The sequence below is a fragment of the Lolium rigidum genome, unplaced genomic scaffold, assembly GCF_022539505.1.
Source record: "Lolium rigidum isolate FL_2022 unplaced genomic scaffold, APGP_CSIRO_Lrig_0.1 contig_42516_1, whole genome shotgun sequence".
Taxonomy (NCBI): Eukaryota; Viridiplantae; Streptophyta; class Magnoliopsida; order Poales; family Poaceae; genus Lolium; species Lolium rigidum.
The window spans coordinates 1-64775 of record NW_025900537.1 but is presented as its reverse complement, the minus strand read 5'-3'; the positions used below and the strand labels follow the sequence as shown (position 1 = coordinate 64775).

Here is a 64775-nt window from a genome sequence, read left to right as displayed (position 1 = left end):
GGGTTCATGCCTCCATTAAATGCTGGGACGGTGACGGAAAGTTCTAAGGTTGTGGATGTGCTTGTTGCCACTAGGGATAAAACATCGATGCTTTGTCTAAGGATATTTGTGTTGATTACATTACGCACCATACTTAATGCAATTGTCTGTTGTTTACAACTTAATGCGGAGGGGTTCGGATGATAACCTGAAAGTGGACTTTTTAGGCATAGATGCATGTCTGGATAGCGGTCTATGTACTTTGTCGTAATGCCACGATTAAATCTCATAGTACTCATCATGATATATGTATGTGCATTGTTATGCCTTCTTTATTTGTCAATTGCCCAACCGTAATTTGTTCACCCAACATACTGCTATCTTATGGGAGAGACACCGCTAGTGAACTGTGGACCCCGGTCCTATTCTTTACATCTCGAAATACAAGCTGCCGCAATTGTTCTTTACCTGTTCTTCGCAAACAAACATCATCATCCACACTATACATCTAATCCTTTGTTTACGTGCAAGCCGGTGAGATTGACAACCTCGCTGTTACGTTGGGACAAAGTTCTGTGATTGTGTTGTGCAGGTTCCACGTTGGCGCCGGAATCCCTGGTGTTGCGCCGCACTACACTCCGCCACCAACAACCTTCAACGTGCTTCTTGGCTCCTACTGGTTCGATAACCTTGGTTTCTTACTGAGGGAAAACTTGCTGCTGTGCGCATCACACCTTCCTCTTGGGGTTCCCAACGGACGTGTCATCTACGCGCATCAAGTGGTACTCCGAAGAACTCAGGGTACGGGCGTCCTAAATACTCAACTAGTTGCTTCAAATCCTTCTCGAACATCAGGTTTCCTCCATGACCAAGTTGATAGGACTCACATTGGTACTCCATCTGTGAGCAATTAAGATGAGTAAGTTAGAGAAGTGGTCAAGTGTGCAAAATTTTACGTAATAGTACCCAGAAAAGTAGAGCATGAATTTCTCATTTGAAAAAGATCTCAAGAATAAGGGTGAGAATAAGTTTTCACAAATATTCACTTCATTGGTTTTGAAACTAAGTTTTTCAGACGTCCATTCTAACTAGGGTCTCCTAAGGTCAACAATGGCTCTGATACCAACTTGTCAACACCCGGATTTTTAAGTCCAGATGCCTATTACGCCATTCATCGCAATCCCAGGAATATTGTTTTTGTGAGACATAATAGATTGATATCACAGAACATCATTCATTACAACATCATAAATGTCTTACAACAAAAGATCACATGATCCAGTCTCACTACAATAATAGATGATCTATTGATCAATTACAAAACACATAGCGGAAGCGAAGTAGCGTAGTAGTAGTCCATCTATTTCACAGACAACTGCTGACGTCAGGAGTGGTCCTAGTTGTCGTAGACGTCCTGTTGTCCTTCTTTCGGGTTCTGGTACTCCTCTTCATAGTCTGGCCATTTGAATAGCCAGGGACACAGCCATGAGTACTTTAAAGTACTCGCATACTAATACTAAGGTAAATACTATCAACTATAGTAAGGGGTTCTAAGCTCTAGTTTCATTTGCATAAAGCCAGTTTTATTTCATAAGCACTTTAGTAATCAAAGCCTCTTCATTTGCCTAACTTAACTCAAGTGGGAACATTAGTGTCATCCCCACAACTCAGTTGTGATTCAAAGTCAAAGTCACCTTTCAATTCAATTCACAAGTCACCATTCATATTTTTTAGAAAAGTTCTGATGACGGAACTGTATGGCCTTCCCAACTGTCCATGACCGCGGACGCGGCTATTCGAATAGGTTTACACACTGCAGAGGTTGTACTCTTGTGCCACAACTTTTGATTACATCCGTCGAGGATAACCCCGAATCATCGTAACTCAGTACGCGGATCATCAATCTTAACCTTTCACTTATATACCCTAGTATAGGCACCTCTCCCCATGAGCTTGGCCTCCCGGTGAAAACCAACTATCAACCCAGAAACTGCAGAGGGCTTGGGTAGTACATTCACCTCATATTCACATCATTTCACTTTTAACGGAGGCAGCCTCGGCATAACCCCTATGATGCTTGTTAGAGGGAACCCATACTAAGACACACAAACTTCCAGTTAAGCCCTACCCATAATCAGGTATTGTGGGGGTACTTAAGAATTGGAATGGTATCGCATCCGAACCCAACCATCAGTTTTTGGTAAATTTCACCAAGTCATTCACAAGTCATATTCACCTTCAAAATCTTTCAATAGAATGACTCATCATTCCAAGGTTTTCAAAATCATTGGTTTTCACAAGTTCCCATCTATGGTAGTCAATTTTAGTTTAGCACTAACAACTAGTCCTGAGGGGTGCTAATCAACTTGTATTGCTCTAGGCTAAGTTTGATGCTCTTGTACTACTCCATAATTAAACTGAGTGAATCATGAATCAAAAAGTAACTTTGATAAATCAAATGCAATCAAGCTTGTAAAGTAAAAAACTTGGGATAGTACCACTAAGCATAAAGTAAAATGAGGTGATGCCTTGCTCTTGTAGAGCTTTGCACTTTGCAAGAATATTAGCTTGCAACAATAAAACTTGCATTAGTCTAGCTTGCATTGGTAATAGCTTGCCTTGATTGGGGTAGTGCTCAAAGTTCTCTTCTCCTTCCTCTTGGTAGAATACCTCCTCCTCTGGATAGTCTCCGGTACTAGCGTCTAAAAACGAATACGAGGATACAATCACCAAACAACACTTAAGTAGACTTAATTAGCCTTAATGGCTCACACAAATGATCTAGCATCACTACTTAACATTGCTACCCAAAATTATGCTAGGGTTTTCTTATTTAGTGTTAGGAAAATAATTTCCTCTCATTGAAATGTTGATTAGGGTTTCTCTTTAGTTTGGGAGAAATAATTTCCTCTCATTGAATCTTGTTAAGATTTAATCTCCTCAAATAACCATGTATGATCACATGTTGACCAAGGTCAACACTTCACACTTATCATTTGAGAAAAGGATTTAAATGAGATTCATCATCTCATGCCATTTAATTAACTATGTGATTTAAGATCCTCAAGTGAGCATATATGAGACCATGCAAGAGAGGTCATCACATTACTTCATACCACTTGAGAATATGATTTAAATGAGGTGCTACACCTCATATATTTGAAATCTAAATTTTTGAAATAATTTAAATGGGCTAGTATTGACTACATACCAATTTTGGATTGTAGCCCATGATTATGTACAGTAACCATATCATAATTTTGCATAAACAATTAGAGTGTTTGAAATGTGAATCATAGCAATTGGATTCACCTCAAAACTCAATATGGTTGATTTTTAATAATTATTTGAAATCTGAAAAGTCTCTGATTTGTTATTTTTACTATGCAAAAACCATAATAGTTCTGGGGTTCAAACCAGTGGGATTAGTTAGATCATTTCATAAGGATCCTAGAACACTTTGAATAACCAAATTTGGACTTGTAGATTTGAAACTATTTAAATTATAGCAAAGACCAGTATTAAAATTTACTGAATCCAAATAATTCGAAATTGAGCTAAATGGGCTAGGCGGGAAAGCAAATGGGCCGAATTGGTTTGAAAATGGAGAAAACCATCCCAACAGCGTTTCTCACGCCACGGGCCGCCTGACATGGTGGGACCCAGTGGTCGGTGTGATTTAATCGCCGAAGCGGTACCATTGATCGTGTGCCGCTGGATTAGAACGGCGATCGACGGTCGAGCTTCGTCATCATCATCGACGAGAAGGGCGTACTGGCACGGCGGAGGTAGGGGGTCGGCGGCGAGCTGGGGCTCCGGCGATCAACGGCAACGAGGCAGGGTGATGTTGCGGACGATGGGGTAGCCAATGGTGGTCGCGGCAGCGTCGGGGGTAGACGAATTCGACGACTCCTTCTTCTCCTGCTCCGGCGAACTCCGGCGATCAATTGACGAGCTACGGTGTAAATTGGAGAGGGGAAATGGTTGATACGTCCCAAACGTATCTATAATTTCTTATGTTCCATGCTACTTTTATGATGATACTCACATGTTTTATACACACTTTATGTCATTATTATGCATTTTCCGGCACTAACCTATTGACGAGATGCCGAAGAGCCGATTCTTTGTTTTCTGCTGTTTTTGGTTTCGAAATCCTACAAAGGAAATATTCTCGGAATTGGACGAAATCAACGCCAGGGTCTTATTTTTCCACGAAGCTTCCAGAAGACCGAAAGGGAAACGAAGTGGGGCGACGAGGCGCCGTACCCATAGGGTCGCGCGGCCTGGGTGGGGCCCGCGCCGCCCTATGGTCTGGCCCCCTCGCCAGTCCTCCGACTCCGCCCTTCCGCCTACTTAAAGCCTTCGTCGCGAAAACCCCAGTACCGAGAGCCACGATACGGAAAACCTTCCAGAGACGCCGCCGCCGCCAATCCCATCTCGGGGGATTCGGGAGATCGCCTCCGGCACCCCGCCGGAGAGGGGAATCATCTCCCGGAGGACTCTTCATCACCATGATCGCCTCCGGATTGATGTGTGAGTAGTTCACCCCTGGACTATGGGTCCATAGCAGTAGCTAGATGGTTGTCTTCTCCTCATTGTGCTATCATGTTAGATCTTGTGAGCTACCTATCGTGATCAAGATCATCTATTTGTAATGCTACATGTTGTGTTTGTTGGGATCCGATGAATATGTAATACTATGTCAAGTTGATTATCAATCTATCATATATATTGTTTATGTTCTTGCATGCTCTCCGTTGCAAGTAGAGGCTCTGGCCAAGTTGATACTTGTAACTCCAAGAGGGAGTATTTATGCTCGATAGTGGGTTCATGCCTCCATTGAATCTAGGACGATGATGAGAAAGTTCTAAGGTTGTGGATGTCTTGTTGCCACTAGGGATAAAACATCAATGCTTTGTCTAAGGATATTTGTGTTGACTACATTACGCACCATACTTAATGCAATTGTCCGTTGATTGCAACTTAATGCTCGGAAGGGGTTCGGATGATAACCTGAAGGTGGACTTTTTAGGCATAGATGCATGGTGGATAGCGGTCTATGTACTTTGTCATAATGCCCTGATTAAATCTCATAGTAGTCATCGTGATATGTATGTGCATTGTTATGCCCTCTCTATTTGTCAATTGCCCAACTGTAATTTGTTCACCCAACATGCTATTTATCTTATGGGAGAGACACCACTAGTGAACTGTGGACCCCGGTCCATTCTTTTACATCTGAAATACAATCTACTTCAAACTCTGTTCTTTACTGTTCTTCGCAAACAAACATCATCTTCCACACTATACATTTAATCCTTTGTTTACAACAAGCCGGTGAGATTGATAACCTCACTGTTACGTTGGGGCAAAGTACTTTGATTGTGTTGTGCAGGTTCCACGTTAGCGCCGGAATCCACGGTGTTGCGCCGCAGTACACTCCGCCACCAACAACCTTCACGTGTTCCTTGACTCCTACTGGTTCAATAACCATGGTTTCTTACTGAGAGAAAACTTGCTGCTGTACGCATCACACCTTCCTCTTGGGGTTCCCAACGGACGTGTGTCTTGCACGCCATCAAGCAACTTTTTCTGGCGCCGTTGCCGGGGAGATCAAGACATGCTGCAAGGGGAGTCTCCCACATCCAATCTCTTTACTTTGTTTTTGTCTTGCTTTACTTTATTTTATTTACTGCTTTGTTTTCTTTCTATATCAAAAATACAAAAAAAAATTAGTTGCTAGTTTTACTTTATTTACTGTCTTGTTCTCTATACTAAAAACACAAAAAAATTAGTTACTTGCATTTACTTTATTTACCTTTTTTTATTTCATCATGTTTCCTCCTAAATACACTCTGAAAGACATACCGGTAGGACGAGGATCTATCATTGGAAGAGATAATATAGAAGCATTTTTCACCCATGTTAGTATGGATGAAGATTTTGAAGATACACCCTTGGTAAAAGTTGCTCCTACTTATGAGAGTGCTACTGCCTGTTTAATACACATGTTGGAAACTAGATTTGTTAATCTCAATCCTATAATTCAACATATGTTTCTTACACTCTCGATATGGAAAGGGGAGAAAGGAGAAATTTTGTTTTAAAAGTCCTTCTTAGAGAATTTGAAGATATAGCTAAAGAAGCTAGAAAAGTTTTTATTAAGCATAAGAGGCTTGGTTTGTTCACCGATTTTGCAAAAACACTTGAAAAGATGGACATGGATAGAATAAAGTACACTAATAATGTCAATGATGGGGGGAGATTAAAGTACCGATACCTAGTAAGCTCCTAGGAATGCATGAAGATCTAGAAAATAACTATGGTGGCTTGTTCCTGAAAATTTGTTTGATGAGAATAGCAAGCCTAAGAGTAATGAAAAAGGGTCCTCTGAAACCTACATAGATAAGATACAATGCATAGTTGAGAAAACTCCAAACCCCTCTGTTAATGCTTCATCTCTTGATAATACTTCATTCACACTTTCTGTGCCTAGCTGAAAGGCGTTAAAGAAAAGCGCTTATGGGAGACAACCCATTATTTTACTTCTGCACTTTTATTTTATATTTGAGTCTTGAAAGTTGTTACTACTGTAGCAACCTCTTCTTATCTTTATTTTATTGCATTGTTGTGCCAATTAAAGTCTTTGATAGTAAAGTCAATACTAGATTTGGATTACTGCGCAGAAACAGATTTCTTACTGTCACGAAATTGAGCAGCCCCTTCTGTAGGTAATTTAGAAAAATCTGCCAATTTACGTGCGTGATCCTCAGATATGTACGCAACTTTCATTCAATTTGGGAATTTTCATCTGAGCAAGTTAAGTGCCCCATAAAAATTCGTCTTTACGGACTGTTCTGTTTTGACAGATTCTGCCTTTTATTTCACATTGCCTATTTTGCTATGTTTGATGGATTTCTTTGTTCCATTAACTTTCAGTAGCTTTGTGCAATGTCCAGAAGTGTTAAGAATGATTATGTCACCTCTGAATATATGAATTTTCAATTATGCACTAACCCTCTAATGAGTTTGTTTTGAGTTTGGTGTGGAGGAAGTTTTCAAGGGTCAAGAGAGGAGGATGATACAATATGATCAAGAAGAGTGAAAATTCTAAGCTTGGGGATGCCCCCGTGGTTCATCCCTGCATATTTTAAGAAGACTCAAGCATCTAAGCTTAGGGATGCCCAAGGCATCCCTTCTTCATCGACAACTTATCAGGTCACCTCTAGTGAAACTATATTTTTATTCCGTCACATCTTATGTGCTTTACTTGGAGCGTCTGTTTGTTTTTATTTTTTGTTTTTGTTTGAATAAAATCGGATCCTAGCATTCTTTGTTTGGGAGAGAGACACGCTCCGCTGTTTCGTATGAACACATATGTTCTTAGCTTTACTTTTAATGTTCATGGCGAAGGTTGAAACTGCTTCGTTCATTGTTATATGGTTGGAAACAGAAAATGCTTCATGTGGTAATTGATATAATGTCTTGAATAATTTGATACTTGGCAATTGTTGTGCTCATATAGATCATGTTTAAGCTCTTGCATCATGTACTTTGCACCTATTAATGAAGAACTACATAGAGCTTGTTAAAATTTGGTTTGCATGATCGGTTTCTCTAGATATTTTCTTCAAACAATCTTGCTAGCCTAGCCTTGTATTGAGAGGAATTCTTCTCGTGCATCCAAATCCTTGAGCCAAAAACCTATGCCATTTGTGTCCACCATACCTACCTACTACATGGTATTTCTCTGCCATTCCAAAGTAAATTACTTGAGTGCTACCTTTAAAAATTCTATCCTTTGTCTTTGCAATATATAGCTCATGGGAAAATAGCCTTAAAAACTATTGTGGTGAAGAATATGTAGCTATGTATCTTATTTCTTATAAGTTGTTTGTTGAGCGGTAACCATGCTTCTGGGGACGCCACCAACTATTATACCTTTGTTGAATATCATGTGAGTTGCTATGCATGTTCGTCTTGTCTGAAGTAAGGGTGATTTATCATGATCAAATGGTTTGAGTATGCATATTGTTAGAGAAGAACATTGGGCCGCTAACTAAAACCATGAATCATGGTGGAAGTTTCAGTTTGGACATTAATCATCAATCTCTTATGAGAATATTATCTGTTGTTGAATGCTTATGCATTAAAAGAGGAGTCCATTACCTGTTGTCTATGTTGTCCCGGTATGGATGTCTAAGTTGAGAATAATCAAAAACGAGAAATCAAATGTGATCTTTCTCCTTAGACCTTTGTACGAGGCGGCATAGAGGTACCCCTTTGTGACACTTGGTTGAAACATATGTTATGCAATGATAATCCATGTAAATCCAAGCTAATTAGGACAAGGTGCGAGCACTATTGGTAATCTATGCATGAGGCTTGCAACTTATAGGATATCTTATACATAACACATATGATTTATTACTACCGTTGACAAAATTGTTTCTATGTTTTCAAAATGAAAAGCTCTAGCACAAAAATAGTAATCCATGCTTCCCTCTGCGAAGGGCCTATCTTCTACTTTATGTTGAGTCAGTTTACCTATTTTTTCTATCTTAGAAGCAAACACTTGTATCAACTGTGTGCATTGATTCTTACATGTTTACCTATTGCACTTGTTATATTACTCTGTGTTGACAATTATCCATGAGATATACATGTTGAAGTTGAAAGCAACTGCTGAAACTTATATCTTCCTTTGTGTTGCTTCAAAGCTTTCTACTAAGAATTTATTGCTTTATGAGTTAACTCTTATGCAAGTCTTATTGATGCTTGTCTTGAAAGTATTATTCATGAAAAGTCTTTGCTATATGATTCAATTGTTTATTCATTGTCTTTACCATTGCTTCGAATCGCTGCATTCATCCCATATGCTTTACAATAGTATTGATCAAGATTATGATAGCATGTCACTTCAGAAATTATCCTTGTTATCGTTTACCTACTCGAGGGCGAGTAGGAACTAAGCTTGGGGATGCTTGATACGTCCCAAACGTATCTATAATTTCTTATATTCCATGCTACTTTTATGATGATACTCACATGTTTTATACACACTTTATGTCATTATTATGCATTTTCCGGCACTAACCTATTGACGAGATGCCGAAGAGTCGATTCTTGTTTTTCTGCTGTTTTTGGTTTCAGAAATCCTACAAACGAAATATTCTCGGAATTGGACGAAATCAACGCCCAGGGTCTTATTTTTCCTAGAAGCTTCCAGAAGACCGAAAGGGAAATGAAGTGGGGCGACGAGGCGCCGTACCCATAGGGCCGCGCGGCCTGGGTGGGGCCCGCACCGCCCTATGGTCTGCCCCCCTCGCCAGCCCTCCGACTCCGCCCTTCCGCCTACTTAAAGCCTTCGTCGCGAAAACCCCAGTACAGAGAGCCACGATACGGAAAACCTTCCAGAGACGCCGCCGCCGCCAATCCCATCTCGGGGGATTCAGGAGATCGCCTCCGACACCCTGCCGGAGAGGGGAATCATCTCCCAGAGGACTCTTCATCACCATGATCGCCTCCGGATTGATGTGTGAGTAGTTCACCCCTGGACTATGGGTCCATAGAAGTAGCTAGATGGTTGTCTTCTCCTTATTGTGCTATCATGTTAGATCTTGTGAGCTGTCTATCATGATCAAGATCATCTATTTGTAATGCTACATGTTGTGTTTGTTGGGATCCGATGAATATGGAATACTATGTAAAGTTGATTATCAATCTATCATATATATTGTTTATGTTCTTGCATGCTCTCCGTTGCTAGTAGAGGCTCTGGCCAAGTTGAACTTGTAACTCCAAGAGGGAGTATTTATGCTCGATAGTGGGTTCATGCCTCCCTTGAATGCAGGACGATGATGAGAAAGTTCTAAGGTTGTGGATGTGCTGTTTCCACTAGGGATAAAACATCAATGCTTTGTCTAAGGATATTTGTGTTGATTACATTACGCATCATACTTAATGCAATTGTCTGTTGATTGCAACTTAATACTGGAAGGGGTTCGGATGATAACCTGAAGGTGGACTTTTTAGGCATAGATGCATGCTGGATAGCGGTCTATGTACTTTGTCGTAATCCCTGATTAAATCTCATAGTAGTCATCGTGATATGTATGTGCATTGTTATGCCCTCTCTATTTGTCAATTGCCCAAGCTGTAATTTGTTCACCCAACATGCTATTTATCTTATGGGAGAGACACCACTAGTGAACTGTGGACCCCGGTCCATTCTTTTACATCTGAAATACAATCTACGCAAACTACGGTTCTTTACTTGTTCTTCGCAAACAAACATCATCTTCCACACTATACATTTAATCCTTTGTTTACGGCAAGCCGGTGAGATTGACAACCTCACTGTTACGTTGGGGCAAAGTACTTTGATTGTGTTGTGCAGGTTCCACGTTGGCGCCGGAATCCCTGGTGTTGCGCCGCACTACACTCCGCCACCAACAACCTTCACGTGTTCCTTGACTCCTATTGGTTCGATAACCTTGGTTTCTTACTGAGGGAAAACTTGCTGCTGTACGCATCACACCTTCCTCTTGGGGTTCCCAATGGACGTGTGTCTTGCACGCCATCAATGGTTCGAGGAGATCAAGAAGAAAGAGGAGAGTTGAATGGTGTGGAGAATGAGGCGCGGGGTTGGCTCTATTTATAGTGGCGCGAGGTGCTGCGAGGGTGCCGTGGAGGTCCTCCATGGCGCCGGCGATTCAAGTGGCGAAGGGGCAAGGTAGGGTGCGCAGGGGGTAGGCGACATCTAGGCGAAGCTAATGAGCGTGATGGCACAGAGAGAGGTGGTCTGAGGCGTGCTGGCGATGTTGGAGTGCTCGCAGTACCGTGGAGGCAAGGGTTTGATCATGGCGACGGCGACGGTGCATGCGCGGCCAATGGCGCGTGTTTGGCGATGTCCTGGTGTGGTGATGAGTGAGCGTGCGCGAGGAGAGAGGGAGAGGAGGACGAGAGCGACCAGGCGAGGCAGTGTCCAGTAGCGTGCCGTGGCATGCCAGTGCACGCTCTGGCGTGCACTGGACGTGGTGATCACGTCGGGCCAGGGCTTTGTCGTGCATGGTTTGGATGGGCATCATGTCTAGCATGCTCAGTACTTCCTGGTGAGTCTAGATGACAAGGTTGGATGGACCAGAGAGAGGTGGTGAGGTAGGGTGGCATGGTGATGTCTCTCATGGCCGGCATGGGTGTGTTCTTCATCATGCCTCCACTTTAATCAGTGCAAAAGGGTTTGGTCTGATGCAGAGGAGCTACATGAGGTTGATGATCACAAATAGAAAGGGGTTTAGCCCAAAATCCATTGGATTATAGCATGTGTCCACTTTCCAGATTTTTGCACACAATGTGTTTGATGAAATGGCCGCATGAAGAAAACAATTGAAATTTTCAAATCTTTTTGGTGGAGTTGATTTGAATATTGAATGGAGTAGAATGGTGGTGGTGGTCAAAATGGTGCTGGTTTGTGAGATTTCAAAAAGGGGTTGACCTTCTCCTTGATTCAAAGTCTCCACTTGTCATCTCTATTCTGGTCAACCTAGGCAGAGTCAACCCTGATGGTCAACACCAAAGATGTTCACCTTGACATGGTCTTGGATGAGGTGGAAAGAGTTGGTCAAGTTTGGTTTAAGAATCTTCCAAACCAGGGGTGCAAAGTGGGTAATATTTTATAAAAGGGCAAAGTGACCATTATCACATGTAATTGAATTCTGATTTTTCCTTTGATTTGATTTGTGTTTCTTGGATGCAAAAGTGTTTGTTATTGATGTATAAGTGTTTCACAAGCAAAGGCACAAGCAAAGGTGGCCTTGGTTAAAGATTTGCATATTTGGCTAAATGTGTATGAGAGTAAAAATGGCATTTTCTCACTATTTTATTTCTCTCTATTTGATTTGATTTTTCTTGGCTCAAAAGTGATTCTCATTAGTTTAGGAACATTTCCAAACCATTGAAACCATTCAAAAAGGTTTAGCTCAAAGATTTGCAAAAATGGCCATAAACACATAAGAGGTGATATTCCAATTTTCCTTATTTTCCTCTTTTGTTCCCCTTGCTTTACTTGGGCATGGTTGAGGGTCCATTTAGTGTGAGATTAGGTTTAGAGATGGTTTCACACCATTTGGGCAAAGTAGGAGTGCATAGGTCAAGGTTTGGGTAAAATGGCTATGTGTCACATATGCCTCTATGCATATGTTCATTTGATTTTTAATTTGATCTTTCTTGACCCAATTGATGTTGTTGAGTGTTGAAATGGTATAGAGGAGTGATCCAACCATTCACAACAAGTCTTAGGGTCAAGATCCTCAAATTCACAAATTTGCTATTTACTCTTATATGCCTCTATGGCATTTTTATTTTCTTTTTACTTTCTTTGGGTTCACCTTGGATTTGGTTTGATAAGTACTAGGTAAGGTTTATTAAGGTTTTCCAATCCTCTAAACAAGGTAGAAAGGCCTAGGGTAAAGTTTTGCAAAAATAGCCATAGGCACATAGGCCATTTTCTTATTTAATTTCTTTTTATTTTCTTTTAACTTGGATGATGAAAAGAGGGGTGAGGTTTAGGGTTTAAGATCATTTCAAATACTAATTAAACAATCATGGCAAAAGCACAAGAATTAAGCATGAGTACTATGTATCAAACTTAATTTAAGAAAAGTTTTTGTTGGTTCCAAAATTTGGAAATAGGGAAATTCATTTTCTTTGATTTGAAAATTTTGGGATGTTACATCTATGATGGTTCATGTTCTGGCCTTTGATTTTGAGAGTTTGAGATTGAGACTTAATATTCGCTATCTCTATGAGTTGTGACTTTGAGAGTGAGATTGTAAGAACTAATGTTCCTTATTTGCTTTGAATTATGAACTATTACCTGCCTATTGCTGCTATTTTGTGATGCCAACACATATGATGTGCTGCTGCCATTTCTTGGCTTCTATTTGTTCTACAAATTGTCAAGTTAGATGATGCTACTTTGTGATGCCAACATGGCAACATGTATGATGTGGTGCTGCCATTTGTTGGCTGCCATTTGTGAAGTTAAATGCTGCTATATTTTGATCATCGTGTTATGCTGCCATTTTCTATATACTTAACCTGCAATTTCTTTTGTTTCTTCTATATGATCATGACCAAAAATAGGACAGAAAAGACCGAAGACCAAATACAAAAAAACCGAAAAGACCAAAGGTAATATGGTTAGTATTTTGAGATGACCGAAATTTTCATTACGAGAAAACCGGACCAAGCAAACCGAACAAATCAAACGCCCGGCCAAATATGCGGGCAAACAAACAATGTGAGGAAAAACTGCACCAAAACATATCATGGACAATCAAACGAAACGTGGAAAGAAGTCCAAACCTATTCCCACTCAAGCAGGAGTTAACGGTTCGAAATCGGAAAAAGGTAAAAAGTCATCCTAGATGTATTGGTGTCCTGATTTCTCCGCCATGAGATCGAGTCTGACCATGTCTTTGTTGATGTTTTCTTTCCGACAGGAACAAACATACTCAAATGATTGGTTGGGCAAAAAGTTAGGAGCAGTACGTAGGAAACTGAAACACAATTGAGAAATCGTTGTCAAATGAAAAAGAAAACCCATATCCATCAGTCACCCCCATCTCTTCTTTTGACCTTTAGCGCTCCTCGCCACGAGAAAAACAGGAGGGGTACTCATTTTCCGTATCAAAAATCTGAAGTAATTACGCCGCGCCTCGTCTTCGCTGTGCCGTCGTGTCCGCGCCCGCTACCGCAACAACAATGCTACACCTACGGCCATGACATCAATCCGACGGCGCACGTACCCTAGGAGTGCTAGTACAACACTGCTAGCTAGACGGCCACCTCACGCCAAACCAAGCCTCACTATACATATTCTGCACTCCAGTGATTCTTCCACCAGTAGGCACCACCGCACCAGCTTGATAGGTTGAAGACGCGCGCGAAGGACAGTTGAACTGTGTTGATTGATTCCAGAGAGTTTCGGTTACAGGAAATACATCACATCCGAGAGTACGTGGGCAGACTCTGCCGGTTAAGGTGGCTCACGATCCTAGAGATCAGGAGGCCAGCAGTAGACTAGGTGATGCAGTTACAACAACTAATGTTACAGCAGTAGTATCGTGTCAACACCCCCCCGCAGTCGGAACAACGCTAGGCACGATGTTCAGACTGGTACGGAACTCCTGGAAGAGCTTGGTCGGCAGTCCTTTTGTAAAAATGTCAGCAAATTGACAACTGGTCGGCACGTGGAGGACCTTGACCTCACCAAGCGCCACACGATCTCGAACGAAGTGGAGATCAATCTCGATGTGTTTCGTTCGTTGATGCTGAACAGGATTTGAGGACATGTACATGGCGCTGACGTTGTCGCAGAAGACCACCGTGGCCCGAGTCGGTGGATGATGAAGTTCCTGCAGTAGTTGGCGAAGCCAACAGGACTCGGCGACACAGTTTGCAACCGCACGGTATTCAGCTTCCGCGCTCGAGCGAGAGACCGTGGGTTGGCGACGAGAAGACCAAGACACCAAGTTGTCGCCAAGAAAAACACAAAACCCCGAAGTGGACTTCCGGGTGTCGGGACAGCCGGCCCAGTCGGCATCCGAGTAAGATATGAGGTCCAACGAGGACCGTTTATGAATTTGCAAGCCAAGGTGAGAGGTGCCATGAATGTAGCGCAAGATGCGTTTTATGAGCTGAAAATGAGAGTCACGGGGTGCATGCATATGGAGGCAAACTTGCTGAACGGCATAGGAGAGATCCGGGCGAGTGAGTGTGAGGTACTGGAGGGCACCAGCAAGACTCCTGTAGAGAGATGGGTCGGAACAGGGAACACCGTGTGAGGCCGAGAGTTTGGATTGTGTGTCAACTGGTGTGGGTATAGGATTGCAGTTCAGCATGTTGGCCCGCTCTAGGATCTCTAAGGCATATTGTTGTTGGGAGAGGAACAAGCCCTCATGAGTGCGATGGACGTTGATGCCAAGAAAGTGATGGATGTCCCCTAAATCACTCATGGAAAATTCCCCCTTGAGGTGATCAATGATGGAGTGAAGTAGGCTAGTGGTGTTGGCGGTGAGAATGATGTCATCAACGTACAACAGCAAATATGCAAGTGAAGAACCACGACGAAGAATAAACAGCGAGGAGTCACTTTTGGAGGCCAAAAAACCAAGTGAAAGAATGAAGGTGGTAAAACGGTGAAACCAGGCACGAGGGGCTTGCTTGAGCCCATAAAGAGACTTGCGCAAGTGACAAACATGCGAGGGGCGGGAGGAATCAAGGAATCCCGAGGGCTGCTCACAATATACCGTCTCATCGAGATGACCATGGAGAAAGGCGTTTTTGACGTCCAGTTGATGAATGGGCCACGAGTGCATCGTAGCGAGGCTCAGCACAAGGCGGATGGTGGCCGGTTTGACGACCGGACTGAAGGTCTCACCATAGTCCACGCCATGCTGCTGAGTGAAGCCGCGCACCACCCAGCGTGCCTTGTACCGCGCGAGAGATCCGTCGGGGTGGAACTTGTGGCGAAAAATCCACTTCCCGGTCACCACGTTGACACCTGCAGGACGAGAAACCAAAGACCACGTGTCATTCTGCATGAGAGCATTAAACTCCTCAAGCATAGCGTTGTGCCAATTTGGATCTTTTAGAGCGGAGCGATACGTGGCAGGGATAGGGGAGATAGCGGTGGTGGCGAGAGAAAAATGTTGTTTAGGCATGAAATAACCGGACTTGCCTCGTGTGATCATGTGGTGTGGATTTGTGGGTGGAGCTATAGAGATGGATTTAGGCGGGATGTGTGTACGAGGTTGTGGACGGGAACAGGAGGCAGGGCCAGCAGGTTCTGGCGGGGCAGACGGTGCAGGGGTGGGCGAATGGCTGGGCTGATGGGTGTCGGATCGTGGGGAGCAGCTGCTAGCTGAGGAGAAGGTGGGGGATGGGGCGGGTCCAGGTGGTGTTGGAGCGTGGGGAGCAGCGGGCGTAGGGGGCGTGTGGTGTTGGGTGGGCCGGCCAGGTGGAGGAGTGTGGTTGGGTGCGGGAGCTGGAAGCGAGCGGGGTGGGCCGGCCGAGGCGCTGGGGGCTGCTGGGGCGAGGATCCCGAGGCGGCGTGCGATCCGAGAAGGATTCTGTGCGCAGGAGGGTGTCTGGAGCGGATCCTCTGTGGCTACGGTGCTGTTTGCATTGACAGAAAAATAAGGAAAAGTAAGTTCATCAAATATGACATGTCTAGAAATAATAACGCGCCGGGATGAGAGATCGAGGCAGCGATAGCCTTTCTGTTCGCGCGGATAACCGATGAATACACAACGGGTGGACCGAGGGGATAGTTTGTGAGGGGAAGTGGCATAGAGGTTGGGGTAGCATAGGCAGCCAAAAACGCGCAAGTGATCATATGTTGGCTGGATACCGTACAACCGGTAGTGCGGTGTGTGAAAATCGATGGAGCGGGAGGGGCGAATGTTGAGGAGATGGGTGGCAGTGTGGAGGGCTTCAACCCAAAAGGGAGGTGGGAGGGCGGCTTGGAGGAGAAGGGTGCGAATGATGTCATTGGTGGTGCGAATGAGGCGTTCAGCTTTGCCATTTTGAGGGGATGTGTGGGGGCACGAGAGGCGGAAACATACACCGTGGGTAGCAAAGAAGTCGCGGAGGGTGGAGGAGAGAAATTCACCGCCATTATCACATTGCAAGCATTTGATGGTCTCATTAAATTGTGTGCGAACGTAAGAGAAAAAACGCTGAAGAGTGGCACACGTGTCAGATTTGTTGCGTAGGGGAAAGGTCCAAGAATAATGAGAAAAATCATCCAAGATAACCAAGTAATATTTATAGCCTGAAAAACTAACAATGGGAGATGTCCACAAGTCGCAATGAACGAGTTGAAATGCAGCGGAAGTATGGGAAAGGGAGGTGGGGAATGGTAGACGAGCTTGTTTGCCAAGTTGACAAGCTTCACATAGTGGGGAGCGACTAGGAGCATCATTATTACATGGATTAAGAAAATCTAGGGGATAATGGGAAATGGTAGATGAACTGGGGTGCCCGAGGCGCCTGTGCCATGTGTTGCCGCCGGTGACGGAGTATGCGGCGCGTGTCGAAGGAGTGGAGCCGTTGAATGGGTAGAGGTCCCCGTCGCTATTGCAGCGAAGAAGAAGGGTCTTGGTTGCTAGGTCCTTCACAGAAAAACCGAAAGGGTCAAATTCGATGGAGACAAAGTTATCACGAGTGAATTGGCGCACCGATATGAGGTTTTTAACAATGGCGGGAGAGACGAGTACATTTTGCAAGTAGAGTGGAAGTGTGGAAATTTGAACATTGCCTACGGCTAAAATGGGAAGCCTAGATCCATTGCCTACAACGATATGCTGAGAATTTAAATGGTCTAATGAAGAGTGAGTGGTGAGGTTACCCGTCTTACCGGTGACGTGCGAGGAGGCCCCGGAGTCCATGAACCACTCGGGAGGTTGCTGCGGGTACGTGGCGGTGGAGCTCAGGGCATGATGGAGCAGGCCGGCGTGGTCGTAGGAGTAGGGCGCCGGAGCAGCAGCGTAGGGCGCCGGTGCAGCAGCGTAGGGCGGCGGTGCAGTAGCGTAGGGCGCAGATGGCGTCGACGTGCTGCCTAGTTGAAGAGCGGCATAGGCCTGATGAGGTTGGCCAGGGCGGGGGCCGAGAACGCTGGCGGAGTTCGGTGGTGCCCACGGCAGACGGGCGGGTGGGAACTGCGCCCCCATGGGCGCGAAGTATCCGAGCCAGGGAGTCTGGGGAAGGCCACCTGCCCCCCCGTTGGACGAACCGTGGGCGCCGCCACGTGATCCGCCGGTGTAAGGACCGGGCGCACCGCCAGCAGATGGTGTACCCCGTCCGCGCCCACCCTGGTTGGGATGTACGAAGCCAGGGATCGGGTGCTTCCCCCGGTAGTTCGGACTGACCCCAGGCAGCGGGCCGCCGCCAGATGGAGCCCCGCGACCGTGGCCTGGGCCACGCCCGGCGCTGCCGGTTGAGCCACTGGGAGCGAAGGGCCCGCCACCGCGACCGCCCTGGACAGCGAAGGCCTGGGCGCCCTCCTCGCGCTGGTGGTTGTCGATGTTGTGCTCGGCGAGGAGGAGGCGGGACAGGATGTCGGCGAAGGGCGGGAGGGGCGGGTTGTTCTCGATGAGTTCGGATTGGAGCAGAAACTTTTGCCCGAGACCGGCGAGGAATTGCATCGCCAAGTCGTGGTCAGCGACGGGGTAGCCAATGTCCGCGAGATCGTCCGTGATGGACTGCAGACGGCTGGCGTAGGCAGCGATCCCCATATCGCCACGGGGGGTGGTGCGGAAGATCTTGCTGAGGTAGACATACCGGGACGATTGGTGGGCGAAGAAGAACCCGTGGAGGCGCTGCCAGATGGTGGAGGCGCGGCCATCCGTGCCCTGCACGAGGCGGAAGAGGTCGTCGGCGATGGTGGCCATGAACATAAGGCAGAGATGGACGTCGTCGGCGAGCCAGGCAGCGGACGGCACGGCTGGAGCAGCGCCCGCCGTGACGTGATCCAGGGCCTGGCACATCGTGAGGACATAGGTGAAGGTTTGACGCCACTTGGAGAGGTTGGCACCCGACGTTTGGACCTTGTAGTTGATGTATTGGCCGATGTTGATGTCGCGGATGCTGAGAGTAGGGGCAGCGGGGGGTGCGGCAGATGTCGCCGGAGCGGGGAGAATGACGGCGTTAGAGGTAGTTGCCATGGGGAAGAGGTCGCGGCCGTCACCAAGGATGGGAGTGGGCGGCGCGCGTGGTCGGAAGGGGAGTTGTTGGTTTAGGGGAGTGTGTGGGTCGGTGTCTAGGGCGTTGGCCGCCGCCGTTGCCGCCGGAGCGGAGAGAGGAGGGTTGGCGTCGGCCATGGGAGAGGATCGAGCCTAAGCTCTGATACCAAGTTGAACTGTGTTGATTGATTCCAGAGAGTTTCGGTTACAGGAAATACATCACATCCGAGAGTACGTGGGCAGACTCTGCCGGTTAAGGTGGCTCACGATCCTAGAGATCAGGAGGCCAGCAGTAGACTAGGTGATGCAGTTACAACAACTAATGTTACAGCAGTAGTATCGTGTCAACAAGGACTTCCAGCCAACGTGCATCCATGGCGCCGCAGCACTTCCTCGTCGTCGTGTTTCCGGGGCAGGGCCACATCAACCCGGCGCGCGCCCTCGCAGAGCGCCTCGTGCGGGCCATGCCGGGCGCTCATGTCACGCTGTCTGCCGCTGTGTCCGCGCACCGGCTCATGTTCCCCTCGCTGGAGTATCCCGACGAGGAGGTGCACGATGGCCCGATCTCCTACATCCCCTACTCCGACGGCTACGACCGTGGCTTCCGCCTCTTTGCCGGCGACGGAGACGACGCGCGGAGGTACAGTGAGGCGTTCGCCCGGGTCGGCCGCGAGACCTTCTCGGCGGTGCTGGACCGCCTCGCGGCGCGGGGCCGGCCTGTGACGTTCGTCGTGTACGCCATGCTCATGTGGTGGGCCGCCGAAGTCGCCCGGGAGCGCGGCCTGCCACGCGCGCTCTACTGGAACCAGCCGGCCACCATGCTGGCCGTGTACTACCACTACTTGCACGGGTACAAGAGGATCGTGACGAAGCACGCCGCCGAGCCGGGGTTCATGGTGGCCATGCCAGGCCTCCCGCCGATGGCCATCCGCGATCTTCCGAGCTTCTTCACCAACCTCACGGACGGGAGGCTCGTTTCCTCGTTCGACAACATCCGCAGGACGTTCCAGCAGCTGGACCTGGACGCCGCCATCAGCTCCGGAGGAAGGAAACCCACGGTGCTCGTGAACACCGTCGAGGCGCTGGAGCTCGGCGCCCTCGCATCCGTCCCTGAACTGGACATGTTCCCCATCGGTCCAGCCGTCCTATCGCTCTTCGCTGGCGGCACGAGGAGTGGCATAGGTGCCGTTGTAGGAGATCTCTTCGAGCACGACGAAAAGGGTTACATGGAGTGGCTGGACACAAAGCCGGCGCGGTCAGTGGTGTATGTGTCGTTCGGCAGCATGTCGGCGGCGAGCAAACGGCAGAAGGAGGAGATGAAGCGTGGCTTCGCCGCGAGCGGCAAGTTCTACTTGTGGGTGGTGCGCAAGGACAGCAGAGACGACAATGACGACGACATAGATGACGAGCGGAGTATGGTGGTGGAGTGGTGTGACCAGGTGCAGGTACTGTCCCACCCGGCGGTTGGGTGCTTCATAACACACTGCGGGTGGAACTCGACGCTCGAGAGCGTGGCGTGCGGCGCACCGGTGGTGGGAGTGCCGCAATGGTCCGACCAAGACACCAACGCGCGCCTCGTCATTGAGTGGGGCATTGGTGTGTGCGCCACAATCGATGCTGATAGGTTTCTGGAGGCAAAGGAGCTCACGAGGTGCGTGGAAATGGTCATGGGTGATACAGATGAGGGTGTCGCCATACGGAGCAGCTCGATAGCATGGAAGGCGAAAGTGCAGGAGGCTATCAATGACGGCAGCTCGTCCGAGCATAATCTGAGGACTTTCCAGTACAAGTTTGCAAATGATGCTTAGAAGACGCAGCAACACCTGTTCGAATTGGACCTTATGTTTTTCTTTTTTTTACCTGTCCTGTTCCCATCAACTTTTTCTTAAAGTTTCTATTGTGATAAATTGAAAAATAATAATAAATAGGGTATGACTAGTTCTCAGTTGTCTCTGAACTAAGTTAGTTCTCAGTCGTGACGCTATTGAATTTTAGTTGCAACTCATGGTTAACACGAATTATGAAGCAAATCTATCGATACGAAGACATTTTTCTAGTCGCAAGCCAACTTACACTTAAAAATCTCAATTATGATCCAACTTGCATTGCAACTCAAATTGATGAATCCAGATACAAATTTGATACTATAGGACTCAACTGAGAGGTAGCTGAAAACTAGCAAAACCGTAATAAATGTGCACATTAGCAAAACAAACAACTTTTGTTGAAAGCAAACATAACTCAATGAGCATATTAGTCCGCACTCTTTCATCACTTACAAGGTAGTCCAAGAGTCTTTTGAAAGTAGGCAGATTTATTTTATAGTTTATCTTGTGAGATATGGATAAGAAATGCAACTAGGTAGGGGTGAGGTGCGTGTCTGCTCTACATGTAAATCTTCAAGTGTAATTAGTGCTCCGAATTTTTTCGTAATTCTCAGACATCCTTCATGGGATGGAGGGAGTACAAAAAAATTAAAATTGTGATATATGATAAATAACAAGAGGTTATTTTAGATACATAAAATAATTCCAGCTCGTTTATTCTAGTGATCTAACGGTGCGTTTTTGAAGCATGTTTACATTATGTTTTTTTTGCATGAGTAGTGATAGTATTTTAGTATTTTACAGCATTAGCGTGTACCTTTTATACGCGTGTCTCCACATGATCTCAAATTATGAAGGTATTGATGAATATATCATTTGAGCTGTTATATTGAACGTAAATATAATATTTCGAAGTGATAAAAGTCATTTGAATGATTTTTCACGCACATGGGTGAAAGGGTAATGCGAGAGGCAACTCCAGAAGGTTTAACGGCCAACGGTACGGGCAGGACCCACCTGTACCACGCGCATGTACCATCAGATGTGCCAAAGATTTAGTAGACGAACCTGCTTTGTATTGTCCACACCACGTGAGTGCGGATTTTATCTGCACCACATATTTGTTGGAGATTCGTACAAAGTCCAAGCAGTCAAAGGTTCTGGCACATTTGCATTTGAGTCCTCTAGAAAATTCGAAATCATCCCCAAACCTAACCTAAATCCCCCCGCCCAGACCATTCCCTCCCCCAGCGCCACCGTCCCCGACATACTCAGCCCCGACCCGTCCCCTCTCATAGTTCCTATCCACCTCCCCGACCACCACAAGCAACGCGGCGGGCAGGCGGCTTCCCCGGCGGTGGCGAGCATGGAGCTCCGGCGAGGAAGCCTCGCTGACGCACGGCGCTGCCCTCTGCCGACCTCGTCGCCACCTCAAGCCGGCCCTCTCCATCCCGCCGCCGCCTCCTGCGCGTGGCAGCTCCGGCAGTCACCGCTGCATCGGTCGTGCCGCCGCTCGAGTGCTGCCGCCGGCGGACGGGCCACCTCCTCGTGTCGCGCCACTGGCGTTGGATGGGCCGCGTCCTCGTCGCGCGCCATCGCGTGCCATGGTCGGACACTGCCGGGCGTCATCCAGGCCTCCTGGATCCTGGAGATGACTTTTTTATTTCAGATTCTTCTATGTAACTTTTATGAAATTTGTATGGATTTTAGTCCTGTTTCTCGTTTTGGATTTAGTTTCTTGACATGTCCATGTTTCGTGTTGTATTTGCTTCCATAGCTACTAAAAATGTCTAATGTGTATGGAACTGTATGAATACCCTCTGAATTTTGTATGAATCTATATGAATTGTGTTTGAATCCTTTGTTAATTAGGCAGATTTTCCTGCGTATGAATTCTGTAGAAAATCTTCCAGATTTGCATCATGTACGATTCTGTGAATCCTAAGTGAATTGATCTAAAAAAAATAGTTGGCAGCCAAACATCTCACATTATTTGATACTTCGTTTTTAGAAAACTATAGTATTCTCGGAATATTTTCCCAAACAGTGAAAAAATGGATCTCAAAATAACCACGGCTAATTTCCCCAAACTCTAATATATTTTCTATTATTTTCAAAATCTATTATGAACTTCTGCGGACTTGTGTATGTTTCTCATAAAAACTCGTATGAAAAATGTTCATTATATGAAAGATTTTTTTGGGGGGAAAATTTCTTTGATAGAAATATTTTTAGGTGTTTAGAGAATATTATGTGAAAGAATATTATTGAATTATTCTGTGATGAAACATAAATGAAACTATGCATCAGCTGCATAATATGCATAATTGTATATAACTGCTATGGATTAAATGCATCTGAATATTATGAAAAAACTTTGGTTTATTTTCTGTCGAAAAAAATTCCCCATAGGTGGTTGTGAGATGTGTGAGAGGGAGAGGGGGGAGTACTAGCTGTGAGATGTTTGAAATATGAAAAAAATAGGTGGCTTTCTGCAACATAGAAATGGACTAAAGATTGGAGGTGGGAGGGTCTTTTTGCAACATTGCTAGCACGAATCTCCAAGAAATTAAGGGTAGAGATAGTGCCGGGGGCACTTCTTACATGAGGAGTTGCATTTCTTCACACCACGTTGATCACCAGCATCATTTTTAGAGAGAGATTTACTCTCCCTCGAATTGCCTATAGGATCATCCTCATCCATATTGTGACCATCCTCATTTCCTTCCTTATCATCCTCATGGTCATCATCCTTAGTATGACTGTTCTCGTCCATATATGTATCCAACGTTTGTAATTGTTCACCATTCTCCACCACAAAACCAAGTTTGTAAAACCCCTTCTTGATATAGATGTGCATAGAAGGTGGAATCAAAGTATAATCAACGCAACCAATAAAAATTCTGAGAATACCATTTTTCCTTCTAAATGGCATGTCAACAGATTGAGTTTTGCCAAATAGAGACCCCATTCTCCATAAACCGAGAAAACCACCTCTTTCATCCTTACGGATGCCCGAGACTTGAACCAAACCTCCGGTAGCATGTATAATTGGCCCTCTCATCAAAAGAAGAACCACATTACTATTAGGAATGTGATAAGTCCTAAAGTGTTTCAAACGTCACACTTCGGTTTTGCTCGGAAACTTAACCTTGTAAATGTTATCACGATAATGAACAACCACTGAAAATTCTCAGAAGGTACTAACCACTTCATCTGATTAATTATCTCTTGTACTATCAGAATGCTCCCAAATACACTCACCTTTCCCAGTTTAGTGTTTTCCACCTTTGATTTATATGTCCCAGTTGATGGCATCTCAAAAAATATCGATTTCTCATAAGCTAAACCATACATAGTAATTGTTGGCTTTGGCGCAGAAAGTAAGTGGCAGGTTGCCGACTCATGTTGTAATGACTCACAGTGATGCCAACGCAAGCAGTGCATTCTTGGCGGCCTTTGTTTGCCAGCCGACTATGATGGCTATCTGGTGGCCATTGTCGTCGGAAATCGATTTGTGATGTTTTTTCTACCTACGTTTGGAAGCCTTATGTAGAGCTTCCAATGGTGTTCCTCGTTGTCTCGGTGGCCGGAGCTCTCTCTCCCTCACATGCGGCGGAGGACCTGATTGCGTTTCATTGTTCATCATCCTGCATGAAAAAGTTTTTTTCGAAATGGGGATTTGCCCCGGCTTCTGCATCATGATGATACACACGGCCCTTTATTAAAAAGTGGTTCCACAAAGTATGGTTTACAACTCACGCATCACCGAGGATTGATACAAAAATCAACCATCGAAACCAACACATACTATGACTATATCTCAACATAGCCTACTAGTATGTCGCCAACCAGCCTGGCACAAGATATCCTGAGCGATCATCAGGAGCCGTGTGCATCCAGAAGCCATGACATCCCGCTGCCCCTCCGGAGAGAGTAGGGCCCAAAGCTGGACCCAATGGGAGACCATATGAATAACCTGCAAGAAATGAAAAGAGGCTTTTTTGTTAAAAATGATATCATTTCTGACCCTCCAAATAGACCAACATAAAGCAGAAACCCCAATCCGGATAAAAGCCTTAGATTGTCTATCTACTCCATTTAACCAATTACCAAACATATTAGTAATATTGGTGGGAGGTGGAAGATCATAAGTGAAATTAACCGTACGCCATAAGAGCTTAGCTAGTGGGCAGTCAATGAAAAGGTGTTGAATGGTCTCCTGTTCCCCACAGAAAACACATTTTGTACATCCATTCCAATGCCGTTTAGCTAGGTTATCTTTAGTTAACAGAACTTTATTACTCAAAAACCACATGAAAATCTTAATTTTAAGTGGAACTTTAACCTTCCATAGATATTTTCTTGAAATGGGGTATGATCACACATAATATCTTCATACATCGACTTCACTGTAAAAGAACCATTAGTTGTTAACCTCCACACAAAACGAGCATCCTCTTCATTCAAATTAACCATCATTAGTTTCCTTCATAACTGTAACCATAAAGTCCATTTGTTGCCACTCAACACCCTCCGGAATGTAATATTCAAAGGTGTTTGTGCTAACACCTGAGCGACAGTGACATTTTTATGGTGTACAATATTATATAAGGACGGATACTGCTGAGCCAAAGAATTATTTCCTAACCAGATATCTTCCCAAAAGCGGATGTTCCTACCATTACCCACTTTGAAAAGTCCCCTAGAAAAAAACTCCTGTTTGACCTCCATCAATCCTTTCCAAAAAGGGGAATCAGTAGGTCTGGCTTGCACCTCCGATAATATCTTCAGTCTTAGGTATTTATTACGTAGCAATTCTTGCCACACCCCGTCTTCATTCAGAATTTTAAAGAGCCACTTACTCAATAAGCATCTGTTTTTGATTTCGAGAACCTCAATACCTAAGCCCCCTTGATCTTTGGGTCGACAAACAATGTTCCATTTTGTAAGGCGGTACTTTCTTTTATTTTCGTCGGACTGCCAAAAGAATCTAGATCTATAGAAATCCAGTCGTTTCCTTACCCCAACAGGTATAACCTGCATGAAAAAGTTAGGGTTGCGGCACCGTTGGTGTAACTAGCTTCTCTTTTTATGGTTTTTTCAGAATTATTGTATTTACTCTTTTGGAGACCTTGTACCATGTTGGAACGGCTGAGTGCATCTTAACTATGCAGAGGCCGGGTGTTTCATAATAAAGCACCCTTTATCGAAAAATGAAAAAGTTAGGGATTGTTTTGCTGTTTTTCATGTTCTTGATGTCCCTCTTGTAATCTGTGACTGCCGCTTTGGAATATAATGGTATCAAGGCCTTCGGGCCTCTCCTTGTTCATTTTTTTTGGCGAAGTATAGCACGTTAATTGGGGCTTGAGTGGGACGCAGATGACCGGCTGGCTAGGAGGCGCTGGGGAGCCTCAGCCTCTAGTGATCTCAATGCGACGACGCACTTATCCTATTACATCACTAGACGGCCACTTCGAGACAAACCAAGCCTGACTCTACATATTGAAATGCGGTGGTGTTTCCAGCGGTGGCAGGCTGGCAGCGGGCAGATGACTTGGTAGGTTGAAGACGCGAAGGACTCCAGTCCAGACATCCAGCCAGCGTGTGCATCCATGGCGCCGCAGCACTTCCTCGTCGTCGCGTTCCCGGGACAGGGCCACATCAACCCAGCACGCGCGCTCGCAGAGCGCCTCGTGCGGGCCATGCCCGGCGCTCGTGTGACGCTGTCTGCCGCCGTGTCCGCGCACCGGCTCATGTTCCCTTCGCTCGCGTCCCCGGACGAGGAGGTCCACGACGGCGGCATGTCCTACGTCCCCTACTCCGACGGCTACGACCGCGGCTTCCACCTCTTCGCCGGCAACGGGGACGACGCCCGGAGGTACTGTGAGGCGTTTGGCCGCGTCGGCCCCGACACCTTATCGGCGGTGCTAGACCGTCTCGCGGCGCGGGGCCAGCCCGTGACGTGCGTCCTGTACACCATGCTCATGTGGTGGACCGCCGAGGTCGCCCGCAAGCGTGGTCTACCACGCGCGCTGTACTGGAACCAGCCGGCCACCATGCTGGCCGTGTACTGGCACTACTTCCACGGCTACGAGAGGATCGTGACGGAGCACGCCGCCGAGCCAGGGTTCACGGTGGCCATGCCAGGTCTCCCGCCGATGGCCATCCGCGACCTCCCGAGCTTCTTCACCGACCTCACGGACGGGAGGATCGTTGCGGCGTTCGGCAACATCCGTAGGACGTTCCAACAGCTGGAGCTGGACGTCGACATCAGCACAGGAGGAAGGAAACCCATGGTGCTCGTGAACACCGTCGAGGCGCTGGAGGTTGGCGCCCTCGCGTCCGTCCCTGAACTGGACATGTTCCCCATCGGTCCAGCCGTCCTATCACTCTTCACCGACGACACTAGGAGTGGCACAAACACCGTCGTGGGAGATCTCTTTGAGCACGACGAAAAGGGCTACATGGAGTGGCTGGACACGAAGCCAGCGCGGTCAGTGGTGTACATGTCGTTTGGGAGCCTCGCCGCGACCACCAAGCAACAGAAGGAAGAGATGAAGCGTGGCCTCGCCGCGAGCGGCCGGTCGTACTTGCAGGTGGTGCGAAAGGACAACAGAGACACTGACGACGATGATGATGACGACGATGACGACCAGAGCATGGTGGTGGAGTGGTGCGATCAGGTGCGGGTACTGTCGCACCCGGCAGTTGGGTGCTTTGTAACGCACTGCAGGTGGAACTCGACGCTGGAGAGCGTGGCGTGTGGCGTGCCGGTGGTGGCAGTGCCGCAATGGTCCGACCAGGACACCAACGCGCGCCTCGTTGTTGAGTGGGGCATTGGTGTGCGCGGCGCAATCCACGCGGACAGGTTTCTGGACGCCGAGGAGCTCACGAGGTGCGTGGATATGGTCATGGGTGATACAGAGGAGGGTGCCGCCATACGGAGCAGCTCGATAACATGGAAGGCGAAAGTGCACGAGGCTATCAGGGACGGCGGTTCGTCGGAGCTTAATCTGATGACTTTCCAGAAGCAGTTTGCAAATGATGCTTAGAAGGAGGGCCTTGCTGCTGTGTTGTTTCTTTTTCACCAGCCCTGTTCTCATGTTTTTTTTCTTTAAAATAATCAGTTGTCATAAATTGAAGAATACATGTAACTAAAACAAAGAACTTCTGTTGGAAGCAAACATAACTCAACGATCATATTAGTCCGCACGTCTTTCGTCACCAACAAGGTAATCCTTGAATGTGAGTGCTTTTAACACAGACAGACTTATGTTACAGTCTATGTTGTGAGATAAGAACAAGAATTGTAACTGGGGTTCGATTGTGGTTTATGCAGAAATGTCTTTCTCCCATGCACGGGACACTCATGCATGTGGTTGTCGATTTGCTTTGTTTCCTGTTTCAAGATTGTGTTACAAATAACATTAAATTTTATTATGTTTTGAAAATCTAAACACACTGATTCTCGACGAAATCTAATGTTTTCCTGGATGGGAGAATCGCCACTTTCGTGGTTTATGGTGGGGGGGGGGGGGGGAATAAAACATGTAGCCCCTGCTTTAGAAAAGCATAATGTCTTCTAAGTAGGAAGACATGATTTATTTAGTATCTGTGAGGAAATGTGTAATAGATACTTCTCATCACAATTCACTCATTCTGTTTACTAGCTAACAAATTAGGGTAATTAAGATTTGATATATCCTGGCTTAAAGAAAGTGGAGATCCTCCCCTCCAGTAAACATGTCCACCAAACGTGACTGAAAGAGGAGCTGGCTAATTTGGACTTGTTAGAGCATCTCCACCGGCGTCCCCCATAGCGGCCCCGATAGCGATTTGGGGGCCGATAGCGAAAATGGGCACACACCGGCACACTCCAAATAGCGCCAGCAGTTTTCCGAGCTAGAAGCACCGGCAACCCTGTGTCGGCCCCTTGGCCAAGGGTGCGAATCGGGCGCGCCGGCGCCTCGCTAGGCTGAAAATTTTGGGCGTGGAAGCCGCCTGTCAGCCACACATCCCCACATTATATATCTTCTCCACCAAAACCCCGTTCCCTTCGCCGCTCATTTCCCCCGCCCGCCGCTCCATCTCCCATCCAGCCTCCACCCCCAAAAACCCTCGCCGCCGCCATGCCACCGAAGAGAAAGGCTCCAGCGAAGGTGACGCCGAAGCCGCGCACCGTCGCGCCGAAGGAGAAGCCGCCGAACATGTCGCAGGAGGAGTGGGACAAGGAGATGGAACACCGCTCCTTCATAACGGCCGACCGCAGAAGGCGCCGCATCGCCGCTATCGACGCAACGAAAGCGGCGTCCACTGCGGAAGCGTGCCTCAGCCTGGAGAGCGTGGCGTGCGGCGTGCCGGTGGTGGCAGTGCCGCAGTGGTCCGACCAGGACACCAATGCGCGCCTCGTTGTCGAGTGGGGCATTGGTGTGCGCACCGCAATAGACACAGACAGGTTTCTGGACGCCAAGGAGCTCACGAGGTGCATGGAAATGGTCATGGGTGATACAGAGGAGGGTGCCGCCATACGGAGCAGCTCGATAGCATGGAAGGCGAAAGTGCAGGAGGCTATCACGAACGGCGGCTCGTCCGAGCTTAATCTGATGACTTTCCAGGAGCAGTTTGCAGATGATGCTTAGAAGGAGAGCCTTGCTGCTGTGTTGTTTCTTTTTTCACCAGCCCTGTTCTCATGGTTTTTTTTCTTTAAAAAAAACAGTTATGATAAATTGAAGAATAGTAAATATACAGGTAAGTAAAACAAAGAACTATTGGTGGAAGCAAACATAACTCAACGATCATATTAGTCCGCAGGTCTTTCGTCACCAACAAGGTAATCCTTGAATGTGAGTGCTTTTAACACAGACAGACTTATGTTAGTCTATGTTGTGAGGTAAGGACAAGAACTGTAACTGGGGTTTGATTGTGGTTTATGCAGAAATGTCTTTCTCCAATGCATGGGACACCCATGCATGTGGTTGCCGTTCGATTTTCTTTATTTCCTGTTTTAAGATTCGTGCTATAAATAACATTAAATTTTATTATGTTTCAAAAATCTAAAACATAATGATTCTCGACAAAACCTAATGTTTTCGTGCACGGGGATATAGATAGACGAAGTGGGGCCACGAGGTGGCGACACACCGGGGCGGCGCGGCCCAAGCCCGGGCCGCGCCGGCCTGTTGTGTGGGCCCCTCGTGACGCCCTTGACCTGCCCTTCCGCCTACTTAAAGCCTCCATCGCGAAACCCCCGCACCGAGAACCACGATACGGAAAACCTTACCGAGACTCCGCCGCCGCCAATCCCATCTCGGGGATTCCGGAGATCGCCTCCGCACCCCGCCGGAGAGGGGAATCATCTCCCGGAGGACTCTTCACTGCCATGGTCGCCTCCGGAGTGATGAGTGAGTAGTTCACCCCTGGACTATGGGTCCATACCAGTAGCTAGATGGTCGTCTTCTCCTCATGTGCTTCATTGTCGGATCTTGTGAGCTGCCTAACATGATCAAGATCATCTATCTGTAATTCTATATGTTGTGTTTGTCGGGATCCGATGGATAGAGAATACTATGTTATGTTGATTATCAATCTATTACCTATGTGTTGTTTATGATCTTGCATGCTCTCCGTTATTAGTAGAGGCTCGGCCAAGTTTTTGCTCTTAACTCCAAGAGGGAGTATTTATGCTCGATAGTGGGTTCATGCCTCCATTAAATCTGGGACAGTGACAGAAAGTTCTAAGGTTGTGGATGTGCTGTTGCCACTAGGGATAAAACATTGATGCTATGTCTAAGGATGTAGTTATTGATTACATTACGCACCATACTTAATGCAATTGTCTGTTGTTTGCAACTTAATACTGGAAGGGGTTCGGATGATAACCTGAAGGTGGACTTTTTAGGCATAGATGCATGCTTGGATAGCGGTCTATGTACTTTGTCGTAATGCCCAATTAAATCTCACAATACTCATCATATCATGTATGTGCATGGTCATGCCCTCTCTATTTATCAATTGCCCGACTGTAATTTGTTCACCCAACATGCTATTTATCTTATGGGAGAGACACCTCTAGTGAACTGTGGACCCCGGTCCTATTCTTTACATCTGAAATACAAATCTGCTGCTATTGTTCTTTACTGTTCTTTGCAAACAAATATCATCATCCTCACTATACATCTAATCCTTTGTTTACAGCAAGCCGGTGAGATTGACAACCTCACTTGTTTCGTTGGGGCAAAGTACTTTGGTTGTGTTGTGCAGGTTCCACGTTGGCGCCGTAATCCCTGGTGTTGCGCCGCACTACATCCCGCCGCCATCAACCTTCAACGTGCTTCTTGGCTCCTCCTGGTTCGATAAACCTTGGTTTCTTTCTGAGGGAAAACTTGCTACTGTACGCATCACACCTTCCTCTTGGGGTTCCCAACGGACGTGTCGATTGCACGCATCAATTGCTCCCCCATAATCCACCATGGGAGAGCTTCTTCTTCGGCGCATCTTCACATAACCATGACCACCATGTGGATTGCTCCCCCATAATCCACCATGGGAGAGCTTCTTCTTCGGCGCATCTTCACATATCCATGATCACCATATGTATGGCAAGACTCAAGCAAAGGATCTCTTCGAGATGGCTCATCTTGAACTTGCACTTCATTTCTCCATGGCAAGCTTCAAGCTTATGAACTCTTCGAGTTGGCTCATCTTGAACTTGCACTTCATTCTTCATTCTTCATCATATTGATGTCTTGAAGTAACTTGAGGGCTCACTTCATCTTCATCTTCAAGACATACTTGACACTTGATATCCTTCATCAATTTCTTCTTATTGCAACCTTGAAGCCAACAAATGGTTCAAGAATTGCCTATGGACAACTCCTACAAATATAACTCAATGCAAACATTAGTCCATAGGGATTGTCATTAATTACCAAAACCACACATGGGGGCTCCATGCACTTTCAATAGTATATAGGCTTTGGGATTGAAAAAGTAAACGCTAATTTTATTCCGCATTTGTTAAGCCCATCTCGTAAAAGTTTTAAATCGCCTATTCACCCCCCCTCTAGGCGACATCCGTGTCCTTTCAATAGGCAGCTCACAAGATCTAACATGATAGCACAATGAGGAGAAGACAACCATCTAGCTACTGCTATGGACCCATAGTCCAGGGGTGGACTACTCACACATCGATCCGGAGGCGATCATGGCGATGAAGAGACCTCCGGGAGATGATTCCCCTCTCCGGCAGGGTGCCGGAGGCGATCTCCTGAATCCCCCGAGATGGTATTGGCGGCGGCGGCGTCTCAGTAAGGTTTTCCGTATCGTGGCTCTCGGTACTGGGGGTTTCGCGACGAAGGCTTTAAGTAGGCGGAAGGGCAGAGTCGGGGGCGTCACGAGGGGCCCACACGCTAGGGCCGCGTGGCCAGGACCTGGGCCGCGCCGCCCTAGTGTGGCGTCGCCTCGTGGCCCCACTTCGTATCTCCTCCGGTCTTCTGGAAGCTTCGTGGAAAAATAGGCCCCTGGGCGTTGATTTCGTCCAATTCCGAGAATATTTCCTTACTACGATTTCTGAAACCAAAAACAGCAGAAAACGAAGAATCGGCTCTTCGGCATCTCGTCAATAGGTTAGTGCCGGAAAATGCATAATAATGACATATAATGTGTATAAAACATGTGAGTATCATCAATAAAGTAGCATGGAACATAAGAAATTATAGATACGTTTGAGATGTATCACACCTCTGGCGGGGAGAACTCAGCATCCACCCCGGCTGTCCACCTCAGCAAAATTTAGCTCCGATCACGGCCGACCGAACTCTACGAGCTACGAGGAGCCCCGACGATGCGAAGGTGCCGAGCCACCAACATTGATCGTCAGCCATAATCTCAGCGGCCGGATTGTCCTAACCGAACATCACTGAGAACCTTCGATCTCTTGGGCGGCGGAGCGGCACGATTTGACCGTGATTCACCACGCTTCTGCGAGGAACAGAGGGGCAGGACGCTGCAGCGGCGGATCTAGTGGCTATTTGGTGGGATAGGGGCGGAAACACGAGGGATCAATGACTGTGCGGCTACGAGAGAGGAGGTGGGAATGTTTGTAGAGTGATGGTTGAGAGACATGTCGCGGTTGGGATTTTTTTCTTCTTTTGCATCACCATATAGCTATGGAGCACCTATTGGAGCAATTTTTTTTTGCATGAGGTAATGCAAAAGTTAGTTTTTTAGGGTACCACCCCCATTTTTCCTCTAAGAGTATCTCTAATCTCAATTGGTGTATTATAGGGCAACAAAAGCAGGTAATGTAAAAAAATTATATATCACTACAAAGTGGGTTTTGCATCACATGTGTAATTTTTTATGTTTTCTAGATGATGTAAAGTAGGGCACGTGTGCCACACAAGATGATGTAAAATAGGGCAAGGCCGCCACACAACCTCCTCCACTATTGCATACGTATATGAAACATATAATACGAAACTTCATCTAAAAAATCTAAGAAATAGAAAACAAATAGATCTTAATTATTACATCACCGGAAAACTTTTGTAGTTACACACATGGGTGTCGGTGTTTTCGTCGCGGTCCGTTTTGCTTTGAGATTCGGATAAAAGTAGGAGAGAGAGCTATTTTTTCCTTCTACCACATCGAGCGGGAATCTTGAGAAATAAATTAACGGTTTAGAACACACCCACGCCTGTACAACATCCATTTTCTTACATCACAATACAAATAGTTCATCAAGTAGCATAAGAATCAACACATAAATAACAGAGAGTTCATCACATACAACAACATGACATGGTGATAACCCTAGTAGTTTTGTTCACCATTCTACCTCCACCACTTCTCGATGAGATCCTTTTGAATATCATCGTACATATCTAAATCTTTAATTGATGAGCCTGAATAAAGCGCTCGACCCGATCTCCACCTCTACACGGCCGCACTTGTTGACTCATCAAGGCATAGATACCAGACACCTCATCTTTGTTGCACACTCATTCTCAATGATCATGCTATCATTCGTGATGTACCAATGGATATATTAATTCCAAAACCCAGCCGGTCATATTTCAATTGGAAATTGAGCTTGTAAAATACCAAATGCTCGCCCCACATATTTTCTAGCCGCCACCTGAGCATTACGAAACCGGAGTTCTTTCTTACCGCGAGGGGATTGAATTAGCTTCATAAATGTAGGCCACTTCGGAAAGATTCCATCTACAAGGTAGTAGCCCATGTTGTAGGTGCGGCCATTTGCTTGAAACATCACCGATGGCGGTGACTCGTCATTGGAAAGCTTGGTAAAAAGAGGTGAACAACAGAGATCATTGATGTCATTGCAAGAACCGGGCATCTAAAAAAACATGCATATCCATGTCTCGGCTACGATCCCAATAATGATGGTAGAATCTTTCTCGTGCCCTCCGAATTGTCCTACAATGCTGCAGGACAGATCTTCCACCTTAGATAAGTTTGAATACCCTCTGAATGGTGGAATCCTTCTTGATTCCCTCTAAATTCTAGGGCAGCGTTGATTGGGAGGCCCTCGTTTATAATACTATATATTAAAGCTGACCCGGTTTGCAGAAATTTCGTTGCTTTAGGTACTGTTCATAGAGCAGATGAACAATACCATGGGTGAACAGTATTTTTTGCATCAAATAGAGTATACAATAATTTTTCCGCGATATTTTTTTAGTTACACTTTTAACATATTTTTGCAATAAGAGTAATTTTTAGCGATACTTTTGTAGTTGCACTTTTAACATAATTCTTCATCTCGCTCGATAATAATATTTCATAGGTAAATTTTAATTTTAAATCTTCGACATAATTTACACTACTAATTACATAGCGGTGAGGAATATTTTTGCGCAGCAACTAGAGGAAAGATGAATAGTACCATCGGTGAACAATAAATTTTAGCGACAATTGGAATGTTTTGTTTGCTCACTTCTCAGGCCATCAGGGCACTGTTCATAGCGCAGATGAACAGTACCACGGGTGAACAGTAAATTTCTGCAGAAAATAGAGTACAGTAATTTTTTCGCGATATTTTTTTAGTTACACTTTTAACATATTTTTGCAATAAGAGTAATTTTTAGCGATACTTTTTTAGTTGCACTTTTAACATAATTCTTCCTCTCGCTCGATAATAATATTTCATAGGTAAATTTTAATTTTAAATCTTCGACATAATTTACACTCCTAATTACATAGCGGTGAGGAATATTTTTGCGCAGGAACTAGAGGAAAGATGAATAGTACCATCGGTGAATAATAAATTTTAGCGACAATTGGAATTTTTTTGAGCTATACTTTTTTTAGGGTAAAATTTTGAAAATGATTCTTCATCTTACCCGATAATAATGTTTCATAGGTAAATTTTGATAGTAAATCTTTTACACTACTATTTATCATAGCGGTGAACAATATATTTTGGCGGTAGGAACTTTTCAGCGATAGTTTATTTGATGATACTTTTGTAGTTGCACTTTTAACATAATTCTTCATCTCGCTCGATAATAATATTTCATAGGTAAATTTTAATTTTAAATCTTCGACATAATTTACACTACTAATTACATAGCGGTGAGGAATATTTTTGCGCAGCAACTAGAGGAAAGATGAATAGTACCATCGGTGAACAATAAATTTTAGCGACAATTGGAATGTTTTGTTTGCTCACTTCTCAGGCCATCAGGGCACTGTTCATAGCGCAGATGAACAGTACCACGGGTGAACAGTAAATTTCTGCAGAAAATAGAGTACAGTAATTTTTTCGCGATATTTTTTTAGTTACACTTTTAACATATTTTTGCAATAAGAGTAATTTTTAGCGATACTTTTTTAGTTGCACTTTTAACATAATTCTTCCTCTCGCTCGATAATAATATTTCATAGGTAAATTTTAATTTTAAATCTTCGACATAATTTACACTACTAATTACATAGCGGTGAGGAATATTTTTGCGCAGCAACTAGAGGAAAGATGAATAGTACCATCGGTGAACAATAAATTTTAGCGACAATTGGAATGTTTTTGAGCTATACTTTTTTAGGGTAAAATTTTGAAAATGATTCTTCATCTTACCCGATAATAATTTTTCATAGGTAAATTTTGATAGTAAATCTTTTACACTCCTATTTATCATAGCGGTGAACAATATATTTTGGCGGTAGGAACTTTTCAGCGATAGTTTATTTGATGATAAATCTTTGACATAATTTTTCATCTTACACAATAATAATATTACATAGGTAATCTCCGATGGTAAATCTCTTAGAAAACACACTCCAAAGAATATCAGGGATCTCCTACGATGATTTTGAGAAAGCTTTTCTTTTCAGCTTTACCACTTAAATTACACAGTAGCTTCAATGTTTTCCCACGGTAACATTGAGAAGATTTTCTTATGTTCCACCACTTAAAATGTATAAACGAAAATGTTCAGAAAACACATTCCAATGAACTGCGAGGTACTACTCCTATAATGACTTTGAGAAGACTTTTCTTTTAATCTTTATCAACTCTTCAAAGGTAGTGCCTCCAATCTCGGCGCTAGGATAATAATACCTATATATGTGCTGCGTTGCATCCGTTCCACGTCAATCCAATCGAAACGGAGGAAGTACATACGCAATGGATCAAAAAAACATCAAAGAACCAAAGAAATAATCACCAACTACGTCAACTAGAAGATTAGCACCACGGGCGCGGCGTGCCGCCGCGCCAAACTTCCTAGTAGTTCTAATGAGTAGGATTCTATTTAGATGTAGGATAAGTTTGAAAGTGTCAAACTATGTAGGATGGTCGTTGTTTGAATGCGGTGAGCTAAACCTTGCTCTAAGAGCATCTCTAACAGAGCCTGTAAAAACTGGAACCGAAAAACTCGAGTTCGGATCACTGAACTCGTATTTACGGGTCGAAAAATGACTGGCGCAGAACAGAAACTGAAAAGCCAAACTGTAAAAAGGCATCTTCAAGAATATCCTATTTTTATTTTTTTCCTCTCTTTTCCTCATCTTCCTCCTCACAGCCAGCACCTGCCCCTGCACGCGCCGCGCATGGCTCCGAGCCCGGCCGCCGCGCCCTGCCGCCCCGCACCGTGCCTCGCGCGCTGCCGCGCCCGCCGCGCCGCCCCGCGCCCGCCGCGCCCTGCCGCGCGCGCGCCGCCCTCCCGCGCCCGCCGCCCCGCGCCGTCGCGCCCGCCGCGCGCCCGCGCCGCGCCCGACCGGCGCCAATGGCCCCGTCCCGGACCTGCCCGCGCCGCCCCTCCGCCGGCCGCGGCCGCTCCGCCCCGTACCGGCTCTCCCCTGGTCGCGTCGCCCCTCCCCTGGCCGCGACCACGCCCGCGCCGTCCCGTCCCAGCTTCGCCCCGGCTCTGCCCGCGCCGCCACGCCTCCGCCTCGCACGCCCCGGCCCCGCCCGATGTCGCAACGAGGTCGCCCCGCCCCGCTCCGCCCTGCCCCGTCACGAGCTCGCCGGAATTTGGTTGAATTCTGGCGAATTTAGTTGAATTCCGGCGAGTGTAGTGGTGGAGGCCGTTAGCTCGTCCTGAAATTTCAGCGCGCCAAGAGTATAGTTTCATTGTTCAGTTCGCTTCTTCAACCCCTACAAATATAGGCCGAGTTGAGTTTTCAGTCTCGGCCCGAAAAAATAAATTCGGTTTTACCTCGTTTACGGTAACTGATCCGTGCCATGTTTCAGACCGAACCCGTAAATTAGCGGTTACTTTTCGGTTCTGGCCCTTTTAGGGGCTTAGAGATGCTCTAACCTCTAAAAAAAAACCTTGCTCTAATTTCTTCCTCTCCCCTGTTCCCCTCCCCTAGCGCGACGCCACCGCCAGTCCGCCGCTGCCTGCGCGCCGCCTCGCCGTGCCCCCGCCCCTCCGTCCCGTCGTGCCCGCCTTCCTCCCTCACAGCGCTCTGCAAGACAAGGTCCGTGCCGCTCGAACCATGGTGACGGTGCCGCGCCGCCCGTGCTGACGACGACGCCCCCTGCTGATTCGACGGCCACCGGAGGTGACGCGCCACCCTGCGGATTGGACGGAACTATCTCTTGGTGACCGCTTCACCCCGTGTTGATTGGACGGCCACCGGATCTACACACCGTCGTACCCCCACGTTCTCTCCAAGACCTAAGAGGTTTCTCTCTGGTTTTGGTAGTCGTATGTCCAGCAATAATCTCGAATTTTGATGGATTTTAGGTAGGCATTGGCGGTGTTTAGGGATGGTTGTAGTGTTTCTTCGGTTCCCACATCACTAGCGGTTCTCCTGCCTACCCCTGTTTCCGAATGCCAAGTATACAATTGCTCTTGACTTAAATGGATATCATTTAGCAGTCTGTTGTTCTTTCGATGTATGATTCTAGCTGTGGCACCAATGTGATAGGAATCCATGCAAATGTTTATTTCTGGGACATGCGTGCATGTCATGGCTGTGCGCTGGGAGCAGGCATGGGCTTATGGGATAAATATCTAGCTTTAATTTTCTGTAATTTTTTTTATGCTACGCTAGATACAGCTGTTGTGGCTTTTTGATAAATAGTTCCACTACTGCCTAAATTATGGTCTTATTGTGATATTTAGAACTGTACAGATTTGATATTGTCAGGTTTAGTTTACCAAACCTGGTACTTCATTGTTACACTACACGCTCTTTATAAACACAAAGTTAGAACATGTTATCCATGTTCCTGAATGGACTTTCAGGGTTGCTGTTTTACTTTTACCTGTGGGAACCCATTAGCCTTTGTCCTCAAATACATGTTAGGTTCTCTGTTATTTATTTTTTCTGTTCTTGCGTGTAGAACTTGAGTATAGCTGCAAACTAGCAAGTGCTGGCTCCTGAGTGTCTGAAGTAATTTTGTCCTGATCTTGGTGTTGAAGCAACATAGAAGAAAAGGGTTCATACTTCGGAAGCAAGCAAGTATCATTTTCTCCTCTTTGTGGAATAAATGTTGATTGCTGCCTTGTTTATTTGTATAATGTGTGAAGGTGGAATTAATGTGCTGTTTGATGGGTGGCCTTCCATTTTAGTTTGTGGAGTGATTTAGACTATATAATGTTGTATTTGCAGCAATTTCTTTTTATTTCAGATTGAAGTATTAAACCAAATCATGCCTTTAGAAAGCTAGTTGGATGTATAATGGGTGAAATGATAGTGGAAGGCATTTTAGGAGTGGATACACAATACAAATGCTTTTCTAAACCATGTTTTTGAGGGTGTCCTTGAGCAAAATATTGCAATGGTAGTAGTACAAGAAGAAAACAAGTAATTACCTCTCATCTTTGTAAGTGGGATGTGGTAGAGCGGAGAATGTTAGCAATGCTGATTGTTTGGAGGACACATTGTGTTTTTTCTCAAAAGAAATGTATACCTGCCGTATCCCTGAGTTGGTGTTTGTAGGAAATGTCGTATCCCCATATTTGCATCCCTGTCCTATGCAACTTAGAATGTAATCCAACTCTGACCTGCCACTGTACCTGTGAGTTAGCTAAGCGTGTCAACGTCTGCTGGGGGGGGGGGGGCACATGACTTTCTGTTCCATTGTTTATATTCTCCATGAATCTAGGACTAGCAGCGTGTTATTTGAAGTACAACGGCTATTTCTGACTGTCTTTAAGATGTTGTATGGAGATCGTTCTGATTAACATTTATGCATGGGCAGTTTCAGGATGGGCAGCGAAGACTCAAAAGATATGCTGAAGAATGCGGACTGGAAGACAGTGAGTGGTGCAGTGACTACTGAGTCAAGTCAGCCGGTTGTCAAGAAGCGTCTTCCGAAGAAAATCAGACAAGTCCCCGAGTGTTACTTTCTGCCTCGACGATCTTTGCCTTCTGCATTGGCTATCTATGGTGCTATTTGTGTTGCTGGAGTTGGTGCAGGGATGTTGGTTGAGGTTTGGATTAAAAAAAAGATCAAAGGTACAATCTTGCATTTCATAGCAGGAGCTTGGAGGTACCACTTACTTTAAGAAAACTACTCTGTTAGGAGATTTGAGATGTTGGACTATACCACGGAAATCACTTATGCATTATGCATGTTTTGCTTCATCGATTGTCTATTTCCTACATCTTCTTACTTTTGTTAGTTGATGCATGCAGAGGATGGTGGGGTTGTCTGGGAGATGGGCAAATGATGTTCATGCACTTTGATTGGCAACAATCTTTTTTGTCAAAACATTTGTAGTTACTCTGCTTCACTTCTGCTGCTTAAGCTGAATTATGGAAATAAGCATAATGAAGTCTACTGTTCCAGACTATCTTTCGACTTGCTGACCAAAGCCACCGAACTATGTTTTCCAATGATCTCTAGTGGTCATTTTGTTAGGATTGCCAGTACTGCACTGGTAACAATTATTTGAATTTTTTTTGTCCGTAGTTGCATGTTGTGATGGAAATATTATATCGTGATTGATGATTAATGTATATCTGAGTCTAGTCTTTATTGCCATGATAAATCATGAGAATCTTTCCTCTTGTTTATATAGCATCAATTTGGCAGAAGCCATGCCACCACTCCTATAATCTTCGTCAGCAGAAAATGTTTGGTGATTCATGAAGTTCAAGTGACATGTATAGTTTGGTTGGCCTATGGCTGTCTACATAACAAAGATTTCATGGAAGAAAGTGATATTGAAATTTGCATACCCTAGAAGACAGATGCTGCCACAATTGTGTCTCAAATATATACACTTGCAATTCCTTTGGTTGAGTGCTGGGAATTTCATGGCCTCTTTGATTCAAAGTACTGGCCATGCCGTATTGCCATTACAATACTGGGCCTTTTTCTGTTCTTGTGTTTGTGTATTGTTGTGAATTAAATAGCCCTCAGACCTTAACCTATGTACTTCTTGTCTCTCGCCTAAATAATGCCCTGCGGCTAAATTGAATTTGCCGACGCCCTTACTGCACTCGCTAACGTCACTCGTCCAGACTCCATCTCTTGGTTTTGGACTGCGGACAGTCGACAGAGTCTACCTGGTGCGTTTCTATGTTATACATGCCAACGGATCTGGCTTTGCGGAAGATTAAACTCTGCCATGCCACGCAGCTCCAACCTGATGCGATTGAGTAACGAAGTTCCTAGTTTATCACGTACTACCTCCGTTTTAATGAGTATGACTTATTTTTTTTTAAGTTAAACAGCATTAAATTTGATAAAAAACATTATTATGTACAATTCAAAATCAACACTGTTAGATACATTATGAAATATATTTTATATGATACCTACGTAATATCATTCTTCTTGATATTTTTCTATACATTTGGTCAAATTTTACTTAACTTAACTTCTTAAAATAAAAATAGGCTTTATTTATTGAAATGGAGGGAGTATAAAGCAAGCAATTTAAACGAGACTAGATCCATTCCATCTAATACTGGGCCAAACAACGTGCGATCGGACAGAACGAAGCGTCGACTTTGTGATTTACCCCAAAGCCCAACCACGCCTACTCCGACGGCGATATGCTCCTCGTCGACGGCGAACCCGTCACCTCCTCCTCCGCCCCCTCCGGCTCCTCCCCCACGGTGCGTGCGGTGACGCCCATGCGCGTGAACTTTGACGCGTGCTCCCTCTCTCTCTCTCTGATCTTATCGACTCTCGGTTCTCGCAGGGGAGCAGCGGGAGGGAGCTCGTGGCGGCGCTCATGGGAAACCCCGGACTCTGCGCCGCGTCCGAACGGCTCAGGGCCACGCCGGAGAGGCAGGTATCGTCGGGGCCTGAGGGGCCCAGGAACGTGTACGTGTTCCAGAGGGAGTACGCCACGGTGGATCCGGCGCGCGTCGAGGTGCGTGTTCAGGTCCTCACGGCTTGATCAGTAGAGATTGGGGGTCCTTGGTCTGATCCTGGTCGTTCTAATCAGTTTCTGCGTTCAGGGAATCGAGTTACTCCTGCGGATGCTTAGTTCCATGTTTTGCTGCCGCAGAGGTGTTTTTCATTTCCCGTGGAGGAAATCATACTTGTTCCCTACGGGATAAAGGCAGCAGTAGCTGGTGCTTCCTGGTAAATGGGGATTAGGCAGGCACTCGTGGAGTTCACTTTGGTAGTTTAGATGTATATTTTGATCAACTCACTCAAATTATAAGATTAGTTGGATTGGTTTATGATCATGAAGGCCAGTGGATAGTAACTCAGAGCTGTAAATGTATTTTACTAAAGGATATAAGTTGTCCTCGAATAGGAAAGCCAACTTGTAGGAACACCAATCTTAATTTCGCAGATGCATTTGATGTAAAGCTTGGCTATACCTGATTGCCTGACTAGTTTTGAGTTTGTGTTGCTGGTTAGTTGGCATCTTGTTAGAGTGCATTATCATTTTCTGTAAAATTTCACTCAAGCTGCCATTCTTCTTAGAATGATTACAGCATTGTTCTGCGCAGCGCCTAGACTGTTCAAATTGCATGATTTGTGAGTTAATCGGCTCTTTTTCATCTGTAGTTAGTGGGCACAGATGAGATGACTACATGTGTGGGTGTTATAATTCGTAACAACAAGACTGGAATGTAAGTGAAATGAAGCGAGCGTTTTATCTGACCCTGTAAGACTTTACTTTCTTCAGAAATTCATCTATGTTCTCAAATCGCAAAAGGAAAGACATTCATTCATTTTCTGATCTTCCATTAATTCATTTCAGGATTTCCATTAGCCATATGGACTTTCCAAATATTGTAGAAGGAGGGTTCAAACAGATGCTAGAATTACTTGGTGCTGACAATGCACCATTTGATGTTTGTCTCTTCACCAGTATTTTCCCCTTTAAAAATACAATAAGCGCCATTGGGAACATTCTTACTAGCATTTGATTACAGGTTCACCTGATTGGTGCCTTCGACGATTCGTCTACAAAGGTTGAATTCATAACTTGTTGGGTGGTTAAATTTCTTTTAGATCTCTTGTTTGTCACAATATACACGAGGAACCATTTAATTACAACTATTCGCCCTACAGGTAGTCCATTCTTCTGGAGGGAAGCGCAACAAGCAGGAAGGATACTCCCATCCACTTTGCTGCAAGATAGTTGAAGTGCTGCATAAATACGAGCAACAATTCCACCTTCGGTCTTTTTGTGTTCTTGGGAACAACACTATGACTGATTCTTATGGCAATGCACGACCAATAGTTGGTGGATTTGTGGTTAGTGATTTCCTCACATCTGAATCTATTAAAGCATTGATTCGTACTGTTTTTAGTACCTGTGAATGCCACATTTGTAAAATCAAAACCTTGAAAGCTGTGGCACAGAGGAACATTTGAGCAATCCAAAAGGAGAAGGAAAAGGTGTGAGAGGAAATTCGATTTTGTCTGCATCTTGGACTATCATTTCATTCGCTAATTTGTGTAATCTGGAATTATTCCTGCACGTAACAGTTCTTCTCCATTTCGAAAAAAAAAACGTAACAGTTCTTCTAAAGTATTTTTAAACATACCCTACTTTAAAGGAAGTTTTCTCACAAACAAACACCCCTGCTGTCTCAGATGCAAACATCATCTGGGGTTGTCACTCCTGCAAGCTTTGAAATGGCTTCAAGGTGTCCTGATGAAATAGTCAGAAGAATTCGTGTGAGTGTTTCTTCTTATGATCCAAATTGGAAAGCAAAGTTGCTGGAGACTTACGACACACATGCTGATATTTTCCAAATTGCCCCTACCCGCTGGTTCGTCTCTTGTATCTTTCCATCAATTTCATGCACATGATAAATTGAAGATGTTTGTACTTTGTAGCTACATATTCCTCCTTTTCGTCTTTAAGTATTGACCTCGTATCCCTGAACAATAATCTATGGACATAGGCGTTAGATGACATCACACAGGTTGCTGTTTGGTTCAGTCTGATCTTAAAAATTTCCATAGGTGAAGTAGTTCAAGTACTGATTGGAAAGAAATGTTGGCATTTTCATTATTGCAATAGGGCAAATTGAATATGTTGCCTGAATTATCGTAATCATACTCCATATGTGTTCAATACCCCCTACCCCTATGATGAAATGCTCTACAGTGGTTTTGTCACTTCCTATAATTCGTCACTGAATTGAACCATGTGTAGGAATCATTCCTATTCATGGGCAGGCCATGTTCAGGCCCAAGATTCGACCCACTATTGTATTCCAGCACGCAATAAATATATAATTGTTTGCGGAAAACAATAAATTATAATAATATTTTCAGTCTTTGGTCCTTGCCCAACACCTTAGAACAGAAACCAAAAGGAAATGTCTTCCTTCTGGCTATTTTAGTAAAGGGACTTCTGTTGTCATGCATATAAACTGCATCTTGCATAATACTTTGGGAAATTTTAAGAGTATACATATTACATGAGTACTTGGGCCTCCTTACTTTGTTAGTTAACTAACTATTCTGTGTGATATAACTGTCTCTTGTCCTGCTTGTATAGGATGCCAGACTGGGCAGAAATAGCATTCTCACTTAACGAGCTTTCGGACTCTGAAGTCTTGCTTCAGTGCTCCACTTCTCCAGCTGCAGAACCACCTCATTTTGTGGAAACCGACAGAAGGTGTGTGTTCTTTTTATCCTAAAAAAAACTAAAAACTCTATTGCATGAACCATTTCTATCATATGTTTGCGATTTACTGGTAAGTGTGAGTGCAATCTTTCTGTTTATTTAGGTATGACTCATGAGCCATGATTAACTAAGATCTTAGATCACCTGCATAACTGAAACAACGGTCTGCCTTCGGAAGAGATTGCTGTATGTATAAATCTTGCTTTGTACTTTCTTGATGTAGGAAATGGAAATACTTGATGGAGAATCCAGACTGGGAAGACACATTTCCAAAGTACAGCCCCCGGGTCTTCCATCGGACCAATGATGGAAGTTGGTCAAGGCAATCTTAGCATCATCATGTTAGTGTCATTTATTGGTGCTCTACAAGCGGAACAAAATAAGCCTCATTAGCAACAGTGATAGATTATGGTCACACCAGGACTTCTTCAATCGCAATCAATTTCTCCATATCCGCGTGGTCCTTTTACCTTCAGTTATCACATGCATTTGCCAGAGATGATTCGAGAATTACCTGGATTCTCCATGAAATGTGTATGGTGAGAATCCGGTCTGAAGTCAATGCATTAAGCATGGTTTGGTGTGTTTTGCCGTGGATTCATGCATATTTTGTCTGTCGTTCCTTGCGTGACCTTTGAAAGGTAAATCGTTTGCATGCAAATTTCTATTGTGGGCGGAGCCTCGAAGGTTAGGATTTGTTGGCTGTGGCAAGTTTTTTTTTTTCTTTTTTTTGCTGGGTGGTTTGCAACGTTGTCTGAAATTTCTGAACTCTATTTTGGTCACTTGTGTTCTGCTCAGAAGATTCAAGGGTTGTTTGGTTGCATGCCCATGTAGCAGAGGTGATCTTAGAGATGTCGGTGGGATCCCGCCAACGTCCCAACTTGATCTTACCAATCTTCTGTAACTTTGAACAAATTCTGTCATCGTTCAGTATTATATACTGAATTTTGGTTATGTGATATTCCTTCAGCTCTCTGGTTTAACTTTTAACCAAACTTGGTTCAAAATCTGAGCATCTAATTTAGACACTATAGAAATTGCGATGGTATGGTTTGAATTGTGCTACTCCCTCTCTCGCCATTAAAACGATGGCCTTTTGGGCGTAGTATTGGTCAAGCTTTTAAAACGTGACCATCAATTCTCAAAAGAAAATCAGACATGTGGAAATTATATGCTTGGTTTTGTGTCATGATACTTTTGCAAACTAGTGCTGTTGGTAGATTTGATAATTTTTCTGTAGTACAAACTAATAACGTAAGTTGCATTTTGGAAGCAATGCCAAAACTCAAATCTCGCTTTCAGAGACAGGTGGGATGTTGGAAAGGGTTCTCTCTTTGATCTAGGCATCTAAGGTAATGTCGCCAGAGAGCTCCATTGATAAGGGCATCTCGAGCACCTGACGCTCTTGGTCCTTTGCGACCGCGTGGTCCATAAATAGGGTTAAACTTTAGCGGCTTGACGCAAAATGTTCGGCATGTCCGCAGGGACGCAAACACGACTCAAATTTACGCCGTGAATGTGTTTGCGCGGATGCGTCGCGTGTCCACGGCCTATCTCCACGAGCCTGCTTAGCGGCGGGCGCGCCGTCATCAATGGCACGCGCCTTGGCACGCGCCTTTGTGTCCTGCGCTTGTCCATCCTTAAAAGGTCACCGGCAACATCCTGCCATCGCCCACACCTCCCTAGCCACACTTGCACCAAAACACACGGACAACACACCATGCCACCGCAAAGCCATGTGTAAGAAGAAGAATGACCACGAGGCTGGACCATTGTAGGAGGCCAAGGAGGAGAAACCACCTCAGAGGGTCCCCATTCTCTCCACGGTTGCCGGGATGTTCTATGACAACTAGCAGCCGTGCGTCGGATGGAGCGACGTGCATCTGTCGGGCGGGTGGCGCCTCAGCATGGCGTGGGTGCCCATCACGCCGGCGCCACATTTTGGCCATCAACGGGATAGAGATCGAGCACCGACGCATCATCCTCCCTCTAGATCTCCTCCACGACCCCGAGTTCGCCGCCGACTCCCCCATGTGGGACAACTACTACCAGCGGCACATAGAGCTCGACAAGTGACGAAAGGCGTGGTTCCTCGGTGACAAGGACTTCAATTTTGGTTGGCCGCCATAGTTGCAAGGGTTGCGTACGCGGCCACCTACGCTGCCACGTATGCCTCCTCCGCGGGACGACTCAGAGACTTCATCGCCAGCGTCTTCCACGCGATCCAGTTGGCGCATCAGGAGGGCATGTAGATTGAGTTGCTGGAGGAGCTAACTGAGGACGAGGCGACGAGGCTCAGCATCCTCATATCGGAGATGATGCAGCCGCCACCGATGCCCCAGTACACCATCGATGTCATGCCACCAGGCCTCTCGGAGGAAGAGTCTTTGAACCTAGCGCTGCAATAATCGGTGCCGCCTGCTCCGCCGCCTCTGCCCTAGTGGCCACCGGCGGTCGCTCCACCTCCACCTTCACCACCGGCCACATCGGCATATGCTCCGCCGCTTTCGAACTAGCCATGGTAGATCCTGGACGTCGTTGACCTGACCCAGGTACCCAGCGACGACGAGGAGTAGGCTAGGTTTAGGATTTTAGCGTGCCATGGCATTTTTATGTTTTCATGTTTTATATTTTTAAGGCTATGTAACTTATTTTATTTAAATGAAAAAATGTGCGACCAGTGTATCCTGCCGCTGGGGCAATCCTAGATGCAACGGGACAGTCGTGGCCTAAATTTCATTTTCCCGTCCGCAACTGATGTAGACGGACTTGCACGGTCACCCTATTTGCATCTGAAATGCGTCCAACCGTTGGAGATGCCCTAATAACAAAGAGTGAGAGAGAAGAGTTCTTGACTCGCTGGGCCACTGGTGGCATGTGTTTTTTTAGAGAGAAACCACATATTTCATTAATAGACAATCAAGTTACATCAATAAACAAACATGGAAACTAACATACCAGAAAACGAAAACAGTGTACCTAAAATTTGTGTAGAAAAAAATCTAAGAGATAGGAAAATACAAAACTATCCCTGGTTTCCTGCACTCGCTGAAGCCAGCCGCCGCCGCTAAACTCCAACACCACCTAGATGCACAGTGGAAGAGACGCCGAGCCTACACATTTGCCAGTTTCGAGAGAGCACCTTGCCAACAAGGCTTTGTTAGTCTATGAATAAGCTCGATGTAGGCAGTGAGACACATATCGTTGTGGCACGTCTATCGGTGACATCCATGTGCTTACTTGGACCGAGATTCACCACAACCCATTGACGAAGTCGGAAAAAGGTCAGATCCACCACCTCCGAACCAACATCCTTGCTCTAGAACATCCACCCAGTCATGAAGACATGGTGAGAAAACCACGCTATCGATCTGAAGGATTATCAAGCACAAATCGCCATCAACTCCGAAACGTTGTTATGAAGATCACCGTCGGTGTGAGAATAGAGTTGAGGTAGACTTATTTGAGGGTGTTGTTTCCACAATCCAACGACGCACCATAACACACAATCGCTAACCCTAGGTACATATAGTGGAGGAACAAGGTGCCCCTCCTTCCTACCGCCGGAGCGGCAAGTGGGTCGTCGCCACCTCCGTCGCTGGAAGAGAGGAGACGCGACGGTGGCATGTGTTGCACTTGCAGGTCACTTTGCGAACGTCCACAAATGTAAGGTTGGACAGCGCGACTGTACCCGTTGTGGACAATCATGGACGCACACCACTACGGCAGAGGTTTCCTATCAATGGGGAATCTATTCTTAACCCGCTCCCGAATTTAAAATTCCAAATTTCTAGCTTGTCTCCTGTCTGTGTCTAATCCCGGCACAAGAATCCCTCGCGGTAACGGAAGCCATTGCCGCCGCAGGCACCGGCAGCCAACCTCTCCCACGCCCGGCAGCTCCCCCCGAGCCCGCCCATGGCTCCGGCTCCGGCGTCGAGCGGCCGCATCCGGCCGTGGCTGGTCGTTGGCGACCTGGTGCTCGCGGCGCTCTGGGTCTGCGCAGGCGCGCTGGTGAAGCTGTTCGTGTACAGCGTGCTCGGCCTCGGCGGGACCCCGGAGGGCGAAGCCGCCAAGGTTTCGCTCTCTGTCGTGTACATGTTCCTCTTCGCCGGGCTCGAATCGCTCACCGGCGGCGCCTCATATAACCCGCTCACCGCCCTCTCCGGCGCCGTCGCCTCCCACGGTGGCCCCGCCCTCTACCTCTTCACCGTCTTCCTACGGGTCCCTGCCCAGGTGAGGCGTGCGTCGCCCTGTCTCTCCCTTTTATCTACTGGAAAGGAACGTGTAGCTAATTTTTTTTTATCAAGATAGGAACGATTACAATTAGAGCAGCACATAATACCTATTTGAGGGCAAATGATCAATTGCCTCTAAATACCCTACAGCAGTGTGTTATTATCTTATAATGTCATGTAACTAATCGATGAGGTGTTGTCGTTTCTATATTCCTATCGACATACCTATGCCACAATGTTAAGCTATAATAGTCGATATAGCAAGTGGAGTTTTGGCACCTGTATTTGGCCACATTCTGGATGCCCTAAAACTAAGCTATTGTGATTTTCGTTTTTATGTTGTAGCGCACAAGTGGATAAATACGATGTTAAACAAAAGAAAGACAAATCTGAGTGTTGTAAACAACAAATCTAAATACTCTAAACAACACCGAATTTTGTCTTTTATCCATAGACCACCACACATTTCATCTCTCTACAAATGTTGCATGCAGTTAGAACACATTAACAAATTCGTTATAAAAAAAATCAGATTTTTAAATTTTGTTTGCTATGTTATCGTTTTTTTATTAGAGCAGCCGAGCAGGAGCATATGAGCTTGGGTTCATATGTGAATTTTCGCTTTGCAATTAACTATTAAGGCATGTCAAAGAAGTCTAGCATAGTTAAATTTAACGCTACTCATCTGAAGGGAGTGAAAATACCAACTGTTTGGGGATGTGGCATAGTCAGCCTTATTATCTTGTGATCAATTTTAGTCAATTCATATGTAAATTGACTGGAAAGTATCTGTGTTGGCAGTGTAGATGATTTCTAAAAATTGGAGAAGAGGGGACATAAAAGGTGTGACACTAAATGTTTTGTTTCTAGTCCACATGAAATCGGTTACAGGGGAGAGACGAACCATTGGATCTAACTAATCGATGGTGAACCATAGACGTTTCATACTTTTTCTGTTGCAAGGAAGATGTTTCATACTTTTTCTGTTGCAGGGAAGATGTTCCTTACTTTTGTAAGGGGCAGAGACTTATAAATATATTTCTGAAAAATGACCACTTTATCTTTGGTTGAGCGGCCTATTTGGTGCAGCCATATTGATTTATGGATCTGCGTGTTATCAGGTGATTGGGGCGGTTCTAGGAGTGAAGCTCATCCGAACAGCTTTCCCTCAAGTAGGTAAAGGAGCTGTGTTAAGCGTCGGCGTTCATCACGGAGCATTAGCTGAAGGACTGGCAACTCTTTTGGTTGTTATGGTGTCAGTGACACTTAAAAAGAAAGAAAAGGGATTCTTTATGAAGACATGGATCGCGAGCATTTGGAAAATGACAATTCATATCCTTAGCTCGGATAGTACTGGAGGGATTATGAACCCTGCATCTGTAAGTGCTTTCTACACCTATGGTCATAACTGATCTAGAAACTGACCTCTTGGATTTGAACTACAACACATGTGCGTAACTTCCATATGAATCGAATACGAAGTAATACTATGCAAATGCATGTATGGCTGCACCAATTTTGTTCTGGTTGCAAATAGGTTTCGGCTAGGCAGCAGTTCATAGTACTTCTGTTTCGTTGCATATAATATGATCGATTGAGCTGTACAATGTTCACATTATCCAATTGTCAACTTCTGTATCATGATGATATCAAACTTAGGCTGTAAAATCAAGAAGTTTCTAAGATTGCCTAAATGGCTCCACATACATACCTTTTCTCATTGCCTCAAAGATGGTCCATTCATGCTATCAAAGACTCACATGATGATCATGGTATATCACATCAACTAACTAATTATCAGATGTTCATTCCTACATAATAGCTATCGAGATTAGTTCTATATCATGAATTAGTTTTTATCCCCAAAATAGAAACACCTGACATGCATTACTTGCTACATCTTTCAGTTCTCTAACGATTTCCTATCTGTTAAATTTTGCAGGCTTTTGCTTGGGCTTATGCTCGAGGAGATCATGCGACATTTGACCACCTATTGGTATATTGGCTTGCACCCCTCCAAGCAACCCTGCTAGGAGTATGGGTTGTTACCTTCTTAACTAAACCGAAGAAGGTAGTAGATGAAAACAAGAAGAAGAAATAGACCAAGGAAGTGGTTGGGGAGTGGATGTACAGTACCTTCACCTGGTTCAAGTCCACGTGAACATGAATTCAATCCTATTAGTCTTTCCTTCAAAAAAGAAGGGATACACTAGTGTTAAAGTGGTTTCCACCATTTGTTCTGGAGCAAAACTTCAGATCCCAACATTACTATCATTTTGCTATAAAAAAATGTACATTTGGGATCTGTCAACATGTCAGAAGCCTCTTTAATGTGTACCTCTTGTATCTTAGCTTAAAATTGTGTTAAAGCTGGTACATAATTGTTTCAGACAGGTTCTGGAAACAGCAGGGAGATGATACAGCTCGAGTGCGATAAAAGTGCCACAATTCTTGAACCCAGCACTTGTCTCAAACTAACTGTTGCTGTTCACCAACATGCTATCAGATATCAAAACCTGAAATTTCGGCTCAGGACTTCATGTTCTCCTTTTTTCAGGCTAATAATTATTCAGTGCCGATGGAGCATGTGGCCGGCCCACCTACCAATCTGTTTTTATCTAATTCTGGAAGATTCGTGTATCAAACTATTTTTTTTTCGAGGTCTTATCAAACTATTTTCATGCTTTATCGCGTCTACTAAAGATAGGAGATCTGGAGAGGGCACTGCTCCATCAGACAGGATAGCTCGGGTAATAATATAAATGTAGTTTTACAATTGTTTTTCTACACACTGCTTGAACACCATAAATAGATGTCGAAAATTTGACTAAATTCGGATGTATAAACTCTTTAGTGTATAGATAACATCTGAATTCGGATAAATTTTTGGCATCTTCTTATGGACGGAGGGAGTACAATAGTGTTCATACAAGATCAAGAAAGTAAGAAACTCGAAACAGTAGCCCCTGTGTGTATTTGTATACTGGCGAGCTGGGCGTTGGATTTTTTTTCTCAAGGTTCGTTTATTTGCCACCAGGAACAGAAAAGTATTTCCTGTTCCAAATGGGGCTGCAAGACGAGCGCAATTGGGCCATTGTGTGGTCCAGGTCCACGTGACATGTTTCTTGTCTGCAGGGCATGTTAGCCCACGTCCTTCTCCTGCCAGCGGTGGCCCAATGTAGACCCACTACACTAATATTTGCTCTTTAATTTCTTTTCATTTTGAAAACATATTTCTTCTTTCATTTCTGGTGTGAGGTTACTATCAAGGGATTCTACTAATCGAACAAGCAACACATAAAGTATAGCGTGAATACTACAAACAGGAAAACTGGAACATAACCGAGCAGGTATCATCTTGATATGACCGGCACTCGTGCTAGAGGAAGCATTTTCATTTGCTTTCCTTTGGAAATGTAGAATATTCAAATGATCGTTCAAAGAAATGGGACATTGGATGTCTCAAAACTTTTATAAGTGCACATGCAGTTGTGGCTATGTGCAATTCTAAGTGCACGGAGTGTGCACTCTCGCTTTAATTAATAAATTCTTAAAACTTATAAAATTATTCTAGAGCAGAAGTTGTCAGATGACCGAGGCACACTACAGAAATAGCCCAGTGTGCCGACGGCCGCACACTCTCGGTGTAGCCTGGAGAGTGTTGACGTCAGAAACCCACTGGCGGGCAGAGACGGGCAACACCGTAGAGCCGGGAGCAACTAGGGCTGCGGCTGGCCCTAGTCCCTCTGAGCGACGGCCCGCAAAGCCTCCTGGTCGCACGCACCGATGTTTATCACAAGGGCGTGCCACCTGACCTATACCTGGTCAGGAAGGTGTGGATGATGCCTCGCTTAGTTTCCTGCAGGGCACACACGTAAACGTTAAATACGAGCCTCGATCGGCTCTCAGGTTATCCTGTGAATTGGCTCAAAGAGCCGATCCACCCATGATTCAGACGGGGTGTCCGAATATACGGTGGTCCTGCTTGATCAAGGTAAAGCTAATGAGATCTACGACGATCTGGGGTTTTCACCGCATAATCGGATCATCCTACTCAGGTTCGGGCCTCGCGCTCGCGCACGGTGACCGTAAGCCGATCCTAGACAGGGCCTAAATACCAACACGAGGTTGATCCCGGAACATCCGTTCTAGGACTAGCAAACGTCACCCTACACGCCGCCGGATCCTCCGCCCCCTTGTAAGGCCTAACTATTGCAGATATTAAACTAATCCTTGAAGAACAAGGAGCAATCGTAACGGATCGGATCTACTAAACTATGATCAAGCGGGGTGCCGCCCCTACGCCTAAGATAGGCGTAAGGGCGGCTAGACATGCAAGGGTTGCACTACGAAAGCATGCAGCATGAAGAACAATGCTAACCCTAACATGTCTAAGATAACTACGTTGCTCGCCATCAAAAAGGCTTCAGCACGAGCAACGCATGAACAACGTAGGCAGGCTTGTGCTGCCTAGATCGCGAGATGCGATCTAGGCAGCATGATGCTTACCGGTAGAAACCCTCGAGACGAAGGAGTTGGCGATGCGCCGAGATTTGTTTGTGGTTGAACGTTGGTTGTTGTTTATTCCATAAACCCTAGGTACATATTTATAGTCCAGCGGACTTTCTAATGTGGGCGTGCACTAAACCGTGCACGGGTAAGATTCTAACTTCTAAACTAAGATGCGATCTAATATGTTACAGATACATGAGCAATTAAGCCCAATTTGGTATAAAAGGCCGATTCACGTATTCCTTCTATATATATATTCTTCACGTCCATCTTGATCGCGGCCCACCTCTGACTTGGTCAAATTCTGGTGATAACACATGCCCCCCGGTTTTGGAAATGACATTTCCAAAATCATTACGCTTTCTTTCGTCGGGTCATGTCGTGGCGGTAACCGTCGCAATATCCGTCACCATGATGACTTGCCTTCTCAACTTCTCCGCGTGACTTGGCAGTCTTTTCTCTTTCTTTCAAGCACCACTTCCTCGAAACTCGCTGTGGCATTGAATTTCCACTATATCCCCTTTTATTTAACCGCTATGAGCAGTTCTGCTCTGCATCTCCCTCGCATTAGCAGTCCAAAAGCCCTCCTGCGCCATCATGTCTTCTTCCTCCTCTGCCCCATCGGATCCTTCTAGCCAGTCCTCCATGTCCCGTGAGCCGACGCCGGAGCACAACCCGGCGGAGGTCCATGCGGCCAACACCCGTCGCGCCATTGCGGCCGGGGAGGAGTCAGACCATGACTTCTCCATCCGGTCCGAGGACGACCAGTCCTCGACGGACGGGGAGAGCGACCTCCGTTTCCTCGCCGACGGGAATCGGAGGAGGAGAGCGATGACGATCGCTTCTCCCGGGACGACTTCACCTCCTCCGAGGGGTGGAGGAGGAGGAAGAGGAGGAGGAGGACGACGACGACAGCCCCTCCAACGAGCCGCCGGCCAAGCGGTTCCGCCCTCGGCCGGGCAACCTTAGCGACTTCGACGGCGATGAGGACGACGCCGACGACGAAGACGAGGACAACGAGGGCCCGGTCGGCGGCCATTGGAGCGACGACGAGCCCGCCGGGGAGCAGCCGCCGACAGCCGGCGACGACGGCGACGACGAGGGCGATGGACGGCCCGTAGATAGGACCTCTAGCATAGGGCCAGTAGTAGTAGATGGGGCAATGTATCCCCTAGTATTTCCTTTTGAGAGCAATCAGCTCTTTGATGTAAGAAATCCCGCCTATTAATGAAGAACTTTTTCCCCAATTCGATTTTGCTGATTTCCTTTGAGCTTAATTTAGCCGATCCTCTCTCATGCTGACCCTGCCGATTCGTCCCCTTTGCCAACGCGCAATGAGCCGATAGCAACGCATCGGTCCTTCGACATTCACCCTTCCATCCTTCAACTGATGACTCTCTTTCCGGTAGATACTGTGGGACTTCCAAGAGAGCCCTTAAATTTCTCCCACCGGCTTCGGAGATCCTCCTTAGCGAGCGCTCATCGTTTTATGAAGAAGGTTGCAACGGAGATCAGCCGATGGTACCCCAATCAGTTCCTCAATAGAGCATCTACCAGGCCTGTTGCCCCCCGAGTCTCAGCCAAGGCAAAACAGAGACAAGGATACGCGAATGAGCTGCATAGACCTGGGCTTGATCGTGTGTGGGGAAGTTCCTTATGCAGAGCCAGCCGATTTGAACATAAATCGGCTTCTCTAAGCGTAAAGCCTTCAAGGTGAGCTGCCCCCGAGCTTTCTTCGGTTCTTGCCGGCCGGATCGGCTCCTTCCCTCTGGTGGACCTCGATGCGCTCCATCCTTGACCTGATCCGCACGTCCAGGCCGCTCCTGGCATTGTTCTTGAAGAGAGGATCCAAGCCCTTAGACTACTCCATTGGGGAGCTCTCTTCCATTAGTGCTCCATGACCCTCTGATCGTAACAGTTACTCCTCTTAAGTAAGTCGATGCCTGCTGCATCGGCTGTGCTCGAAAATTTTCGAATTTTCAGATTTTTTGGCCGACTGGTGCATCGGCCCCCATACTCTAATACCCGTTGCATATCCTCGTATTTTATCCTCCTGGGTGCCCCCCGAGCCGATTCTCGTCAAGAGAATTGATCGTATCGGCTCTGTTGGATAACATGTTGAACCCGAGCGTAACGGTGGGTGAGGATAATTTTGGCCGATTGTCGGAATCGGCCTCCACGTTGATTGCTCGGTGAAGGTTTTGTAATGTTCCTTCATGAATTTTTGGGGCCGATCACAAGGATCAGCCTCGCCATGTTTGCTCATTGACATGCTCTTGTTACTCGTTCAGGCCGGTCGATAAGACCAGCCCAATCTCTGACTTTATCATGTTGGCACGCTTGCTGTCGCCCACCTTGAATGCATCGTGTGATCGTGGAGCGCTAAGCTTCGTCGGAAGGACGAGCACCATGTTTGTGCCAGCCGATGTTTCATCATCGGCTTTCCTTTGCTTGGGGCGCCACTCCATTTTCCGTGGACGACCCTCTTCATCCAGGGTTCGCCGAACCTTCGCAGCCGGATCAGGCCTTGCTTTCCTCAATGTATGCAAGTATAACCTCTCGGCTTCTTCCGAGCCGCGCAATCGTTGAACCTCGCGTTTCGGGAACGGCCGAGTCCGTCGGGGCACCACCGTGGCCGGTGGTACTGTCTTCTTCTTCTCCCTCGTCTTCCGAATCTTCGAGATCTTCCAACCGAGGGGACTCAGCTCGTTTTCTCGTGGCGGGAGAGGTCCTAAGCGCTCGAACACGGACACGTTGGCTGCCTCCTTCTTCCGGTTGCATTACGGGCAATTGCCGATCGTTGGTAATCGGCTCATTCCTGAATCCCAGCAGTGCTCGAAGAAAGGACAATCCCGGTGCTCGTCCTCGTCGTCTTGCTCCCTTGCCTTTCCCCGGGCACAACGCTCATGCTCCTCCTCATCGCGATTCCGCCGACGATGTCTTCACGGCTTCTCTAGCCGGACGAACTCTTTCATCATCATCGCCGGACCGTCTGGAGTTGGTCGTATCGACCCACGTATTTGTTGAGGAGGTGATCGAGAGAGGTCGCCGATATCTTATGTTCTTCACTTCTCCCTCCGTGACGTAGCGCTTGCCGTCTTGGCGGAGCCGATCGCGTGGAGCGGCTTCCTCCGAATCTTTGCTATGAGAGCAACTGCCCTCATCTCCATCCTTGCCGCCGTGGTGTCCAAGATCTACCATGTTGATATTGCACAGAAACCCGGCCGGCACCCGGCATGGCAAGCATACTCCACCATGTTCACGGCGGGGAAGGGTTGGGTATCGACCTTCATGGCGTACTGGTTGAAAACTAGACGCCCGTTCTCTATCGCCGCTTGGATGTGCTGCCGCCATACCCTGCAGTCGTTGGTGGTGTGGGAGAACGTGTTATGCCATTTGCAGTATGGCCTTCCGTTCAGCTCTTGCACCATGGGGAACTTGAGACCCTCAGGTATCTTCAACTGCTTTTCCTTGAGTAGGAGGTCGAAGATTTGCTCAGTCTTGGTCACGTCAAAATCAAGTCCCACCGGGCGTGCCAGAATGTGTTGACGTCAGAAACCCACTGGCGGGCAGAGACGGGCAACACCGTAGAGCCGGGAGCAACTAGGGCTGCGGCTGGCCCTAGTCCCTCTGAGCGACGGCCCGCAAAGCCTCCTCGGTCGCACGCACCGATGTTTATCACAAGGGCGTGCCACCCGACCTATACCTGGTCGGGAAGGTGTGGATGATGCCTCGCTTAGTTTCCTCGCAGGGCACACACGTAAACGTTAAATACGAGCCTCGATCGGCTCTCAGGTTATCCTGTGAATCGGCTCAAAGAGCCGATCCACCCATGATTCAGACGGGGTGTCCGAATATATGGTGGTCCTGCTTGATCAAGGTAAAGCTAATGAGATCTACGACGATCTGGGGGTTTCACCGCATAATCGGATCATCCTACTCAGGTTCGGGCCTCGCGCTCGCGCACGGTGACCGTAAGCCGATCCTAGACAGGGCCTAAATACCAACACGAGGTTGATCCCCGGAACATCCGTTCTAGGACTAGCAAACGTCACCCTACACGCCGCTGGATCCTCCGCCCCCTGTAAGGCCTAACTATTGCGGATATTAAACTAATCCTTGTAGAACAAGGAGCAATCGTAACGGATCAGATCTACTAAACTATGATCAAGCGGGGTGCCGCCCTACGCCTAAGATAGGCGTAAGGGCGGCTAGACATGCAAGGGTTGCACTACGAAAGCATGCAGCATGAAGAACAATGCTAACCCTAACATGTCTAAGATAACTACGTTGCTCGCCATCAAAAAGGCTTCAGCACGAGCAACGCATGAACAACGTAGGCGAGCTTGTCTGCCTAGATCGCGAGATGCGATCTAGGCAGACATGATGCTTACCGGTAGAAACCCTCGAGACGAAGGAGTTGGCGATGCGCCGAGATTTGTTTGTGGTTGAACGTTGGTTGTTGTTTATTCCATAAATCCTAGGTACATATTTATAGTCCAATGGACTTTCTAATGTGGGCGTGCACTAAACCGTGCACGGGTAAGATTCTAACTTCTAAACTAAGATGCGATCTAATATGTTACAGATACATGAGCAATTAAGCCCAATTTGGTATAAAAGGCCGATTCACGTATTCCTTCTATATATATATTCTTCACGTCCATCTTGATCGCGGCCCACCTCTGACTTGGTCAAATTCTGGTGATAACAGAGAGCCATCGGCGTACACTACACCGAAGGGTGCCGTTGGCGTAGCCCCCCCCCCCCCAGGAAGGTCTGCCTCGGCAGAGCCCACGTGGTCGTCGGCTGGCCCCTCCCCTCGGCGTACGGACCCTCGACGTAGCAAGCCTAGCAGCGACGTCCGTCTGACGGACGTCAGCGCTACGCCGACGGCCTGCCCCTCGACATAGCAAGCCACGTGGCGCCTCCCCGTCACGTCCTGGGCGACGATACGCCGATGACAAGGCCCTCGGCATAGCCTGCCACGTGTCGTCTCCCCAAATCAGCCAAACTGTGCCTACGCCGCAGCTACGACGATGGCCTGGCCATCGGCATAGGGCTGACGATTTGGTCCTACGCCCCAGCTACGCCGACGGCAAGGCTCTCGGCATAGAGTTGATCTTTTTTTGCTGTTTTGCTTGTTTGGCAGCAGGTAAAATCACAAAAATTTACATATAAATTCACAGGAATTGCACACAAGTAAAATACACATAACATGAAGTGCAAATATCAAATAGACATCGTAGTGTCATAACATCATCCAAAATGTATATAGTAGTGTCATAGCATGAACTAGAGATACATCGGACTACATGTCTAGCTCGAGGCCAAAAGCCCTAATGATATCCTGGGAAAAGCGGGCTAGAACCGAGCTCATCACTGTTGAACTTACGCGTATGACAACGATACTGCGCTGCAGTAGAAGCTGCACAAGAACCACGAGGAGTAGTACCGGGGGAAGTATCGGGAGAAGCACCAAGAGAATGGCCAGGAGAAGGACCGCCATAATGAACCGGTGTGATCTCATGCCCACCCTCCAAGGCATGACCAAAACCCTGGTTCCCGGAACGTCCCATTCCCTACATATATGTTCCCTAGATGTTAGGAACTTGCGAGACAAAGGAAAACCATAACCAATGGTTTGGCGAAGAACTTACCGGTGTCCTGAGATAGTATGTCGTAGCAAAATTTTCCTTTGACGGCATCAATGACGCCGACCCCGGCAAGGGAGGCGCCGGCCCTAACTCTACTCTCTGTCCAGTTTGAACGGCCATCATCGTCGCATGCAAGATAGTTTACATGTTAGGCTTTGCAGAAATAAAACATCAAACTAGGGGAAAGTGGACTTGTCATCATTTGCGAAAAGAAAGGTCGAAACTTACATGGTAATACGTCATGTACTCCTGGAACACCGTCTGGTGCCGGTGAAAGGACACCTAATATTCTTCGTAAGCGGCCGTGAAGGCCGCCTCGAAGAAGTCAGGCTACAATTTCACAAATAATGAATCTAGTTAGCACTTAGCCATGCATGAACGAAAGTCGTAAAGAGGATGGAAATGAGGAAAACTTACATCGTATGCGGGTTGCCGATGCTGGTGACGACGCAGGATAGGGGGCTGTCTTTGGTGAGGCCCTCCTTGAGACGCGTGAATGTTGTGGTGAGGGTATGCTTGACCTTTGTGTTAAGCATCTTGAGACGGCCATGTGGCATCCCTCCGGACGACAGGACCAACGACTCCTCATCAATCTCTGCGCTCATGGGGTCATCCACCTCCGGGTGACGAGGCTTCACCATCGCGCAGTAGTCCTTGGCGTAGGTGCTGAAGTACTTGGGGGGGGGGGGGGCGAGGGCTGAGGCTTCGAGAGATCGGGCTTCTTCATCTGCATCTTGTTATATACTTGGACGTCAAGAATCTCCTCCCCGGGTTCTGCCTCGGCCCTCTACATGGCGAAAAGAAATGTTATGCGTATCAACTATGAACATGACAGAAAATAAAATGTATACATACTGTCTTCCCCTTGTAGCTCTCATATCTGCGTTTCCCGTGCACTGTGTGGCACCGTTGCCTCGGTTCTCCGCATTCCGCCTCGCCACGGCTGCAAAGCCCTCGTCCTCCCCGAGCCACCTTGTCCTAACCACCTCCTCCCATGTGTCGGCATGCCTCTTAGCCCAATCGGGAATAACCTGAAAATGCAATACTCAACTCAATATAATGCAATTGCAACTTAGTCGCAATGTAGAATCTCATTGACATTTTACTCACCGACATGTAGTCATCCACCGTCATCACGTACTGGGGCTTAGGATTCTTACCGACAATGTTGTCCTTGTGGACCCTCTCGCCTCTCTGCGCCCATAAGTGACTAGCGGCCGTGACGTTTTGGTTGTACCACACCTGCGGTGTCAACTTCTCACAAGCCTGCCACAAAGTCATCTTCGCCATCTCCTCGACCTCGAGCAAAACACGGTAAAAAAACGCTTCAATCATGCAAAAAACAATTGTGAGAGTCGTGAGTTAGCACATTGGGGTCATCAAATATGATTGAAGCTCGAGAAAATATGTCTTACCCAAAACTTGGTGGTCACGGCTATATAGCCATCCGGAAGCCTACGCCAGGGCCAGACTCATAGTCCGTCCAAGTAGTGGCTAGCTTCTTCGGGCTAGCGGGGATCGAGCCGAGGGGATAGTACTTGCCTGGCCAGTACTTCCTAATCAGAGCTCCAAGCATGCTGTTAGGCAGACGCGTCTTGGTACCACGAGGAAATGTCCAATTGCTGCACATAAAATCAACCATTAATACATGCCAAATTATCTATGACCAAAAGGAAAGTACATGTTCAAAATTGCAACATTAGTACACTTACTCAATGCCACCAGGAATAATTAGGGTCTTCGCCTCATGGGTCCTAGGCTCCTTCCTCTCGTCGGGGAATCTCACTTCCCCACGAACCTTCAGTTTCTTCGGCTGCCCCTCCTCCTCCGGAGTCTTGAAATCGTGGGCAGAGTCCGTCTTGGCTCTAGACTCCATCTCCGCCTCCTCTCTAGACGCCCCTCCAAAAACAACTCAGGAGCAACATCGCCAGAAGCGGAGGGTGGTGGGTCAAAGTCCACTCCTCCCAACCACCTCCACCTCCATGTCCACCTCGTCCTCATCCCCATCCTCCTCCTCGTCCTCGTCCTCCTCCCGCGTCATCCTCGTAATGCGGATTGGGACGATGTGGCCTCTCACTCCGTCTAACATTGCTCTTTCGCTGTTGCAAACCCTTAAGTAAGCTCGACGAGTCCACCTTGCCTCCGCTCATATTGTCCAGTCACCTGCATTGAGAAAGATAAAACAATTAAGCACAAAGACATAATAAAATGTAGACACTAAGCATAACGGCATAATGCAATTAAAAAGCATGTTGACGAATAAATACTAAGCATAAAGACACTAAACAATTAAGAAGCATGTTGAAAAATATATATACTAAGCATAAAGACACAATGAAACTAAGAAACATGTTGAAAAATATATATGAAGCATAAACACATAAAAGACCTTCACCATCCATCATCATTCTCATTGTCATTCTCATTCTCATTTTGTTCATCGTTCTATCACTATCACTATATTTTGAGTAGTAAGTTGGAGCCTGACAGACGGGCGAAGGCTCATCATCGCTGTCATCTTACGCATGTAACTTCTGGAGCATATCTATGTCCTTTAGATCCACCACTGACTCACCATGATTTGCTGCATCGTTCCTGAGGTCCTCTTCAACAACTGGTTCTAACTCAAAGTGCCCGAAGTCCTCTTCCTCTTGATAGAAAATGCTCTCGTATGTTACATCGTCAATGTTGTTGTAATCATCCTCGGAGGGAATCGGTAAGTTACCATGTGGCGATACCTGGAACACGACTTACCAGCCCTTGAGTGTGGCTTTCTGGCATGGGTACGGCAAATAATAAACCTGCAAGAAAGAAAAAATGGGCGTGCGCTACGCCGACGGTGCCCCTTGACGTATACATGATGTCGTTACAGGGCACGACTGAGCTAGGCTGTCTACTCATGGCTACGCCAACGGCCAGGTGTACACTGTGGGTCACTGCCGGCATAGCCAGTCATATGCCAATGACACATGTACGCCGAGGGGCTGACTAAGAGGCTGGGCTCCCGTACACCGATGATCCCGATATTTGGCCATCGTCGTACCGCATGGCCGTCGGTACCTCGTGCCATTCCTATAATAGCAGCACGCGAGGTAGCTTTGAATTCACGACCAAATATTACGGCCCTGATTGGAAATAAAGCCGAAGTACGATGTAAAAGACGGAAAGTAAAAAAAAACTCTAGCTACTAGTGCGTGTCAGTTGTCAGGATGTCCAGTCCACGAACATGGCATATTGGCATGCATATCCATTGGGATGCCACACAGTAGGGGTGGGCCGACGCTCGGCTTTATCCTTTGTGATAATCTATTTTAAGGTTTAGTTTGTTGTGAGCTGTGACAACATAGTCCAACCAAATTGCCTGATGAGCTGGGAATTCCCCCTTTTTCCGGCCGGTTGCATGTGGTTGGAACCTAGAGTCCCGTTCAAAAAAAAACCTAGAGTAGTATAGCGAGGGAGCTGTTGAAGGGTCCTGGTACTCCCTCCGGTTCATATTAATTGACTCTAATATTAATGTATTTAGACACATTTTAGTTCTAGATACATCCATATTGAAATCAATTAATAAGAATCGGAGGGAGTAGTACATATACCCATAACAAATTGCACGGTTGAGCAATGAGACAATTAAATGGACGAAGTTTTTCATTTTGGGTTAGTTTATCGTGTCCCAAACAGATCCCTAAGCTAGGTTGGCCCTGGATAAAATTATCGGAACCTGGAAATCCAACCGCCGACCCTCTATATACCTAAGCCGGAGTGTGTGCGGGTACCGAATTCTCATCTTCCACACTGGCACCTCCTCCTCCTCGACAAAGTTGCATGCACCCTTAATACGTCTCCGACGTATCGATAATTTCTTATGTTCCATGCCACATTATTGATGATATCTACATGTGTTATGCATACTTTATGTCATATTTATGCATTTTCCGGCACTAACCTATTAACGAGATGCCGAAGTGCCGCTTCTGTTTTCTCGCTGTTTTTGGTTTCGGAAATCCTAGTAAGGAAATATTCTCGGAATTGGACGAAATCAACGCCCGAGTCTTAGAATTGGACGAAGCTTCCGGAACACCCGAGAGCCGCCGGAGGGGCCACAGGCCCACCACACACCAGGCTGGCGCGGCCAGGGTGTGGGCCGCGCCGCCCTACTGTGACACCGCCTCGTCGACCCTCCGACTCCGCCTCTTCGCCTATATAAAGGTCCCTGACCTAAATCTTCGATATGGAAAAACCACGGTACGAGAAACCTTCCAGAGCCGCCGCCATCACGAAGCCAAGATCTGGGGGACAGGAGTCTCTGTTCCGGCACGCCGCCGAGACGGGGAAGTGCCCCCGGAAGGCTTCTCCATCGACACCGCTGCCATCTCCACCGCCATCTTCATCACCGCTGCTTGTCTCCCATGAGGAGGAGTAGTTCTCCATCGAGGCTCGGGGCTGTACCGGTAGCTATGTGGTTAATCTCTCTCCTATGTACTTCAATACAATAATCTCATGAGCTGCCTTACATGATTGAGATTCATATGATGATGCTTGTAATCTAGATGTCATTATGCTAGTCAAGTGGGTTTTACTTATGTGATCTCCGGAGACTCCTTGTCCCACGTGTGTAAAGGTGACAGATGTGTGCACCGTGTGGGTCTCTTAGGCTATATTTCACAGAATACTTATTCACTGTTATGAATGGCATAGTGAAGTGCTTATTTATATCCCTTTATGATTGCAATGTGTTTTGTATCACAATTTATCTATGTGCTACTCTAGTGATGTTATTAAAGTAGTTGATTCCTCCTGCACGGTGTAATGGTGATAGTGTGTGCATCGTGTAGTACTTGGCGTAGGCTATGATTGTGATCTCTTGTAGATTATGAAGTTAACTATTGCTATGATGGTATTGATGTGATCTATGCCTCCTTTCGTAGCGTGAAGGTGACGAGTGTGCATGCTATGTTAGTACTTGGTTTGGTTATGTTGATCTGTCATGCACTCTAAGGTTATTTAAACATGAACATCGAATATTGTGGAGCTTGTTAACTCGACATTGAGGGTTCATGTAATCCTACACGCTTAGTGGTGTTCATCATCCAACAAGAGAGTGTAGAGTCTAGCATTTATCTATTTATTCTGTTATGTGATCAATGTTGAGAGTGTCCACTAGTGAAAGTATGATCCTTAGGCCTTGTTCCTAAATACTGCTATCGCTACTTGTTTACTGTTTTACTGCATCTCTACTGTCCGTAATATTACCACCATCAACCACACGCCAGTCCTGGGCAAAGCATTTTTCTGGTGCCGTTGTGATGACCCACAAGTATAGGGGATCGCAACAGTCTTCGAGGGAAGTAGTGCACCTATTAGGTGTGTTGGGGACACAAGAGACTTCTTGCTTTGTGGTTGCGGGGTTGCTTGAGAGGGATATCTTTGACCTCTTCTCCACGAGTTCGATAAACCCTTGGGTGATCCACTTAGAGGAAACTTGCTGTTTGTTCTACAAACCTCTGCTCTTGGAGGCCCAACCTTGTCTGCAAGAATAGAAGCACCCGTAGACATCACCCCCGGGCAGATCTTTCAAGTAATTGAAAATATCGGCTCTCCGGTCGTCCCCAGTTTCCATGAAGCCCCACTTTTGAACATCGGTTCCATGCGCTCGTCCTTGTAGCTTTGGCCTTCTTCATCGCGAGTCCGTTGCTTCAAATTTTTGTGACCTTGGGATCCAATTGAAGTTTACGTACCTGAGCCCATGCCATCAGCTCACGGCATTGCATCCATAATGGGAAGAGCGACTCGTCTCACATTTGTATTCCTCAGTGAGTTGGGAAATCACCAATTTGGAGTCTCCAAGAAGTTCAACGCACGCCCCGGCTTCCAATAGCAACTCCATTCCCTTGCATATTTCTTCATACTCGGCAACATTGTTGGTGCAAGGGGTAGGTAACTCGATGGAGAAGGAATATGTTGCCCCCGGGGCGACACGATGAAACGCCGATCACGCCTTCATCATCGCAAGCCCGTCCATCGAACGGGGCCCATGCACGCACGGACAGCGCTGCTATGTCGGTGTTGATTCGTTCGGCAATACGTCGGCTAACGCTGTCCCTTGGCCCCTTTCGCGGGCCGTCACAGGATATCAAATTCCGATAATGCAAACATCCATTTACCGAGTCGGCCTTTTATAACGAGGAGCGTGACATATGTGTACGATGACACATCGGTTACCATATGACGACAATTTACGGCAGCTGACAAAATGTGATGAAGCTTGGTGCGG

General features: G+C 46.3%; 5 protein-coding genes across 5 annotated transcripts; all 5 read left to right on the top strand.

The window, feature by feature from the left end:
- The first annotated feature begins 19105 nt into the window (after window positions 1-19105).
- LOC124681431 (cyanidin 3-O-rutinoside 5-O-glucosyltransferase-like) lies at window positions 19106-20650 on the top strand. Its single transcript, XM_047216354.1, has one exon. It carries the CDS (start codon window positions 19106-19108, stop codon window positions 20537-20539), a length of 1434 nt encoding a protein of 477 aa, XP_047072310.1. The 3' UTR covers window positions 20540-20650.
- Window positions 20651-26153: 5503 nt separating this feature from the next.
- LOC124681430 (cyanidin 3-O-rutinoside 5-O-glucosyltransferase-like) lies at window positions 26154-27627 on the top strand. Its single transcript, XM_047216353.1, has one exon. The coding sequence runs from the start codon at window positions 26173-26175 to the stop codon at window positions 27610-27612; it is 1440 nt and encodes a 479-aa protein (XP_047072309.1). The 5' UTR covers window positions 26154-26172; the 3' UTR covers window positions 27613-27627.
- A 9988-nt stretch (window positions 27628-37615) lies between these two features.
- Window positions 37616-40007, top strand: LOC124681429. Its single transcript, XM_047216352.1, has 3 exons — window positions 37616-37714; window positions 39240-39496; window positions 39677-40007. Exons 2-3 carry the CDS (start codon window positions 39247-39249, stop codon window positions 39709-39711), a joined length of 285 nt encoding a protein of 94 aa, XP_047072308.1. The 5' UTR covers window positions 37616-37714; window positions 39240-39246; the 3' UTR covers window positions 39712-40007.
- Window positions 40008-40985: 978 nt separating this feature from the next.
- Window positions 40986-44545, top strand: LOC124681428 (protein N-terminal asparagine amidohydrolase-like). The gene is made up of 9 exons (XM_047216351.1): window positions 40986-41107; window positions 41194-41367; window positions 42018-42082; window positions 42214-42307; window positions 42389-42427; window positions 42528-42713; window positions 43056-43234; window positions 43972-44091; window positions 44324-44545. The coding sequence occupies exons 1-9, from the start codon at window positions 41045-41047 to the stop codon at window positions 44430-44432; spliced, it is 1029 nt and encodes a 342-aa protein (XP_047072307.1). The 5' UTR covers window positions 40986-41044; the 3' UTR covers window positions 44433-44545.
- Window positions 44546-48015: 3470 nt separating this feature from the next.
- LOC124681427 (aquaporin SIP2-1-like) lies at window positions 48016-50672 on the top strand. Its single transcript, XM_047216350.1, has 3 exons — window positions 48016-48333; window positions 49457-49714; window positions 50278-50672. The coding sequence occupies exons 1-3, from the start codon at window positions 48016-48018 to the stop codon at window positions 50434-50436; spliced, it is 735 nt and encodes a 244-aa protein (XP_047072306.1). The 3' UTR covers window positions 50437-50672.
- The last annotated feature ends 14103 nt before the right edge of the window (window positions 50673-64775 follow it).

Coding starts and splice junctions, on each gene's coding strand:
- LOC124681430 (XM_047216353.1), top strand. CDS start 26,173: ATGGCGCCGCAGCACTTCCTCGTCGTCGCGTTCCCGGGACAGGGCCAC.
- LOC124681427 (XM_047216350.1), top strand. CDS start 48,016: ATGGCTCCGGCTCCGGCGTCGAGCGGCCGCATCCGGCCGTGGCTGGTC. Junction 48,334..49,456: donor TCCTACGGGTCCCTGCCCAG/GTGAGGCGTGCG, acceptor GCGTGTTATCAG/GTGATTGGGGCGGTTCTAGG. Junction 49,715..50,277: donor GGATTATGAACCCTGCATCT/GTAAGTGCTTTC, acceptor TAAATTTTGCAG/GCTTTTGCTTGGGCTTATGC.
- LOC124681431 (XM_047216354.1), top strand. CDS start 19,106: ATGGCGCCGCAGCACTTCCTCGTCGTCGTGTTTCCGGGGCAGGGCCAC.
- LOC124681428 (XM_047216351.1), top strand. CDS start 41,045: ATGCTCCTCGTCGACGGCGAACCCGTCACCTCCTCCTCCGCCCCCTCC. Junction 42,308..42,388: donor CTGACAATGCACCATTTGAT/GTTTGTCTCTTC, acceptor ATTTGATTACAG/GTTCACCTGATTGGTGCCTT. Junction 43,235..43,971: donor CAAATTGCCCCTACCCGCTG/GTTCGTCTCTTG, acceptor CTGCTTGTATAG/GATGCCAGACTGGGCAGAAA.
- LOC124681429 (XM_047216352.1), top strand. CDS start 39,247: ATGGGCAGCGAAGACTCAAAAGATATGCTGAAGAATGCGGACTGGAAG. Junction 39,497..39,676: donor GATTAAAAAAAAGATCAAAG/GTACAATCTTGC, acceptor TGATGCATGCAG/AGGATGGTGGGGTTGTCTGG.